The following is a 72089-nucleotide window of genomic DNA, read 5'->3' as shown; positions in this document are numbered from 1 at the left end:
TTCATCAAATTTATTTACTAAACTCCTAGTATTGGTGCATACGCAATATACATGCACCTGTTTCTATTCTTAGCTACCCTAACACAACCCATGTGTTTACTTGTACCGCAATGACTCCCAGCAGTCTCTGAAATACCCTCCATCTTGTTTTCCAGGCTGCTGTTGATTCCAATAGAAGCAGTGCAAGAATCACTTTCACCTCTGCCAGTGGCTACTTTAATCTATTAATCCTTGTTTCCCCCCCCAAGCTAGCAGTTTTCCGACCCACCTAACACTGCCTCGATAGCATCAGCAAATATTCTTGCACCCTTTCTATTTAAGTGTATCCCATCCCTGTAGAAGCAATCTCTCCTGTTAACAAGTACAGTCCAGGCTGAAAAAAATTCTACCCCTTGAGCCTTGCACAATCTTTCCAGGGCCGAATTGATCGACAAGGCTCTCATCATATACTCCCTCCTATCGTGTCTGGGCAGAATTGCAGACATTTTCAAATTCAACTCTAATCCGGGGCTTTTTTCAACAGTGACCTGTACTTGTTAAGTAATTCTGCCGGTCTCCTTCTCTTAATATCATTAGTAAATACTCTTAATATGATTAGTTATGGTTGTCAACTCTGTACTTTTGTGCCAGAGACTCCGGCTTTCCTGTTATTACTCTCGTTAAGGTTTCAAGTTCTCCCGCTGTCCCTACAAAGGACCAAGCATCAAATATAAAAAAAAAGTTAAATTTGTGGCCTACAATAAAATTTTCTTACGACGAATACTACCAAACTACTTTTGTGCGCGAAACATACGTGAACGAATTCCTATTGGTCTGCAGGCGCCTGTTTAGTATTAGCATTAGTAGAAGGATATGATGCAAGAAAGCAAGCTTATGCAGTATCAGCAAAAAAAAAAAAAAAACACTTCCACTTCACCCCTCCGTTCGTATGAAATACCTGTCCAGCTGAGCCTTAAATTTATTTAAGCTATCAACTTCCACATCATGGGATGGAAGTCTGTTCCACCAACCAACTTCCGGCTGACTAAAGGCAAATTTCCGCACATCTATACTAAATGTCTTTCCTCAATCTGAATTTATGCCTTCTCAGGTCATTATTCTGAGCAAGAGGAAGAATCCCATCGGCATTGTGCATGCTCAAACCATAGAACGCTTTATACACCTCTATCAGATCACCTCGCCGGTGCTTAGTCTCCAGACACTGTAATTTGCAAACCTTAAGCCTTTCTTCGTAAGAGCAACCCTTTGTTCCACTCGTTCCAGCAGCTCTACATTCTTCTTGAAATGAGGCCTCCAGACCTGTATACAGTACTCAAGGCGGGCCTGACCATTGCCGTATACAAGGGAATAATCACCTCCTTATCCCTGCTAGAAAAATTCCTGTATATCATTGACAAGACACCATGAGCTACTTCTGCAGCCCGTCTGCACTGCTCAGAGAACTTCATATCTGCCTGCACAATTACCCCCATGTACTTTTTATTCTCTACCACTGTCGATGTAGTACCACAGAGTTGATACGTTGCTCTGGGGTTGCTGTTTCCCATGTGTAGTACTTTACATTTGTCAATGTTAAACTTCATTTGCCACCTCTCAGCCCATCTGCTCAACCTTTCCAAATCCTGTTGCAGCAGCACAGTGTCAGTAGTGTCCTTAACAACCCTGCCAATCTTTATAACGTCTGAAAACTTGGACATTAAGCTTGATATACCATCATCAAAATATCATTTATAAATACAGAAAACAATAATGGACCCAACACTGAAGCATGAGTGACTCCACTAATAACATTAGTCCACGATGAGCAGTTCCCATTGATTACCACTCTCTCTCTTCTCTCCCTCAACCACCCCTTTATTGTTAGCAGGAATTTGCCTCCAATGCCACACTGCTCCAAATTGTGCAGCAGTCTTCCATGTGCAACAGTATCAAAAGCCTTTCTAAGACCCAAATATATAATATCAAAATTATTCCCTGCATCCAGTTCTTTTGTGAGTGCATCATAGTATCCAATCAAATTGGTCAATTAAGACCTTCTCTTAACAAAAGAGAAGGTCTTATTTGACCAATAATGGGAGATTATAATGGGAGATTTTAATTTCCCAGATATTGACTGGAATTTGGGGGCTGGTTACTCACACACTAGCAGGACTTTTGTGGATTTATTGGATGATTGTTTTCTACATCAGCATGTTCGGGAGGCAACTAGAGGGAGTAATACTCTTGATTTGATTATCAGCAGTGATTCTTCATGCATTAAGAATCTGCAGATAAATGAACCACTAGGTGGCAGTGATCACAGTGTGCTGAAGTGGGATTTACTCAAAGAGGTAACTACCATTAGGGGTAAAGGGAAAGGTTATTGCTTCCGTAAAGGCGACTACGATGGACTGAGACATTATTTAAATTCTATACAGTGGGACCAACTGATGATGTTACCAACAGCAAATTCAAAATGGGAAGCATTCAAAGAACTTATCTTGGAAGCTACTAGGCTTTACATACCAACTAAGAAATATTGTTCAAGGTTTAGGCCAAAATGTGTCGGATGAACTAATGAGGCATATGGCAGAGAAGAAAAATGCATGGGATACATACAAATTAACAAATGACACAGAAGCCTATGATAGATACAAGTTGATATGCAACCAAGTTACAAAGGAGGTTAGGCAGGCGAAGGCAGATTACGAGAAATCCTTGGCAAGGGATGCAAAGAAAAACAGCAAAGAGTTCTTTACTTATGTAAACTCTAGAAGGAAGGGGGTGAATCAGATTGGTCCACTTGATATTGATGGGTCAAGTGTTGATGATCCTGCTCAGGTAGCTAACAAACTAAATGAATATTTTGCATCGACATTCACACATGAGGAGTTATTCAGCGAGGGGAATGCCAGAGGTGTATTCAACTCTAGCAGTAAGCTACAGAATCTTGAAATAACTGGGAGTAAAGTGGAGGAGAAACTGTTGAAGATAAACACAAGAAAGGCACCCGGGGTGGATGGGATCTATCCAGTTATATTAAAGGAGGCAGCAAAGGAAGTAAGCAAACCCTTAGCCATAATTATGAGAGCTTCCTTGGACTCAGGGGAGGTACCCATAGACTGGAAAAGTGCAAATGTGACCCCAATTCACAAAGGAGGATCAAAGGCTGACACAAGTAATTATAGACCTGTGAGCTTAACTTCTGTTCCAGGAAAATTAATGGAGGCACTGGTTAAAGAAGCACTGCAGGATCATTTAGACAAGACTTCAGTTATAGCTCAGACACAGCATGGTTTTGTTAAGGGGAAGTCTTGCCTGACCAACTTGATTGGATACTATGATGCAGTCACAAAAGAACTGGATGCAGGGAATAACTTTGATATTATATACTTGGATCTTAGAAAGGCTTTTGATACTGTTGCACATGGAAGACTGCTACACAAATTGGAGCAGTGTGACATTGGAGGCATATTGCTGCTATGGATAAAGGAGTGGTTGAGGGGGAGAAGACAGAGAGTGGTAATCAATGGACACTGCTCATCGTGGACTGATGTTATTAGTGGAGTCCCTCAGGGCTCAGTGTTGGGTCCATTATTGTTTTCTGTATTTATAAATGATATTGATGATGGTATATCGGGCTTAATGTCCAAGTTTGCAGACGATACAAAGGTTGGCAGGGTTGTCAAGGACACTACTGACACTATGCTGCTGCAACAGGATCTGGAAAGGTTGAGCAGATGGGCTGAGAGGTGGCAAATGAAGTTTAACATTGATAAATGTAAAGTACTACACATGGGAAACAGCAACCCCAGAGCAACGTATCAACTCTGTGGTACTACACTGACAGTGGTAGAGAATGAAAGGGACTTGGGGGTGTTTGTGCAGGCAGATATGAAGTTCTCTGAGCAGTGCAGAAGGGCTGCAAGAGTAGCTCATGGAGTATTGTCAATGATATACAGGAATTTTTCCAGCAGGGATAAGGAGGTGATTATTCCATTGTATAAGGCGATGGTCAGGCCACACCTAGAGTACTGTATACAGGTCTGGAGGCCTCATTTCAAGAAGGATGTAGAGCTGCTGGAACGAGTACAGAGAAGGGCAACAAGATTAGTGAATGGAACAAAGGGGTGCTCTTACGAAGAAAGGCTTAAGTTTTGCAAATTACAGTGTCTGGAGACTAGGCACCAGCGAGGTGATCTGATAGAGGTGTATAAAGCCTTGAATGGTTTAAGCATGCTCAATGCTGATGGGATTCTTCCTCTAGCTCAGAAAAATCACCTGAGAGGGCATAAATTCAAATTGAGGAAAGACAGATGTAGGATAGACGTGCGGAAATTTGCCTTTAGCCAGCGGGTGGTTGGTTGGTGGAACAGACTTCCATCCCTTGTGGTGGAGGTTGATAGCCTAAATAAGTTTAAGGCTCAGCTGGACAGGTATTTTGAACGAACAGAGGGGTGAAGTGGAAGTGGGTTTTTTTTTTTTTTGGCTGATGCTGCATAAGCTTGCTTTCTTGCATCAAATGCCTCTACTAATGCTAATGCTAATGCAAAACCATGCTGTGTCCGAGCTATAACTGAAGTCTTGTCAAGAAGATCCTGCAGTGCTTCTTTGACCAGTGCCTCCATTAATTTTCCTGGAACAGAAGTTAAACTCACAAGTCTATAATTACTTGTGTGCAGCCTTTGATCCTCCTTTGTGAATTGGGGTCACATTTGCACATCTCCAGTATATGGGTACCTCCCCTGAGTCCAAGGAAGCTCTCATAATTATGGCTAAGGGTTTACTTACTTCCTTTCCCGCTTCCTTCAGTATTACTGGATAGATACCATCCACCCCAGGTGCCTTTCTTGTGTTTATCTTTAACAATTTCTCCTCCACTTTACTCTCAGTTATTACAAGATTATCTAGTTTACTGCCAGAGTTGAATACACCTCTGGGATTGCCCTCGCCAAATAATTCCTCCTGTGTGAATGTCGATGCAAAATTTTTATTTAGTTTGTTAGCTACCTGAGCAGGATCATCAGCAGTTGAACCATCGATATCAAGTGGACCAATCTGATTCATCCCCTTCCTTCTAGTGTTTACATAAGTAAAAAACTCCTTCCTGTTTTTCTTTGCATCCCTTGCCAAAGATTTCTCGTAATCTGCCTTCGCCTGCCTAACCTCCTTTGTAACTTGGTTACAGACCAGCTTATATCTATCATAGGCTTCTGTGTCACATGTTAATTTTTATGTAGCCCATGTATTTTGCTTCTCTGCCATATGTCTAATTAGTTCATCTGACCTCCATTTAGGCCTAAATCTTGAACAATATTTCTTACTTGGTATGAAAAGCCTAGTAGCTTCCAAGATAAGTTCTCTGAATGCTACCCATTTTGAATTTGTTGTTGGTAAGGTCTTCAGTTAGTCCCACTGTATAGAATTTAAATACTGTCTCCGACCATCGTAATCGCCTTTACGAAAGCAGTTTACTTTCACCTTCCACTTCATCTTTAACTTGAATTTACAATTGACATTTTAACTGGTATCAAATGTACCTCAACGGTCACAACTTCAACTACAACTCACTAGGAACCTTAACTTACGATCTTTGATTAAAATATAAATATAAATTTTTTTGTAACTTTGTTTTATGAAACTATGAAATAAAATTTTAAAATTTTATTAAACTTCTGTCTTATTAATTTTATTTTATTTTATTTTATTAATTTTATTAATCTGTCTGTATATAATAAAATATTACTTAGAATTTCAAAAGCCCATCCCCCATAAATCTCCGGCCCAAGTCTGTGAAAGGGTTGACAACCCTATTGTTCTTTTTCGCAGCTCTGTAATCATCATCACCATCATCAGCCATTTTCAATCCACTGCAGGATGAAGGCCTCTCCAGCAACTTTCCAGTTCCTTCTGTTTTGAGCAGTGGCCATCCATTTACTACCCACAAACTCATGAATTTCATCTATCGATCTCCGCCTTTGTCTTCCAGGTTTTCTTCTAGCTCCTCTTGGGTACCATTCTGTTATTTTCTTAGTCCATCTGTCATCATGTCTTCGAGCTATGTGTCCTGCCCAAGACCATTTTAGTTCTTTAGTTTTGATAAGAATATCCTTTACTTGAGTTTGCTGCCTAATCCATGTGTTTCTCTTCTTATCTAACAGTCTGATTCTCAATATAATTCGTTCCATTCTTCGCTGTGTAGTTCTCAGCTTCTCTTCCAATCTTTTGGTGAGTGCCCAAGTTTCACTTCCATAAGTCATGGTGGGGAGTATACATTGGTTCATTATTTTACGTTTCAGATAAACTGGGATATTGCTCTTCAGTATTTGACTATATTTCCTGAATGCTATCCATCCAAAATTTATTCTTCTCTTGACTTCCAGCCATTTATCATTATTACAGCTAATAACTTGTCCTAGATAAGTATATGACTCCACCTTTTCAATCCTTATTTCTCTTTCTGTGGCACACTTGTTGATCATTACTTTTGTTTTAGCCATATTCATCTTTAGTCCAAAATCTTTACAAAACTCTGTATAACTGATTAAGATTTTCCTCTAATTTTTTGGGATCATGGCTAATGACCACAATGTCATCTGCAAATCGTAAATGGTTTATTTACTCTCCGTTCACATTGACTCCTTTCTGCGACCAATCTAATCTTCTGAAAGCTTGCTCAAGGGCAGCAGTAAACAGCTTCGGAGATATTGTGTCTCCTTGTCGAACTCCTTTCTCGATTTTAAATTTCCTACTGTCCTTGTTTAGTCTAATAAAGGAAGTAGCATTCTCATATATTTTCTTCAAACTCATAATATGCGGGGTATCTATGCCTTGTCTTTGCAGTGCCCGAAACATTGCCTTATGCTGTATGGAGTCAAATGCCTTTTCATAATCCACAAATGCCAGGCATAATGGTGTTTTATATTCATTTGCTTTCTCCATTAGCTGTGATATTACGTGAAGGTGATCCATAGTTGAGAATCCTGTCCTGAGTACAGCTTTTTCTTTCAGTTGTTTCTCATCAAGTATTCTTTCTAATCTGTTAGTAATGACCGTTGTGAACAACTTGTAGATGTGGGATAACAAGCTAATTGGTCTATAATTTCCAATTTATGATTTATCTCCTTTCTTATGCAGCAAAACTATAATTGCATTATTCCACTGCTTAGGCATCACACCTTTTCTAATGCACTTTGTGAAGAGCCTTGCCAGTTTTTGTGTCATGTCTCTTCCTCCCAATTTTAACAACTCTACAATAACTTCATCTTCCCCCGGGGCTTTCCGATTCTTCATTTTCTTCAATGCATGTTCTACCTCATCAGGAAGAATATCGGTTATGTCGTATGTGTTGCTCCTTAGCAATCCATCTTCCCCACTGCTGGCATCATTCCATCGCTCCTTGTATAATTCTCTATAGTAGTCTTGTGCTATTTGAATTATGCCTTCTCTGCTGTTCATAAGTACGCCATCGCTATTCTTCAGTTTCACTATCATTTGTCTTTCTGTATTACTGCTCATGGCTGCTGATTTAAATCCTTTGTTTTCCCTGAATGCTTGTTCTACTTTTCTTGTGTTAAATCTTCTTATGTCCTCTCTGAGTCTCTTTCTAATGGCTTTTTATAAATCAGTATACTCAATTTTCTCCTTGTCAGTGTTTTTCTTGCTCTTCATTTGTCGTCTTCGATTCATCATGACAAGTGTTTCTTGACTAATTTTTTCTTCTTTGGATTTCTTTTGCCCTATAGGTTTCTTGGGCTTTATCACTTCCAGAAATTTGTAATATTCCTCGTCGATATCTTAGTCCTGAGCAGTCTGCAGAAGTCCAAACTTGTTCTTTTTCTCCTCTTCTGTTATCTGAAAGACCTTTGTATTATTTACTCGAGTCAGTTTTTTCCTTTCCTTTCCTGTTCTACGTCTATATCAAGTGTGCATCTTACCATTCTGTGATCACTTCCAACATTTACCTTATTCAGGACGGTAACATCATTCACAATATATCTTCTGTAAGTGAGGATGAAGTCGATTTCATTAGTTGTTAATCCATTTGGGCTCTTCCATGTCCACTTTCTGTTCACCCTTTTCTTGAAAAAAGTGTTCATTACTGATAGTCCTTGAGATTCTGCAAATTCCACAAGTCTTTCACCTTTTTCATTTCTTTCACCAATTCCAAAATTTCCTATAGTTCCCCTTTCTGCGCTGTTTTGTCTTTTTCCTACCTTAGCATTGATGTCCCCCATAATAATAGTGTAGTGGGTTTTCTGCTCATCTAGAAGACTCTCAATTTCGGTGTACATTTCTTCAACCTCTTCATCATCATGGCTCGATGTTGGTGCATAAATCATTATAACCTTTAGCTTGTACCTCTTAGAAATCTTGAGTATTAGTCTTGACACCCTTGATGATGTACTTTTGAATTCCAAAATGTTGTTTTTAAAATCTTTATGGACCAGAAAGCCAACTCCGCCTTCACTCCTTTCACTGTTTCCATTGGTGTACAGCAGATTTCCACTTGATAAACTTATAATTGATTCATTTCTTCTTGTTTCAGCCAAACCGATGATATTCCAATTCGAAAATTTCACATTTTCTAATTCCTTTTCCAGCTCTAATATCCTGTCTTCACCGATGAGTGATCTTACATTTTAACAGGACAAGTTCAGTTTCCTTTACAGTCAGCTCTGTAAAGCCGTGTTTTAAATATTCTGGCGTATACTGTAATTTTTGCTGGGCCATTGTGTTAGGGCCATTGTCAGTTGCAGACTCAGCAATGAAAAAAAATTGAGCATTTGTTCTACATGTCAGAAAATAATAATTATATAATTTTAAATATTTTAAATTTTTTTTATTTAAAACGATGTACTTATATTTTTAAAAAAAATTGTAAAAAAAACTTATATATATATTTTTTCAAAATATTGCCATTTTGAAAATTAAAAAATATATAATAATTATTATTTATTTTTGATTGGGACTTGTTTAAATGAAAAATTGAGATTTAAGAAAAATTTTTAATCAAAAATTTTAATTTTTGAATCTTAAAAACTTTTAGATTAAAAATTTGACGTTTTATTTCTTTCTATTCTATAATATTTTATTATAGAATAGATATTTATTATAGATATTCCCGGGAATTGATATTTCGAGCAGTTCACTCTAATGATAAGAAACACCCGGAGACAATCCCGAAGTTTCTCACTGAAGGAGTCACATATCTGAAGCTTAAAGATGAAGTTACAAGAAACCCGGCGAAATACAGGCCAATCACATGCCTCCCAACGATGTATAAGATTCCGACCAGCTGCATAACTAAGAAGATATCAGACCACTTAGAGAGTCAGAACATAATGGCCGAACAGCAGAAAGGATGCAAGCGGAGGAGCAAAGGATGCAAGGAGCTATTAACCATAGATGCCGCAGTTATGGAGCAAGCCTTCAAGAAGCACCGCAACCTATACACGGCCTACATCGATTACCGCAAGGCCTTCGGTTCCGTACCTCATAGCTGGCTAATAGAGATTCTGAAGATCTGCAAGGTCAATCCAATAGTGACAAACTTCCTAGGAGCAATAATGGCGAAATGGAGTACCACCATTCAGGTTGAGAACATCACAACCAGACAAATCCCCATTAGAAGAAGAATCTTTCAGGGAGATGCTCTGAGCCCACTATGGTTCTGTCTAGCACTCAATCCGCTATCCACCATGCTCAACGGCAGCAATTATGGATATAACCTCAAAGAAGGAAGAAAGAACCTGTACACACTCACCCATCTGACGTACATGGATGACATCAAACTCTACGCGGCAACCGAGAAGCAACTCCAGCAACTACTCCGGATAACCGAAGAATTCAGCAGGGACATCAGGATGAAATTTGGTCTAGAAAAATGCAAGACCCAGACACTGCACCAGGGAAAATTAGTTGGCCGAAACTACCAGCTGCTGACTGGTAAAGAGATCGAAGCTATGACAGAAGGAGAAACCTACAAATACCTAGGGATGATGCAGGCTGAGCAGTTGGAACACAAGGAAATCAAGAAGTGCCTGACCGAAAAATATCATCAGTGACTCAGAAGCGTGCTGAAAGCAAAATTAAATGGAGGGAACACAGTTAAAACCATAAACACCTATGCAGCTCCAGTACTAACATACACATTCGGGGTCATAGATTGGACTAACACTGAGCTAGAAGATATCATGCGAAAGACAAGGACAATGATTACCAAGGGTCGCCAACACCAACCGAAGTCTGCAGTGGAGAGAATAAGAATACCTCGGAAAGAGTGAGGAAGGGGCCTGATAGACCTGACAGAACAACAGAAAACAGCTAGTGTTAACCTGAAGGATTACTTTGAGAACAACACAGCACCAAGCCATAAGGAAGATAGATTTTTTTTTTTTATTATTATTGAAACGTGAACAGTAGATACATTTTCAACAACAACTATTTACATTCTATGTACAAAGCAAAAAAAAGGAAAGATAAAGAAAACTTTTTAGAATGAAATACAAAAGTTTCAATATTTTAATTTCAGGAAATAAGAAAAACAGTTTCTTGGGGTTGGATCATTCTCATGTTAAGTGTAACACACGTTGAAGGTGATGGACTGTTCAGTGATGGTGAAGAGGTGACCGCCACTGTTCCATTCGCTGTTAAGATTATCCACAGTTTCTGGTTTTTTTGCTGTGGAATTCGAGTAGAAGTCTGCTCTGCAGGTTTCTCTTTAGGCTCCACTTCAGATATTGCGCCGATGTGTCGACAGGAGGCACGTCGTCACTGCTTCTTGTGTGCTTCAAGTAGAAGTTGTAAATGACGGCCTTGGCTGCAATGAATAGGAAGTTGCAGGTGATGTGTGCTGTCTGCTCAGAGTGAAGTATGTACCAGTAGTCCTCTGGAGTGTGGGCGTGGTTACAGGCAAGCTTTGCTGCATCCAAAGCGTGTTTGACGAGTTTCTTGTTCACAGGGCATGCCAGGTATATGTATTTCGGGGTACCTGGGGGTGGCGCAGAAGAGGCAGTTGTTTGAGGAGCTTAACCCGAAGATTTGTAGCTTGACTGGGGTGGGAAGGATGTTGTGCCACAGTCTCCACTGGATGTCTGCGTCCGATTTGGAACATTTCGTCCTGTATGGAAGGTTCCACTGAAAGTTTGATGGTGGCTTGTGGCGAGTGGAGAGGAGTGTGATGACGGGAAAATCGTGGTTGCATGGTGAGACATGATTAGCTGATAGACTTTTTTGGAGGGTGCAGGAGACAGAGGTACCGTGTCTTCTGGTGATCTGATGACGAAGGTTGGTGTAAGCGAGGATCCAGTGACATTTCCAATCCCTTTAGTTGTAGTGATGTCTGGAAGAGCTTGTGTGATCGCTGATTTTAGATGTGTGTTGATGCTTTGCATTTATGGTTTTAATGGACAAATCTTCTGATCCTTTCCATTCAAGGCTTGGTGTCGGGAGGTCGCCCACGGTTCTTATTCCTGCCCAGTTCCACTTAGGGAAGAAGAGAATATCATCATTTGCAGGATCTATTATTCTTTTATTGTAGAAGAGCGGTTCTGAAAGCATTCCGGGAACGGATGTTCTCTCAAGATTATGGTGAAGGTTTAGCTTTTTCCAGCGGTATAGCGTCTTTATAAAACGGCGATAATTTGAGTGGTACTGGTGCCATATCCATTCTCAATATTGTTGAAAGGGATAGTCCTCTAGTGGCTGCTGCTGGTAGTTTATCCGTAGTGTTGGAATGTGGGTATTTTGTTTGCAGCGTCTTAAGAAGAAAGGTAATCCGGAATGCTGTGATTTTGTCGTCAAGAGAGACCAACTCTTGACCCCCATGAATAAGTGGTTGGCTAAGTTTGGAGCAGGACATCCAGTTGGTTTTGTTCCAAAGGAAGCTTCGGACAGGTGCCTGGATTTGGTGGAGGAAATCAGCAGGTAGGGTGAGAATTTTGAAGGTGTGCCAGAGAACGCTTGCCGCCATATGATTGACCACAAGCACTCTTCCTCTCAGCAAAGATGTGGCGCACACGCTTCTCCATTTCCCGAGTACTTTGTTGAAACGACTCAGCAATTCGGGCCAGTTCTTCTGGGAGAAAAGGAGGGTATTGCCGAGGTACACACCTAGGTATTTCTGTCCCTCGCTGGACCATGTGCCTTGGATGGGGGAGTCGGTTCTAGTTTTCCAGTTGCCAGCCCACAGGCCGCTGGTCTTACAGTGGTTGAGTTTTGCGCCTGATGCTTGAGCATAGAGATCATGAGCCTTTTGAATGACTTCAAATTTGCTCTCGTGGCGTATTGCAATTGTGATGTCATCTGCGTATGCTGAGTAGGTTATGTTTAGGTGGGGTTCTGGTAGCAGCGTTCGTCGGGATTGAATACTGGTGGCAATTTTATTAAGGAATGGTTCTATGGCAATTGCGTAGAGTTGTCCAGAGAGCGGGCAGCCTTGTTTTATCCCTCTGGAATACGGAAAGTGGCAGGTGAGCTGGTTGTTGAGTTTTAGGCAGAATTTGGCTTCCTTGTATAGCAGATGAATTGTTCCGATGATGTAAGGTCCATATCCAAAGGCTTTCAAGGTTTGAAATAGGTAGTTGTGTTCAACGCTGTCTAATGCCTTTTTCTGGTCAAGGCTAATTAGTGCTAGGAATTCTCTTTGGCTGTTTGCAGTGGAGAGGAGGTCTCGGATCGGATGTAGATTGTCGTGAATCGATCTTCCAGGTACAGAGTATGTTTGTTGGTGATCGATGATATCAGGGAGAGTGGCTTTTAATCTATTGGCGATGGCTTTGGAAATGATTTTACAGTCCGTATTCATTAAGGAAATCGGGCGCCAGTTTTGTAAATTGGTGCGATCCCCTTTCTTGGGAATCAGTGGAGCGACAGAGGTGGTGACCGAAGCTGGTAGTCCATGGGACTGAGCTTCTTCAAGCATTCCAAAGAGTAGCACTCCGAGTTGATCCCAAAATGTTTGGAAGAATTCAGAAGTCAGTCCGTCCAGACCTGGCGATTTATTTTTGGAAAGGGTTTTGCATGCTGCTGTTAGTTCTTGTAGGGTGATTTGTTTCTCCATACTGCACTGGGCCGTATGGGAGATATTTTTTAAGTCCTGAAAGGATTTCCTCCGTTGCCTTTGTAGAGGTTTCTTGAGAACTATAAATTTCTCTATAAAATCTTGTTACTTAAGAGAAGATTTCCTCTGGGTCTTCAGTGATGTTTCCGTTTTGCAGCTGAATGGCAGTGATGGTGGTGGTTGATTTCTGATGTCTGCTTTCTAATGAGAAAAAGTATTTGGTCGGGGCATTAGATAGATTTATGTGGGTGTATCCGGCTTCATGGGGCTCCGGGCAATTTTGAATTTGGGGGGGCCATGTATAGTGTTGAATTTTTCTTTGGGGGGAAATCCCACGCCTCCGATTTACTCTTACCCATGCAAAAAGCTAAATGATAATAATTGTAGATATAATTTTATTAAAAATAAAACAAAATTACATATATGACATTTATAAAGAACTTTTATACTGTATATAAAATAAGTATAATCCGCAAGGAAACGTCATAAATGAACTCAATTAGTATTTTAGTACTTTTATTACGTTAAATAATAAACTAGATTAATTAAACGAGAATTAGAATAATATATATTTAATATAACGAAACAAACTTTCTACCAGATCAGTGGAGTTTACAATTCTTAACGGAACGTAACAAATTACCTAATAAAACTCGTAATTAGAATGAAAATTTTAAGAACATTATTATATGTTCACTTTCCGTGCCATTTGGGCTGCAAAATTATCAATCAGTTCATTATAATGAACCCCACTAGTAATGCCATTTTAAATGCATAATATTGAAAACTGCGTAATTTTTCTTGGCCTAAAGAATTTCTAATGTAATTTTTAATTCTTTTAAGTACATTGAAAGAACGCTCTGCCGATGCGTTAGAAACAGGTGTGGTTAAATATATTCTTAAAATTATGTCCACATTAGGCAACGTAGAAACTAGCCCTTCTTCAATCGCTTTATACATTAATAAAGGAGAATTTAAATTTTCATTTTTTGCAAAATGTCCAAAGTGGGTAAGTTCTTCCTTAAAAATACTGACGTCGTTTGAATACGTATTTATTAAATTTAAAATACATTGATCGTACTCATTTGGCGAAATTTCTTTAAAGTTGATATTTATTAATATGGCAAAATAATTTAAAATATTTTGATAAGCCTCAACATGTCTTTGAATGTCTAATACCAACTGATCGCGGATAACATTCAAACAATTCACTATAAATCGTTGTTTGCCTGCCAATTGCACATCCTCATCTCCATCCCTTAGAGGAGATTTTAAAAGATTTATGGCATTGTGTAAATCAGAATTTTTATTTTGAAGACTAGTTGTATTCAATCTTTGTAGAATTGCATTCCATATGAAAAGTAAAAATGTTGTTTCAAAGTTTTCGCATAGCTTTTTCGCTTCTAATTTTGTTACAGGTTTTTCATTACAATCTTCGAAAATTTTAAATAAAGATTCTTTTATGGTCAAAAAATATCTTAACAGCTAAAATTGCATCTGCTCTTCAGGACCATCTTGTAGAACAAATTTCTTTTAATGTTACATTTCCTTTTGTAGTCGCTTTCATTAAAATATCCCATCTCTTTGTAGAAGAATAGATAAATACAAATAAATTTTGAATAAAATCGAAGAAATGGAGTGCTTTTGGACAAGCTTCTGCAGCAGAATTTCCCACTGAATTTAGGCTATGAGCCGCACAAGGGACATAAAATGCAGTTTTACTATGGCTCTTAATCTTCGCTCTCCTTTACCACATTTACCATAAGTTTCTAAGTCGGTTTTCAAAAACATATCAAAATTAGCTAAGTATTCTAAGCAACTCATAAAATTTCCTGCACTACTATGATGCCCTCGAAATCCCAACCCTAATGAAGCTAACAGTTTCACAGTCGCAACAACTCTTTTTAGAGCCTCACGCCAATAATTTGTTTGTTCTTCATAAGCTTTTATCAACTCTAAATCAATTCTTCCTACACTTTTCAAGCGCATTACGTACACACACATATATTCCTAATGTTCTTTAGACTCATCGTGCCTTTTTAAAATATCAACAATATGTTTCCAATCATTACATCCAGTAACTAATACATTTTTTGATTTAACTGAAAACAATTTGCAAATAAAACAGTACACAGATTTTGTGGTTTCTCAAAATATTAACCACTCTCTTTTTTCTGTAGTACCATTAGCTCTACTTAAATAGAAATGGGATTCGTTTAATTTTCTCGTAATGATTTTTCAATCACAATTAAAATTTCGATTTGAATTTTTAATGTTTCCATAATTTTGCGGTTTTTCGCGAAGGCAATACTCAATAAAATCATTTGTGATGGGGTTTGGCCATAAAGCAATATCGTTAGTGTATGTTTTATGTTTGATATTATTTGTATGTATTGCTTTCGTATTTTTATCATTATTATCATTGATATTGTAAACAGTTGCGGTGTTGGTATTGTTTTCAATTTGATCAATAATAACGCCGACTGATACTTTAGAGTTGGAAGGTTCATTTTCTATCCTATTTTCTTCTGTTTTGCTGCTGTCATCTTCTCGATTTTTTATTGCTACAAAATCCTGTAATGAGGTTTGTTTCTTTTTTAATTCCGCCTCTCTAATTTTCTGCTTCTTTCTTTTTTGAAACCCAGATTCGTACGTTCTTTTCATCGCCCTAAAATATTATTTTTATATTCGTATCTTGTAGAATTTATTATTTTTTTTACTTTATTCATCTAATCGTTTTTCTTAATTAAGTAAAATAATATTTGAATGTACAATGTAAAATAGAAATCCAGTATTCTACCCCAATTACAGAAAATAAAATGAAAGAAAATTTGTTTAAATTAATTGTACATTATCGCGGAAAAGAGCCCGCGCCAAATCATGTGTTAGAATTAGTATAAAATATAAAATAGATATTTTAACAACAAAACGAACAAAATACTAGTATTAATACCTACCTCGAATTTTCTCTTTACTTATTAAACAACGTTTGTAACTTATACTTATTGTTAAATAAGTTGTTTATATTTCATATGTTGCCATATGCCGGCGTCGCACCTGCAATCTTGGGTCCCCAGATATGGGACCGAAATTTAATTTCCGATTTTTTTACTACAAAAATCAGTTTATAGAATATTGATTTGGGGACTTTGTGGCCCCCCGTTAATGGGGACCCCAGGCAATTGCCCTTTTTGCCCATAGGATAACGCGCCGCTGGGTGTATCTCGATCTGAGCAGGGCGCCTTTTGCAGGGTGTTCTAAGTGGGTTTGTATGGCTTGTAGTGTTGACTGATAGGTCTGACTGTCAGATGGGAGATTTTTCAGCCTTTGCTCAAGTTGATAGAGGTTATTACGCTTTTGTTGACTTTTCTGATGGCTGTAGGTTTGCGAGAATGATTTCAGTTTCCACTCAACCTAAGCGAGGAAACCCCTCCCGCCCAAACGGTACAAGAAACGAAGATAAAAAGATGGGCAAAGAAGACACTCCATGGCAGTCACTATAATGACTTTCATCAAGAGCACATCGATAACATTGCTTCCAATTCATGGCTCACAAGCGAGACGCTCTTCCCCAAAACTGAAGGATTCATGCTGGCCATCCAAGACCAGGTAATCAACACCAGAAACTATAGAAAATACATCGCAAAGGAGCCCGGAATGTCAGATTACACAAGTCGACGATGCTTCCTGGCCTCAGAAACGATCCAACACACCACCGCGGGGTGCAAGGTGATCACCCAGACTGAGTACACTCATAGACACGACCAGGTAGCCAGGATCATACATCAGAAGCTAGCAAGGAAATACCTGTTGATCAAAGAAAGTGTACCATACTACAAGTACGAACCCCAGACACTACTAGAGACCCGAACCCACAAGCTGTACTTGGACCGCGCCATAATAACGGATAAGATCATCCCGCACAACGGACTGGACGTAATCCTTCTGGACAAGATGGAAAAGGCTACCTACCTGATTGACATAGCGGTGCTGAACACTAGCAATGTCCAGAAAACCCATGAGAAAAAAATTAGGAAATACACGAACCTGAGACATGAGATCAATCAGATGTGGCATATGCAAGAAGTATCAACCATCCCGATCATCGTGTCAACAACCTGTATGGTACCAAAGACTCTCCATAGCATCCTAGCAGCAATAGGTCTCCCAGAGAACACCTACAAGGCACTCCAGAAAGTCGCAACCCTGAGCACCTGTAGGATAGTCAGAGATTAGCATTAGCATTAGCATTAGCAGAGGCATATGATGCAAGAAAGCAAGCTTATTCAGCATCAGCCAAAAAAAAAAAAAAAAAAAAAAAAAAAAAACACACCACTCCCATTTCACCCCTCCGTTCGTTCGAAATACCTGTCCAGTTGAGCTTTAAATTTGTTTAGGCTATCAACTTCAACAACAAGTGATGGAAGTCGGTTCCACCAACCAACCACCCGCTGGCCAAAGGCAAATTTCCGCACATCTATCCGACATCCGTCCTTCCTCAATTTGAATTTATGCCCTCTGAGGTGATTATTCTGAGAAAGATGAAGAATCCCATTGGCATTGAGCATGCTCAAACCATTCAAAGCCTTATACACCTCTATCAGATCACCTCGCCGGTGCCTCTGATTTCCTCGACCGACAGTAACACCAGACATTACAACCACCCTGTGTACTTGGTAACAGTACCTGTCACGGAGTGGAATCCCCCAATCAAGGAGAAATAATATAAGAGCAACAGCAATAATAATAGAACATACGCAATGAACAGACATAAGACACAGCACGGCAGTTGAATTTAATTATTCGGGTGGCCTAAACATAATACTTTTTTTTTTTTTTACTTTTGTAGCCAAGACGTTCGCCTCCTACCAGTCCCCCACTTGCCCTTAATCTTGCCTTTTATAATCAATTGAGGTAGAATATAATTCTCTACCCACACATAAATCTATGGTAGTAAGAATTATGCTAGTACCAGCACCGTAGTAGATCTTAGCACACATCTTATTCATGCTTAGTTTTATAGTTCTTCACATCTTCTAATCTGGATTTGTGAGTTCAATCGTATTAATATTTTTCTCATAATTTTCCGATATCTCCCTGCGACCCTATTGAAGACCTTAGTTTGTGAAGCCTTAGTTTTTACTTACTGCGCGGTGTAATTTCGTGTGTGGTGCATTGTGGCGCCACTCACGTTGATAACGCGAACTAGGGTCGATTGCTGCAGTCACAATGCTGGAGTCGTTTGTGTCTAGTGGTGTTGTTATAATTGCTCGCGATGTCGTGTTTTTTTTAAATTTTGCTTGCTAAAAAGTTATAGCAAGTCAGTGGCCGGTATTTCAGATTTGGTGAAATGATAAGAAAGCGATGGGTTGAGAACAGGCAAAGACAAAAAAGTTTTTCTCTGGATTTTCCCGAAAGTTTACATTCGGTTGGAAACTTCAGGCTCGAAAAGTTAGAGGACTTTTTTAGTGAAAATCAGCTGATACAAAATAGAGATGTAGAACGTTATTATTTGTATTTACCACGAAATCTCTCCTTTTGTCATCTTTGTGCTGACAGCATTCGTGAACATGTTAAAAATAAGATTCGACACATAAATTCTCGTGTGGGAAAACTCGATAACTTTTTCTCAGAAGTGAGCTTAAATTCATGTGAGTCAACCCAAAGTTCAGGTGAGAAAAAAAAAAATATCGGTTAATACTAATGAGTAAACAATAACAAAAAGAAAAGAAAAATGCATATATGTATGGTTTTCACAAAAAAAAAAAATTTTCTGCATTACCGCCGACTTTAACCGTAACTACCCCCCCCCCTTTCCGCGAGTTTGAATGCCATAAAATTTTTCTCTTGGTTTTTTTTTTTCTTGAAATATTTTTGTTTTCACCTGGACCGATTGAAAGTTGTTAGTTTTTATTTACAGAGCGATATAGAAATGTAATTGTTTATCGAGTTTATGATCGTCCAATTTTAGTATACACTAAAACTTTTACTGTGAAACAGCGAATACCACAACCTTCAGATATAAATAGTATTGCCACTTGATTTCATTCTACGATTATTATTTATAAACCGTGAACGTGTAGAGGTGGGAAAATAGAGTCCTTTTGATGCACAGACTACTTTTTGACATTAATATTGGTTCGCCACTTGTCACTTCATTTGAAGAGTGACAAGTGGAGGAAGAGTTTCCTCCACTCCAATGGGCTGTTTACTGTGTATCATTCCAGGTTTTTGTACAAAGCCCTTGAACAAACATACGTGTACAGTTATAATACACAATTAAAAAAAATCCATATACTTGAAGCATATGATTCATTGGTGAATTAACAAAAAAAAAGGAAAAACTGAATAACATGGATGCACATTTCCCCATTATTGTGTTGATAAATGTAATGTTTGTACTTAATACTTTTGTGTTATTAGTTTTGACGTTGACCGGTCTAGCCGGGTGGTAAAGTGCCTGCCTGGCAACCCAAAGGTCATGGGTTGAATCCCGCCTCGGGCTTGGATCAGAGTATTTGATTTGATTTTTAATGGCGCATTGGTGGATCAGAGTAGAAAATACAAAAACCTTGGGAGGTGCATTATGGCCACAGAAGCCGATGCACTAACAAACAAAAAAAAAAAAAAAAAATTTGTTATTCACAAAATAAACAGCCATGCAGTTATAATCTGCAATTATTAGGCTAATAATTTACATATTATTTGCCTAATAATCATTGAAATGAATGTATTTTTTTGCACAGAATTAATTATGAACAGAATAAGCAAACTCATTCTCTGCTCATGTATTAAATGTGCACTCTTTGTAACAGCATAACTCAAAATTGTGAAGTTCATGAAGATTCTTATATCAGCTTGAACAACTATACCATACCGACTGTATACATATCTCAACCCCCCCCCCCCCCACTGGAAGCATATTTGGTAGTACTTTATAGTTTTCTGACTATCAAACAAGCTTTGTTCTCAGCAGTTAAAGTAGTCTTAAAGTTATATTTTTCTTTGCTATTCAGTTTAACAATCACAACAAGCTTTGGCATAAGAATTTATTATGCCAAAAGATTTTATGGATCATTTAGTTCAGGGGTGTCTGCCCAGACTACTTGTAGTCCAGTTTCTTTTTATTGTGCGACCAATGACAATGTAGGCAGCTCCAAGAATTATTCCTTTCTGTCATTGACCTTAGAATTTAAGATATAGTTTCACACTGACATCTAAAAATGTCCATTTTTAGTGATATTTGATTTTTTTTTTGTATTGCTTTCTTATAATGTTTTATGTATCTTCTTCAATATTTAATGATATTGTTAAACTATTTAATAAGAAGCCTGATAGCATCATTAATAATATTACTGGATTTCTGTATTTAATTTACATTTAAAAAATTAAGCTCTAAATATAAATGTTAGCGAACAAAATTAAATCCTATTTTCCAGATGTAATTTGCAGAATTAAAGCCCTGCTTGATAAAAGTACATCTTTCTTTCCCTAACCAATCTTGTTGCCCTTCTGTGCACCCATTCCAACAAATCAACATCATTCCTAAAATGAGGCTACAGATGTATGCAGAACTCAAGACTTAGCTTCACCATTGCCTTATGCAATGGAATAATCACTTCCTTATCCCTGCTTGCAAATTGCTGACAAAACCCCATGAGCTGACCTGACAAGATGTTTTCAGTGCTCAGAAAATTGTCTGACTGCACAATTACTTTAATTCCCCACTACCCTCAGTGTTGTGCTACATAGATGGTATGTTATTCTGTGATTACTGCTACCTGTGTACAGTGCGATGCATTTGGTAATAGTAAATTTCAGTTGCTATGTCTCAATCCATCTGCCTAATTTTTATAGACCCCACTACAATTGCTGTCCTTAACTACCCTGCCAATGTTCATATCATATGCAAACTTAGACATTAAGTGTGATACGCCTTCAGTATTTGTTAATAAATATTGCAAACCATGAGGAGCCCAGCACTGAACACAGAGTAACTCCACTAATAACACCAAGAAGAGCAGTGCCCATTTATAACCACTCTGTGTGTTTTCCCACTGAACTATCACCATATCTGGAGCAGAACTTGCTCCTAATGCTATAATGCTCGAATTCGTGAACAGTTATTAATACAGAAGAGCATCAAAAGTTTTTCTGAAATATAAGTATGTGATGTCATATATTTATATTTAAATTTCTTTGTTACCAGTATCATAACCAGATTGGTCAGACACGATTGCCCCCTGAACAGATCAGTGCTGTGACTGCTGCATGTCTGCATTACTTCTTTAAACAGTGACTCTGTCATTTTCCCTGAATGGAAGTCAAGTTTACAGGTCTCTGATTATTCAGTTCACCCTTTGATCCATATTCATATGATCAAATGAATAGACGGTCTGCAAGAGTAGCTCATGGTGTCTTGTCAATTATATACAGGAATTTTTCTAGCAGGAATAAGGAGGTGATTATCCCCTTGTATAAGACAATGGTCAGGCCATACCTTGAGTACTGTATACAGGTCTGGAGGCCTCATTTCAAGAAGGATGAAGAGCTGCTGGAACGAGTACAGAGAAGGGCAACAAGATTAGTGAATGGAACAAAGGGGTGCTCTTACGAAGAAAGGCTTAAGTTTTGCAAATTACAGTGTCTGGAGACTAGGCACCTGCAAAGTGATCTGATTGAGGTGTATAAAGCCTTGAATGGTGTGAGCATGCTCATTGCTGATGGGATTCTTCCTCTTGCTCAGAATAATCACCTGAGAGGGCATAAATTCAAATTGAGGAAAGACAGTTGTAGGATAGATGTGCAGAAGTTTGCCTTTAACCATCGGGTAGTTGATTGGTGGAACAGACTTCCATCTTTTGTTGTGGAACTTGATTGCCTAAATAAATTTAAGGCTGAGCTGGACAGGTATTTGGAATGAATGAAGGGGTGAAATTGGAGTGGATTTTTTTTTTGTCTGATGCTGCATAAGCTTGCTTTCTTGCATCGTATGCCTCTACTAATGCTAATGCCCCACCCAAACCCCCTGAATTCAAGGATGTTTTTGTAATTATGGCTAAAGGTTTGCTGACCTCTTCTGCTGTATCAACTCTCTCACTATAATTGGATAGATCCCAATTCCCCCCAGGTGGCTTTTTATGTTCAGCTTTAGTAATTTGTTTCCCTTTCATCTTCAATTATCACAAAACCATTTTGCTCCCTGTGATACACTTCTGGCATCCCTAAAAAAAAATTTCTTGTGTGTGAACATTGTGAAATCTGTATTCAGTGTATCAGCAACCTGAGCACATCATCAACGGTTAAACCATTCATATCTGGTAGACCAATGTGATCATTCCATGAACTAATAATCACACACATTTACATATTATTAAAGCAATTATTGCACGTAAACATTGGTTAGATAATTAGAAAATATTTGTAGTCTTTTTTTTTTTTTTTTTGGCTGCAAAAAAAAATCCTTTGCAACGTTTCAGTGGATTAGCATGTGGTATGCCAATTTGTCCCATCTTGTTGGAGCCAGTTCTTTCATTCCTCTAGAAGTACAATAAACTGCATTATGATAAACATCAGAGGTAACATTCTGTTCAAAAATTGCGTGCCCAACTATCTTTCTTCAAGATATGCCGCACCAAACACCATTTGGAGGGGAAGAGGTACATAAAGGGGTTTTGCAAAAATGTGTGGATTTTCATTGTGCTATGTTCTCCAATTTTGGACTGTTGGCATTAGTCACTTAGTTGAAACCACAACTTCATCAGTGAAATAAATTTTATCCAAAATTTCAATACCTTTGTGACAAAGTAAACTTTTAAACTAGCAACAGCCATTATCTTTTAACCTCATCCTGAAATTGAAGGCTCGTGCAAATTGTAGATTCATTATTGAAAAAGTGTTAGGTGTTTTCTTGCAGTGAAATGGACTGAACCATGTTAACCCCTTTTTGAATGCCAAGTTTCTGTAGTTTGTTGCTTAAAATGTCATGTGTAAAGAACATACCTTCTTTTGTGTTCCTTATTTCCAACTGGTCCACACGTGAACTTCTGTCTCAAAAATTTCAGCTTTGCATGGAAGGTTAGCATTAAGGAATTTTTCAAATTTTTGTGGACATTCACTTTAACGTTTCCAAGTAAGGTTCCACTAAAAATCATGTTGCTCAATGGGTGGCGAGTAATAATGTGTGCAACTTCAAACATGGATTGTGACAAAGTGAACACTATGCTCAAGGCCTGTTTTCTAAAGTGAACACTTGAAATGCAAAACTGTCATTTCTTTCAGTTATGTAACATCTTCCACTTAGTCCTTGACACAATTACATTAACAATTGTTACTTGATAACTTAATATAATGTACTTAATGTAGTGTGGGTTAATATGATATAATATGGGTTTACTTTTAAATGAGCACCTTTATAAACACCTACCATAAATCTATATGAACTGTCAAAAATATAAGAATTTCAGCTCGAATTTTGTTAATGTCATATTCATGCAGTTTGTTAATTTTAAAACTAAACCCAATGATAGCGGGAAAATGCAACTGTTCATCATAATAATTAACAAATAATGTTATAAACAATACTGGAAGTATCGTACATAGTTATCAATACACAAATTTGCTCATGTTGCGATTGGTGTGTGTCAGAGTTTGTGTTGAGATACTCCTGATTGTATTTTCAGTGCTTGCTTTTTGACAAAAAGGTGCAAATGTCAAATAGTCCAAGTCTAAAAATAAGCAAGTAGATGCCAGTGCTTTTTAATTGAAATACCCTCTATTCTCCCTTCAGTCTCTTAATCTTATATTACACTCATTACAGTGTTCATATTGATCTAAACACCTTATAGTAAACTAATCATTGATTGGCAGACTTCAGTCCAGTAATTCCAGTCTGTTTATAGTTTATTTTTGTCACAGCTCATACTTCCTATTTTGATGTCATGGAAACATTATTTGAATCACTGTTGACTCACTAAGGAAAGTTACCCTTAGAGACAATTTTTATATTATTTATTTAATGTTATTCTATTTTTAATATTTGATGAGGCAATTATTTTTTGTTTGTCTAATTTTTACTACTTTTAATTAAGGCTAAAGCATTTAATTTGCATACTTCAACACTATTATTATTAATATTAGCCATAGGTGCAAGGAAGCCATATGGCTAATATTAACCATATGCTGCAACGGCCAAAAAAAAAAAAAAAAAAAAATTCCCGAGACAGAGAGAGTCAGTCAGAAGTAGAAAGGAATCGCCAAGAAAGAGAAGAATGATGATATCCAGCTCAGAACCCTGGGTTTGCCAAGCCCATATTTTATTTTATCCCAGGGGATCATATCTGGTGTGATCCCCTAGGATAAAATACAAGAGTTGGCAAAAACTCCATTTTATGTTGCCAAGAGTAAGCTATTAGTAGTTTGCTCTTTGTTGTGTGTGTGTTATGTATGGTAATGTTCTGCAGTTCTTGTATGCCTGAAGCTTTTGCTCTTAAATTTAATTGTTTTGAAACGCTGACATGCTTTGCCATCTTTTGTATTATAGAAATATTTCATCACTTCATTGGTAAGATTGTATGTTCTGGTGCCTAGCAACTCACTGATGAGGAGACAATTTCTAAAACTTATACTGTATAAATAAATATCAGGGCAGTGGGCTTATGTTTAAATGTGGCATTGAAATATTGCATTTTCTTGACCATAAGGCATACACATTTTCCTGGAAAATGTTCCCTAAAATTCCTAGGGGAAAGTATGGTCAAAACATCCAGGTGGCCTTCTGTAAAACAGCTAGCTCTTTTTATGTGGGAACAGATCAGGTTGTACAGCAGAGGCAACAAAAAAAAAAAAGCCAGTGATGAATTATATATGCAGTCAGCAGTAATTCCAGGATGTCTTAGCTGTATGCAGCCATTGGACATCTCACATAAAGCATTCATATGTGAGGAGTGATCAAATGAATAAATCCTGATTTGACACCGGGAGAAAAATGAAGCAACCAACAGTTTCATGGGTGTGTGAATGCATGAAAAATTCATGAAAGTTGGGGAAACATGAGAGAGAGAGAGTTGCCATCTTTTGCAAGATGTGGAATCTGCAATGCCTCTTGATGGCACTGAAGATGTTTACACTTTGTATAGAGTGAAAGTCAGACCATAAAATTAGTAATGGCAAGTGTGACAGCAGCAGAAGTCAACTCTTGGTAGTCTATGATGAGCAATAGCTTCATTCTACACTGACATTTTGTTCAATAAGCATTTGTGAATCTGTGTTTCAAATATATGCAATATAATCTTTTTCCCCCCAAAATTTGCCTTCTAAAATATGGATGCATTTTATTCTCCAGAAATGCATGCAGTTTTCAAGTGACAATATACTTGTCAGGGAGTAATGTTTTATTTGAAATATGAGACTGATGGCAAATTGTGGTGATTGTTTCACAATATGAGATTGATGCATTTTGTAGTAAACTTAATTATGTACATAGCTAAGGATTTCAAAAATCATTTACAGTAATAGTATATCACTCTTGTTTGCCTGAAGCTTTTTCTCTAAATTTACTTGAGTTTTGTATACTTTAATTATGATTTTCATTGTGCTAAGCACTTGATAAGAATAAGATATTGATTTCTATCATAATATTTATTCATTTAAAGCCTAATTTAAACCTGCCTGGATATTTTTTTTCCTTAATAATGTTCAGTTTATTTCACTTTATTTAATTGGTCTTAGACTTGCTTAGATAAACGTGTTGTTTTTATTTAAATTAGTTTTTTATTTTTCTAAGGTGAAAACGATGAAGATTACAATGGAATTTGGTTTGGAAAAACAAAGGCAACGAACTGTACTTTAGAACAGTTAGAACCTACAAAAAAAAATCATGTTCATAGCAGACCTATTCTTCGGCGGAATGCTCGTGCAAAATCATTTCCTCCTCCTCCGCCTGGTCATCAAGAAGGTAAAAAAGTTGTTAGATTTGCAGACTCCCTAGGCCTGGAACTAGAATCTGTTCGCTATATTTGTAAGAGTGACATTTCTCAGTTAAATACGACATACATATGTAATAAAGACAAATCCTTTGATTACAGTAATGGTGATATTCAATTGGTTCCTTTGTTTTCCTTTGCCTCTCTTAAAAATGATTTCATGAAACAGCTGAGGCAGAATAAAGTTTGCTTGCATAGTGTAAGCACAGCAAATGGATGTGTTTATGGCCTTATTACTGTTGACAATATTAGCTTCCACAAATCTGTATTTGTACGATACACTGTTAATTCCTGGGTTTCACATCATGATATAAGTTCTGTTTATGTGGAAGGTTCCAGTGAGAATGACACAGATAAGTTCTCATTTACATTATACTGTGATCCCCACGATCTGTACAGTAAAGGACATAAAATTTATTTTGCCATTTGCTATAGAACAGAAGACAATCAAGAATTTTGGGATAATAATAATGGCAGAAATTATTGCTTGAAATGTGAAGTTAAAAGTGTCTCCAAGAATAATCATAGCTGGGTTCATTTTTTGTGATTGTTATCAGTAGACTTTGATGCAATCATTCATCATGAATAAAACTGATAAATAGTATCCTATTGCACATTGCTTTCTCGTCCACTAATCTACTCTGTTGTTCAGTCAACTTTAGTTCTTCTAAAATACTTTATAAACTGCACTACTAGGAATAATTGGTGTGAGTTGAGCCAAAATATATACTTTTTGCATGTATTTTCTTTTACCTTCAATAAATGTGCATGTATGTTTTGCCAGAAAGTGACTGCTGCAAATAACTTGCTCTTTTATGTAATTTTGTATTTTTAAATTGGGAATATCAGAGTTTAGTATAGGAAAACAATCCTTTCAGTGGTGAGTTTGCCACACATGAGCAGGTCTACCAGTGATTTTCAATAGTAATAGACTCTCAGGAGTGTTTTTTATTCTTCCTTAGAATTTTGTGAAAATTAAAACTTGGTACAAAAATTCTTTAAAATAGCAATGTTCTTATTTTGACTTTATTGCTCAACACTAGAGTAAAATTGTAAAAATTAAACCTATAGTACTTAGTACCGTGCTTGGGTTGCTTTTGTAATTCAAAATCAGACAACTAAGTCAATAGTCAATTAGGGTCGAAGCTGTTTTCATATTGCCATCTCTTATTAACTATGCCTACAATTAATTGCAATTTACAGATCCAAGGTTGCAGCATGCACTAAAAAATTAAGAAATTGATGTATTTAGCAGAACATTGTGTGTCTTTAAAATATAGATAATCTAATCTTTAAAATAGCCTTTAAAATCTATATATGCACTACTGAGAGCTCGCTTTCTCACTGGGTGGGTAACACATTCTAACAGGTGTCTCATTGGGGTTAGTATCTATCAGTATGTCATGATCAGGTAAGCTTACTGGTCTAATGGAGGAGTGGAGGGCGTCACACTCTGGGTAGTTCTTGCCTCTCCTGGTCTCAATCTTTTTAAGTGAATTCAGAGAAGGCCATGTAATTATTATTATTATTATTATTAGCCATATGGTGCAAGGAAGCCTGAGGCTTATGCTGTACCAGCCAAAAAAAATTTTCTGAACTACCCAGAGAGAGAGAGAGAGAGAGAGAGAGAGAGAGAGAGAGAGAGATAAAAGGGAATCACCAAGGAAGAGAAGAATAATAATATCCATCTCAGGACCCTGGGTGTGCCAAGCCCATACTCACCAGATGTGAGCTCCTGGGTTAATTTATTTTGTCAGAGATGAATAAGTTGCTCATCGTCACAGTTTATAGGTCCAACCTTGGACATAAGTCTACATCTGTGGGGATAGTAACTGGGGCAGTTAAAAAAGACATGGGCCAGTTCCCATCAGCTCCACGGGTACATTTAGGATACTGGGTTAGAGCCAATTGGCACAACTTTGCTTTCAGGGAACCATGCCCTGTTAATAAAAATGTGGCATGGAGTCCTGGGGCAAACCAGGGAAATAGTTTGGGGGAAAACTAGGGTTACCTCAGGAAGGAATCACCTAGTGGCTTTCCCTTTAGGTGTCTCTTCCTACCTGCTCTGCCATTGCTGGTAGAGTGTGGTTGATATTCTTGTTTGATATCAGTCTCAAGGTAATTATACAATTACATCTTTTAGAAAAAATAACAGAATGTAATATTAATTTAAAAGAATTACTTACCTACACACATTGTATCATTTTGAAAGGAATTACACCAGAGTTCCTTTTCCAATTCATCTATATTCATTACAGGTTCTGGCAGACTGCTCTATTCTAAACGGCAACCACCATGACTACTGTCCACAGAGTCCCAAACACCACATTGCTGTGTCCAACAATGTGAATTAGAGCACAAAAGATAAGTGAGGGCACAAATCCAGCATTCATCCATTCAAGTCAGATTTTAAATCTGCTTCTATTCAAGGGCATTAATTGCTGTTGACTGATATAATTTTTGCATTGTGAATTCCATTGTACTTTGGATGTTATGTTCAGTTCCCATCAGTAGGTCACGATCGTTTGACATATACATCTATTGCTCCATTTATATCTGCAGGCTTTAATTAGAAATTAATTTCATCACAAAAACTCACAAATGTCTCTCTTCACAGTAATAATAAGAATAAAGATTAGCCTGCGCTAGGTGGTATGGTGACATCAAGAAACATGTAGTTCATTATATAGAAAAAGCAACAAAACATGGAGAGGCTAATACAGAAATAACTTAGAGAAACAGCATTAGCTTTATTTCAGCAGATGATGCATTTTGATTATATTCATTTTCTGTAATATAATTATTACCCAAATTGAAATTTCTGTATTTTAAGGAAAACACCACTCATAAAAAATCAATTTAAACAAGGACGAAAGGGGCATTGTAACTGGTCTATTATAAGCATGCACAGTTATGTACAAAGAGATTAGTGACAGCAACATAAAAGGAAGTGAACAAATTATGTAGAGGAGTAGGAATGATCAGCGTTTTGGTTGAGTAATCTCTAATATGTTAGTTGGGGTTAGCTTTTTGAGTCTATAGTTGAGTTCTCATTTAATTATTTCTAAATCCAGTTGCAGTGCTCTTGCCTGGACCTGCAGGTGTACTGACAATGCATCATGCCCCCTTGTGTTGGTTAAGAGTATAATCCTCTTAATGGAATCAAAATTTCTTTTATTCTTATCTAAAGTTGCTCTGTAGTACCGTATGCCTGTGCCATAGATAATAACTGGAAGGAAGATTTCCTTATAAATAAGAGCAAGTGTCTTCCTTTTTAAACCCTAATCAGCATGCCTGATCCTAGCAATTATTCCAGTATAACTCCTGACTTCTTTGGCCAAGTGCACAAGATGGGGATAAAAAGCTAACTTTTTATCCCCATATCTGCGACGCACTAAAACAAACTAAACATTTGGTCTCTTTTTCTTTTTTCTTTTTTTTTGAGCAGCGGGTGTGAAGACAGCAGGGCTTGAGAGATAATAGGCACACTAACCTCCCAATGATGACTTAACGCCACTTCTTGTCTGTTATTTAACTATTATTTAATAATATATAACTATTTTTTTTCTGAGGATATTATGTGGTTTTTGTAATTTTGGCATATTAGGGATATATTAGCAATATTTTATTGGTCATTCCCAAGTTACGTAAAACTCAACTTACGTAAGGAGTCCTGGAACTTCTGTAATTTTGGATTAACTCAAGCAATCCAAATTAATCAATTTCCCAATTAACAATTGGAAATCGATTATCCGAGAATTTTGTTTTACCATTACAGTAGACTCTCGATTTTCTGGGATAGATGGTAAAACAAAATTCCCGGATAATCGATTTCCCTCTTAATCCAAAAATACAGAAGTCGCGACATACGTAAGAGATACATTCCAGGACTTCTTATGTAAGTCTAGTTTAACGTAACTCAGGAATGACTAATAAAATATTGCTAATATATCCCTGATATGTCAAAATTACAAAAACCACATGATATCCTCAGAAGAAAAATAGTTATATTTTTAATTACTTCAATTAAAAACTTTATCTGGGGTCAGAGATGAAGTAACCAGAGTGGCACATAAGAAGAAAACATAAAAGGAAGAAAAAAATGCATGTTATTGTACTGTAAAAACCGATTTGTATTTCGTAGCCTTATTATAGTTGACTTCATTGGTGCCATTCGCTTCACGGCTTCTCGTATTCTGTCTTTCTCCTTTATTACGTTCACCGTCACCATTGACAAATCTGAATTCCACACGATACTTGTTAATGCTTGGCCATTTTCATACATCCTTATTATTTTAATTTTCTTATCCAACTCTATCACTTTCCTTTTCTTGGTAGATTTACTGGTACTGCTGTCACTTATTCTCTTAGTCGGCACTATGATAACAGTCAAAATAAATTTTCTGATTAGAACTTCACAGGACGAAAACTCACTTATAACCCCACATGAGCTCAGTCAACAAAGTCACATCAAATGTTATGTACTGTAATGTCAGTTTTACTGTACATGACAACATTTGACTTTGAGTATGTCTATTACAGTATCAGAGAGAATATCGGTAAATATGCATAAACAAAATACTTTCTCATTGAAGGATAAAAAAATTAACTATTCTTAAGGTGAACTGTTTTTAATAATACTATTTCCTAATTATAATGAGGTATGTTCAATCTTTGCCGTATTAGCATTAATAGAGGCAAATGATGCAAGAAAGTAAGGTTATACAGCATCAGTCAAAAAAAAAAACAAAAAACCCTTCCCATTTCACTGATCCATTCATTCCAAACATTTGTCTAGTTCTGCCTTAAATTTATTTAAGCTATCAACTTACACAACAACAGATGGAAGTTTGTTCCAACAATCAACTACCCGCTGCACATCTATTCTACAGCTGTCTTTCCTCAGTTCGATTCTATGCCCCCTCAGATTTGTAATCTAAGCAAGTGGAAGAATCCTATCAGCATTGAGCCTGCTCAATCCATTCAAGACCTTATGGCACCTCCATAGCCAGGTGGGCAGGAGCAGCAGTGCATAGCACACGCTTCTTGATTAGACTGGGGTTCGAGCCTGTGACCACCAAATACGGAGGATGTGGAATGGTCAGGGAATGACCACCGCATATCCCCAGAGCAATATGGTCTCAGTTGCTAATGCTCCTAAAAAAAAAAAATCAAGGCCTTATACACCTCAATCAGATTGCCTCGCAGGTGCCTAGTCTCCACAAGCTGCAATTTGCAGAACTTAAGCCTTTCTTCATAAGAGCACCCCCTTGTTCCCTTCACCAGTCTTGTTGCCCTTCTCTGTACTCATTCTAGCAACTCTCCATCCTTCCTAAAATGAGGCTTCCAGACCTGTATGCAGTACTCAAGGTGTCTGACCATTGCCTTATACATGGAGATAATCACTTCCTTATCCCTGCTTGCAAAATTCTTGTTTATCATTGACAACACCCCATGACCTACTCTGGCAGCCTGTGTGCACTGCTCAGAAAACTTCATATCTGACAGCAGAATTACCCCAAGTTCTCTTTCATTCTCCACTACCCTGAGTGTAACACCACATAGTAGATATGTTTCTCTGGAGTTACTGCTACCCATATGCAGTACTTTGCATTTGTCAATGTTAAACTTCAGTTGCCACTTCTGAGCCCATCTACCCAACTTTCCTGATCCTGTTGTAGCAGCATACTGTTATTAACAACCCTGCCAACCTTTATATCGTCTGCAAACTTTGATATTAAGCTTGATATACCTTCATCAATATCATTGATAAATATACAAAACAACAATGGGCCCAACAGTGAACCCTGATAGACACCACTAATAACATTAGTCCACATAGAGCAGTATCCATTGACCACCACTCTGTCTTCTCACATCATCCTTTTATCCATTGTAGCAACTTGCCCTTTATGCCATAGTGCTCTAATTTGTATAGTAGTCTTCCACGTGCAACAGTATCAAAAGCTTTCCTGAAATCCAAGTATATGATATCAAAATTATTTTTGCATCCAGTTCTTTTGTGTCCACATCATAGTATCCAATCAGATTGGTCAGACAAGACTTCCCCTTAACAAACCCATGCTGTCTGAATTATTGCTGTAGCCTTGTCTAAATGATCCTGCAATGCTTCTTTAACCGGTGACTCTATTTTACCTGTAACAGAAGTCAAACTAACAGGTGTGTAATTACTTGTGTCGTCCTTTGAATCCCCTTTGTGAATTGGAGATACATTTGCACATATCCAGTCCGTGGGGACTTCCCCCAAGTCTGAGGATGCTCTCATAATTATGGCTAAGCATTTGCTTACTTCCTTTGCTTCCTCCTTTAATATAACTGGATAGATCCCATCCACCCCAGGTGCCTTATGTTTAACTTCAACAGTTTGCTCTCTGTTCTTACAAAATCATATAACTCCCTGTTAGAGTTTGATCAATATCTGCCCCTCTCCTCTTTGAATAACTCCTCATGTGTGAATGTAGATGCAAAATACTCATTTAATTTGGCAGCTATCTGAAAATGATCATCTACAGTCAAACCATTGATATTAATTTGGACCAATCTGATTCATCCCCTTCCTTTTAGAGTTTATATAAGTAAAGTAAAGAAGTCTGTTGTTTTTCTTTGCATCCTTTGCCAAAGATTTTTAATAATCTGCCTCTGTTGCTTAACCTCCTTTGTGACTTGATTATAGATTAGCTTGTATTTACCATAGGCTTCTGTGTCGCCTGACAATTTCTGTGCATCCAGTGCATTTTTCTTCTCTGCCACAAGTCTCATTAGTTCATCTGACATCGATTTGGGCCTGAACCTAAAGCAGTATTTCTTAGTTGGAACAAAAAAGCCTAATAGCTTCCAAGATTATACTTCCTTGAATGCTTCCCATTTAGAATTTGCTGTTAGTCCCGCTGTGTAGAACCTAAAAAATCTCTCAGACCCCTGTAGTTGCCTTTATGAAAGCAAAAACCCTTCCCTTTACCCTTGACGGTAGTTATCTTTTAGTAAATCTCACATCAGTACACTGTCATCACTGCTCCTTTATCTTTGCAAATAAAGGAACCTAGTGGTTCCTTTATCTGGAAAGTCTTAATGCATGAATAATCACTGCTGATAATCAGATCAAGAGTGTTAATCCCTCTTGTTGCCTCTCTAACATGCTGCTGTAGAAAACAATCATCCAATTAATCCACAAAAGCCTTGCTAGTGTGCGAGTGACCAACCCACAAGTTCCAGTCTATATCTGAGAAGTTAAAATTCCCCATTATAAGACATTCTGATTTACTGGCCCACTCTTTCTCTGTATAATTGTTCATTGTACTCATCAGAGTCATTAGGCCTATAACAAACTCCTACCCTCATCTTTGCTTTCCCAGTGCTTGTCACACCAAATTGACTCAACATTGCACTGTCCATCTATGTCAACTGGATGCACTTCCGTAGATTTTGTGTTTCTTAACTAATAGCATAACCCCTCCTCCTTCCTATCCTTTCTGTACACATTGTACTCCCCAAATTCCAATTCTGCATCCCTTGTATCTGAGTGGCCCCAAGTTTCTGATATCCCAACAATATCTGTCGTGGAAGTCTTAACCAGCATTTCAAATTCATCAAATTTGTTTACTGTATTCCTAGCATTGGTGTACATGGGAGTATACATGCACCTGTTCTTACTCTTAGTTACTCTAACATAGCCCATGTATTTACTTGTTTCATGACCCCCCCCCCTTCCAAATCCCCAGCAACTGGCTTTCTGGGCTGCTGCTCATTCCAGTGGAAGCAGTGCAAGAATCATTACATGACATCTTGATATTAATCTCTAACTGGTGTGCTGGTAATTTCCTTTTCCTCACACATGCACTTACTTAATAGGTTAAAACTTTTATAACCTTAAAAATCAGAAAGAAATAATACAAGATTATTTACTTTTTGATGCCACCTTTATTTTTAATTTTTTCTGAATTCAACTGGAAAAGCGCCTCCGTAGCCAGGTGGGAAGGAGCAGCAGTGCGTAGCACACGCTTCTTGATTAGACTGGGGTTCGAGCCAGTCACCACCAAATACGGAGGATGCAGAAAGGTCAAGGAATGACCACCGCATATCCCGGAGCAATATGGCCTTAGCAGCTAATGCTCCTAAAAACCAAATAACAAACAAACAACTGGAAAATCCATTTTTTTTTTATTAAAAACAAATATTTAAAATAATTTTTTGAATATAAAACATCTGCAATACTTGTTTTTTTTATTTTTTCTTTATTGTCTCTTATTTGAATATTATCTCCATTATCTTTGACTCACATTAAATGAAATATCAATTGTGAGAAACCTGTGCAGTTCAACAATTGGACAAACAAGCCTACCTCTTCTACAATGTGAAGCCAGGGAGCATAAGAGACTGACAGTGCCATAAATTAATAAGTGCACCTGCACTTTAGTTGATTGGACATGAGAGGTGCATGCTAATTTTAAAGACCAATGCAATTGTTGTTGTGAGTGCTGGAGGCGCCTCCGTAGCCAGGTGGGAAGGAGCAGCAGTGCGTAGCACACGCTTCTTGGTCTAGACCGGGGTTCGAGCCCGTCTCCACCAAATACGGAGGATGCGGAAAGGTCAGGGAATGACCACCGCATATCACCGGAGCAATATGGCCTTAGTTGCTAATGCTCCTAAACACCAAATAACAAATAACAGTGAGTGCTGGATAACTTTCTTAATACTTCCAGATTGTACGGTGATGATTTCTTGTAAAACTAGTTGCATTTTTCTTACTGCATTTCCTGTAACTTTTACTATATTATACAATATACAGCCACTCCTCGATTAACGTAAGGGTTGTGTTCCGCGGAACCCTACATAAGTCGGAATTTCCCTAAATAAGCATTTAGGAAAATTCTGCACTCGCAACTGAGCGTGCTGAATTTGATAGAAGCAAAAAATAAATGTTTGACGAACATGTAAATAGAATTATTCAATTTTTTTATCTCATGTGCAGGAAAAATTAGAAAAATTTCAAAATTATAAAATTGCAAAAAGAGAGTGGAGAACGGGCATAACGTCAGCAAGTTTTACCTTTTGAGCATCATTGCCAGAATTACCTCTCCAGCTGATAAGCACACCACTTTTCGGAAGTTGAGGACTGTGGAGGTTTAGAAGGGGTTTTTTCCAGCACATCACAAAATTTCTTTGCAGCTGCAGAATCAGCACTGGCGACTTCACTGCATACTTTAAAGTTGTGGAAACCAGTGCTATGCTTGAACCTGTTAAACCACCGTTGCTTTTCCACGAACTTGAATTGGGGTTTCGCCGTACTTATCCTTAATATCTTCATAAATACTTATTGCTTTTGCTTGAGTGGCCATTGGATTCAGGGATACTTGCTTCTGAATCTGATTTTCCATCCTCATTATTAATAGCTTTTCCATTTTCGATATAGCACATGAATGCTGTTTTGTGATATCATTGTTGAGCTTAAGTGCATTGATCCTTTAACATCTTCTTTTATATATTCACTGTTGAAGCAGCAAGACCTAATTCCATGTAAATAGATGACGAACTTTGTCGTCCTTTGTACTTCTTAATTAATCATCTTCATTTCTAAATAAATTTGTTTTGTTTCCTAGCACTGCCACCACTTGCACTTTCTGTTGGTCCCTTTCCCTTCACCATTGTAATAAGTAAATAGGAATGAAGAGAAGATTCTGAAAATTTGTTTTTTATAATTGAAAATTTCAGTGAAGGGTAACTCGTTTCACCATAATACCATAATGTAAGAATCCACAGAATTCCAGTTATCGGTATTATTGCAAATGCAATAAGATCGAGTTTACTACCCATTTATAATAGATTGTGCTAACAGAAAAGCCCAATAAATTGGAAAGTACAAATTGTTTTTATTGTTTTTTGGTAGTGACCTCCAGAAATGTTTTAGAGAAATATCACAAAGGCATTCAAAATTGATTCTTATAACAGAACATGTGATAATGATGAAAGTGTAATGCAGTTGCCATTATAAAAATGATCTTTTAGAGAGATAAAAAAAGCTTAGTTAAATAGTGAAAATTTCAACTTCCAAGGTCTTGGAATGAATTACCAAAAACAACAATGTGCTATTGGGTTCACATTACGATATTTTCACGATACCTCCATTTATTCCTACGGGATGCAAAATACGTTTCCATGATTTTTTTAAGTTTGCACCGGCCGGCAAAAACTTACGTTAAGTCAAATTTCTGTAAGTCGGGGAGTGGCTGTACTGTATATTTATCCTATACAGTTGTCCCCCCCCCCCCAATAGAGCACAGGTTATTTGGTGCTTGTTTGCTATAGTGCTCTGTATTTTTTTGATACCCTCTTTCAGAGTTGTGCTGTGTTCTCCCAGAATAGTGCATATTCACTCCATATGCCTTGGGAAGAGTTGCCCCTTAGCATTTATTAGGGTTCCTGAGAGACCCAGTTGAAAAACTGTTTAATTCTCTTGAACTGTACTTCACAGTTCATGCTTTCAAAGGTATATCCTTTGATTTCTTTATTAAAATTAGCCTTTTAAGTGGTACTGTAATTAACAGTACTGGTTTTAGCATTTCCAATTTATGACACGGAGAAACTTGAGAAGTGTCTGTTTATTGTCCCAAAAGTGATTTTTCATGCCATGTGTAATTTACATCTCTCTGTTAATTTTCTGTAGTTTGAATTGACACAAGTGTTTTTGTGTCCATGGCTATAAAACACACAATGGTTGCATGCACCATTTCCTGCATGCTTTATACATCCTTTACCTGGCAGTGTTAGGGATAAAAGAAATGCCCACTTGGTGGTCAAATTAATTGAAGTTTATTGAGCCTCATTAGTAAAACTCTTTAGGAACTATTGCTTCTTGACAGAGAAGCAACAGCTCCTAAAAATAGCTGCGTACTGCATAGTACCGCCGCTCAGCAATGCTGTGTTCAGTTTAATTTTGGTTTCGTTCAGTTCTGGTTTATATATTATTTATGTGCATTTTGTGTCTGCCTGATTGATTTTTGTTTACCCTATAGGTAGTTTCAACTTTTTTTTTAAAGAGTGCGAATCAACTAATGCTAATAATGTGAAGATGATGAAAAACTTGTCATTAGAAACTAAATTAAACATTCTAAAAAAACTGGATTTGGGTGAGCACTAGATTTATGCTACATTTAGTGGTTTTTAGCAATCTGAAAATTAATGGTATTGCAAGCTGTTATTGTAAATAAAGTAAATACAATATACAAGTATGGTTCCATAATTTTAAGGTAAGTTTTCTTTATATTTTCTTGAACATATGCTGTTTTTGTTTTATTGTAATTTATGAATTAAAAGTTAATATTTATAGGTTTAAATGTTTGTGCTACATTTAATATTGTTATCTAGAAAAATGGCACCTTAAAACCAGCTAGAAATCAAGCCAAGCATTTCAGTTATTTATATTATTTCCTATATGAATAAATCTCCCTTGTTTAATGGATTCACTTTGTCCTGTTTTTATGATCCAAATTAAGAGTGCTAAGCAGGGGATGCTTCTGTATATATTGCATTTTTCCATGAACTATTACTTTTCTGTTATAAAAACGATCACACTTCTACAGTTCTATGGGCAGTAAGTTTCAATATAGAAATGTAGTGTTTTTCACCTTTTTTTTTGTTTGGATTATTTTCTTAATATTTCTAAACTGTACTGTAAAACTTTTACTGTATTATAGTGCACGATGCATAGTGTATGTTTACTGACCTGTCTGTATATATACTGCCTGGGAAAAACCTGTGTCCATCTACCTAATAGTGGGCATGCCCTCCTTTCCTGCCAGTACCACTACCACCACATTCAGAGGCATGGACTCTATAAAGCCTATGAACGTTGCAGGAGACATGTTGTGCTATGTTGCCAATATTGTGTCCCAAAAATCTGCAGTAATGTGTGGTGAGAGATCCAATGCTGGATCTGTAAATCCACATAATCCCAGAAATGTTCTATGGGATTCATATCCAGAAAATTTGGCAGCTAAGTTAGTACCTGTAAGTCATTTCCACATTCAGTGTACCACTCTTGAACAATATTGGTAGTGTGGCAGGGTGCATTATTCTGCTGGAATAGACCTGTGCCATCTGAGAAGACAGCCACCATAAAGGGGTATATCTGATCAGCCACAATGGATAGGTAGGTTTTAACATTCAGAGTGTAGGGATAGGTGTGCTCCAGGAAAACGTTCTCCATATCAAAACACTGCCAAAACCTGCCTGTTTCTGTTGGGCCAGTACATTGAAATGAGTCCTCTCTGCAGTTTATCACTGTATCTTCCATCTACCATTCATGTGGCTTAGCAGGAAAATGTGATTCATCAGAGAAGGTAACTTTTTTGTGGCGTAAGTATGGGTACCTTTTCCAAGCACCGTACTCTGGAGGCCCATATGGAGGAGAGTTTGTTGGATCATGGTCTTGGAAATACTGCTGGTTGTTCTCACTATTTTCTTTCTATCAGCTTGCACAAGGCAGAACAGCCTACATTCACCATGACCATCAATGAGGTGTGGGTACCTACCAGTGGCCTGGTGGCTGCTGCTCTGTCCACTCTTGGAACACCTAAACTACAGAACAGTCAGCAAGATTTGCAATTTCTATAATACTGCCACTCTTCAACTGTGACAATCATCCCTTTTTTGGGGACCATCAGGTCACCTCACTTGCTTGTGTTGATACAAATTTGCTGCCAGGTTGGAAGAATGGGACTTTTGCTAGAACGAACACATAGACACAGTGCTTTTGCAGTGTGTGTGTTGCACAGTGCTTAGACCACTGTAATCACCCTTATGAAAGCAAAACTCTTCCTTTTACCCTTGACTGTAGTCATATCTTTAAGTAAATCCCACATCAGCACACTCTGATCACTGCTTCCCAGAGGGTCTTTTACCTGCATATTATATAAGGTGCATTATATACAGTGGCAGTGCATTTCAGAATAATATGGAGATTTGAGTAGTATTGAATATTGAATGGTAGCACATTTTGGAATAATATTGAGATTTTTATTTAATATACTAAACTGTAGTTAATATATAGTCTGTAGGTTGATTTATTTTTGTATTTATTTAAGTATTTATAAAGGTACAGCTTAAAATTCAGAATGCCTTTGTTATCAATATTTTGATGGGAACTTCGTAACTTCTGTTCAGTAGCTTAAATTTAACTTCACTTGTGGTTAAAGTTTTGTTGGCAGTTTCATTTCTTTAATAGTTTGGTAATCTAATCTGGTAATATATTGTAAATATATTACCAGATTTTGAGAGGGCATAAATTCAAATTGAGGAAAGACAGATGTAGGATAGACGTGCGGAAATTTGCCTTTAGCCAGTGGATGGTTGATTAGGGGAACAGACTTCTATCCTTTGTCATGGGAGTTGATAGCCTAAATAAGTTTAAGGCTCAGCTGAACAGGTATTTCGAACGAACAGAGGGGTGAAGTGGAAGTGTTTTTTTTTTTTTTTTTTTTTTTGCTAATGCTGCGTAAGCTTGCTTTCTTGCATCAAATGCCTCTACTAATGCTAATATATATTTTCTAAAGTATTTGAAAATCTACAGCATAATATTCAGATATCCTTTGTTTCTGAGAAGAGGCTGAGTCATGAAATTAGTGATCTCGAGATGTTGAATAGAGGCTGTGTGGTGAGGCTGAGTCATACGAAATTAGTGATCTTGAAATTAGAGATGACTGTTTATTAGAAAAACCAAGCATAAAGGCAAGTAAGACTCCAGGAGCTGATGGCATATACCCAGTAATTTTGATGGAGGCCGCTAGGGAGTGTATTGAATCACTGAAGCTAATTACGAGGGCATCTTTGGACTTGGGAGAGATTCCTTTCAATAGGAGAAGTGCCAATGTATCACCAATACATAAAGGTGGTTCTAAAAGCAAAGTTGGTAACTACGGACTGGCTAGTCTGATTTCAGTGGTAGGGGAAACCTTAGAGGCAATGATTAAGAGTGCATTCTAGGGATATTTAGATAGATATGGCATTCTGAATATCACATAACATGGTTTTGTTTAAGGGGAAATCACGTTTAACTAACTTAGTAGGCTATTTTTACATGGCTACTCATGAGCTGGATGTAGGGAACTATTTCAACTTAGTTTATTTTGATTTTAGCAAGGCATTTGACTTGGTACCTCATGAGGTTACGGTATATGCTGGAACATGTTGGAATTACTGGAAAAATTCTAAGGTAGATTGCTTGGTAGCTGCAGGGTAGAAGGCAGAGGGTTGTGATTAATGGATATTTCTTCAGATTGGTGTAAAGTCAGAAGTGAGGTCTCCCAAGGAGGTTCTTGAACCCCTATTGTTTCTGATTTACATAAACAACATTGATGATGGGATAGAAGGCTTGTTGTCAAAATTTTCAGACATTAAAGTTTGGTGGAGAAGTTCAAGATCAGTTTGCTTTGCCCAGCATTGCTTCCTCAGGATGACTTGAGCAGGCTACCAGAATGGTCAGAAAAGTGGCAGCTATGTTTTAATGCAGCAAAATGCGAGTGTAGTACCACACATAGGTGGAGAATGAAAAAGACCTGGGGGTAATTGTGCAGTCAGATATGAAATTCTCTGAGCAGTGCAAACAGACTGCCAGAGCAGGTCATGGAGTTATGTCAATGATATATAGGAATTTTTCTAGCAGAGACAAGGAGGTGATTATCCCTTTGTATAAGGCAATGGTCAGGCCACACCTTGAGTACTGTATACAGGTCTGGAGGCCTCATTTTAGGAAGGATGTAGAGTTGCTAGAATGAGTACAGAGAAGGGCAACAAGATTGGTGAGAGGAACAATGGGGTGTGCTTAGAAAGAAAGGCTTAAGTACTGCAAGTTGCAGCATCTGGAGACTAAGCACCTGCGAGGTGATCTGATCGAGGTGTTTAAACCTTGAATGGTTTGAGCATGCTCAATGCTGATGGGATACTTCCGCTTGCTCAGATTAAGAACCTGAGGGGGCATAGATTCAAATTGAGGAAAGACAGTTGCAGAATAGATGTGCAGAAGTTTGCCTTTAGCCAGTGGGTAGTTGATTGCTGGAACAGACTTCCATCTGTTGTTGTAGAAGTTGATAGCTTAAATAAATTTAAGGCTGAACTAGACAAATATTTGGAGTGACTGGATGGGTGAAATGGGAAGGATGTTTTTTTTTTTTTTTTTTTGGCTGATGCTGTATAAACTTGCTTTCTTGCATCATATGCCTCAACTAATGCTAAAATGGAAGGTATTACAATTGGGGAATAGCAACCCCAAAACAAACTATACACTTGGTGAGGTTTAGTTAAAAACAAAAGAGGAAGAAATTTATCTGGGAGTTATAATATGGGCAGATATGAAGTTTTTTCTGAGCAGTGTAAACAAGCAGCCAGAAAAGTCCATGGAGTCTTATCAATGATTTTTTGAACATTATTCTGTAAAGACATGGAGGTCATAGTCCCACTGTTTAAGGCAATTGTGACCACAATACTGTGGTTTTACAACTGAATCTTGGAATACTTTGTTCAAGTATGGAGACCTCATCTGAAAAAAGACATTGACCTCCTTGAAATGGTCCAAAGACGGACAATCGCAGTGAGATCAGTAAAAGGGTGGCCATATGAGGAAAGATTCCGATTATGTGGGCTACAGTGCTTGGCAACCAGACACCTCAGAGTTGACATGATTGAGGTTTATAAGGCTCTGAGCAGTTAGTAAAATGAATGAAGGCAGAATTTCATTGTCATAGAGAATTCTGGAACTTGGGGGCATAAATTCAAATTACAGGGGAAGTGGTTTAGACCAGATTGTAGGAAGTTTTCTTTTAGCCCGTGAGTCATTGATTGCTGAAACAGGCTGACTTTGCAGGTAGTTGAGGTTGACAGTTTGAATAAATTCAAAAGTCAACTGGATAGTTGCCTATCCAGTTGACCTATCCAAATTATTCAAAATAGTTGCCTGTCCTATTCCAAATAGTTGCCTATCCACCTAACCTATCTAAAATATTTGTTTCCTCCTGTGAGGGGAGAAGCAGTTAATTTGCATTTTTTATCGACTCTTTTTTTTTTTTTGGTCAATGCAGCAAAAGCCTGTGGCTTCCTTGCACTATATTCTATTACTATTACTGCTGTTACTATTCTTAATGTATGAACAATCATTGCTGATAATCAGATCAAGGTATTTACTTCCTCTTGTTCCTAATCAAAACAAGGATCTTCAGTGTTCTCCCCCAGGAACTACTAATGGGCGCACCATTAACCGACATTAAATTTAACCGACTGCTAAAATTTAAGCAATTCTCGTGGTGCCATATGGTTCTGCTCACTTATCTCGATCAGTATTAATTCGAAAATACTATGTGATCGAGGTCAATACGACAGGAGTGTATAATGTTAAATTATGTAATTAATTTTTGCCCTAGATCGCTTAAGTCACATTTATAAATAACAGAAAATTTTATAATATTGTAAAGTATTATGCTTCCCCACCCAGCTACTTCATAATGCCACCCGGCTGGCAAAATTTTCTGGGGAGAACACTGGTATTGCTTCTCTAACATGCTGCTGTAAAACCCAGTCATCCATTGAAATCACAAATGTTTTGTCAGTGTTTGAGTGACCAACTCAAGTTCCAGTCAATATCTGGAAAGTTAAAATCCCCCATTATATGACATTCTGATTTACTGGCCCACTCTATATCTCTGTGTAGTTGTTTATGATACTCATCACAGTCATTAGGCCTATAACATACTCCTAGTGTCATTTTTGTATTTCCAGCGCTTATGTCACTAAACTGACTCAACGTTACACTAAGCCACCCTTGTGAAATGGATGCACTGTCTTAGTGCTTCATAACTAAGAGCATAACCCCTGTATATATTGTGAAGATTATGCAAGCGCATAATTGCAGTTGCATTGGTAATAATAATATGCTTCCTTAAAGATTCACAAATCTTTCTTTAAAGATTGATAAATTAATTACATCTTTCATTAATAGACAAACTCCAATGAATGTTTTTGTAGGGTTTTTCATACCATCTGATTTACTCAACATTACAAATTTGCGCTAAGCAGCTACCTGTGATTCTTAGATGAAAGTGTAAATCTGAAGGCCACTTGAGAAAGTGTTGTGTCAAAGTGTAAGGGGTTGCGGTAGTAGTAGTATTATCTCATCTTTGCCTGAATTGGTAAGTTGTCATTTAATTTTTTTTTTTTTTTTATCAGTAATTCTTAAATTAGTTTTTTGTAATATGAGTAAATTTGATTATTTACTGAAATTTAGATAACTTTTGTTATCTTATTTCCAGAATTAAAATTTAAGGCTAGATTGCCATCATTCTTATATATGACTTCTGGTTATTCAGGAAACCTGGGTAAAAATGATTTTTAATATCTTCACTGGTAATTTTAATATGATGAAAAATTATTCACCATATTCAGTGATTTTAGAAAGAGTAGGGAATGTTATTATTCTCTTATGATTGTTGATTATCTGCCTTTTCTTTGAAAATACATCTTAAGGAATGAGTACTGTGTATTAAGGTATCTATGGATTTTAAACATTTTCAAATTGATATCATTTCTGTCTCTGATAAATAGCAGATGATTATGTCTTGCAACAGATTATTATAGTTTCTCATATTTTAAAAAAATACTGAATAGTTTTTATGTGATATTTGATTATTCCTAGACATGTGAACTTTGTTTTATGCAAATATTAAAACCATAGCATTTGATTGTTTGTTCCAATAATCAAATGCCTGCTGGCTTGAAGGCAAACTTCAGCACATCTATCTTGCAACCATCTTTCCTCAATTTGAATTTATGTCCTCTTGTGTGTAGTTTTAACAAGAGGAAGAATACCATCAACATTGAGCATACTCAATCCATTCAAGGCCTTAAACACTCCTATCAGATTTCCTTGTAGGTGCCTAGTCTTGAGACTGCAATTTGCAGAACTGAAGCGTTTCTTGGTAATAGCATCCTTTTGTTCCTTTCTTTCACAAATCTTGTTGCCCTTCTGTGCACACATTGCTAGCAGCTTTACATACTTCCTAAAATGAGAATGGTCTTATTTCCAGCCTTCTGGAAATAAGACCTCCAGACCTATAGTACTCAAAATATGGCCTACCATATATGGTTACCCCCAGATCTTTCTCTTTTTTTATTATGCTGAGTGTAGTACCATATAGTTGGTACTATACTTTATTAATCTTGTTGCAGTAGCCATTAGTCCACAAAGAACAATGCCCATTGATAACTACTCTTTCTCCCACTCAACCCCTATATCCATAGCAGTAATTTGTTCTTAATACCACATTGCTCCAGTTTATACAGTGAACTTTTATGTGCAAGAGTATCAAAAACATTCCTGAAATCCAAATATCCAAATTATCCAATCTTGATATCCAAATTTTTTTTTTGCATTCCAGTTGCTTTGTTAGTGCATCATCATAGTATCCAGTCTGATTGGTCAGACAAGACCACACCTTAACAAATTTATGCTGTGACTGTAGCATTCCTGTCTAAATGATCCTGCAGTACTTCTTTAACCGGAGACTTCATTATTTTCTGCAGAACAGAAGTTAAGCTATTACTAATAGCTTAACTTAACATGTAATAGAAGTTAAGCTATTACGTGTGGAATTACTAATATCATCTTTTGATAATCCCCTTTGTGAATTGGGATAGATTTCATCCGCTCTTTTTTTATGTTCAGCTTCAACAATTCCTCTTCCACTTATCACAAAATCATTTAGCCATCCTTTAGAGTTTGTTAAACTTCTGGCATCCCCCTTCTTCTTTAAAGAATTCCTCACATACCTCGCTAGGTATGAACTGTTTTGGCTGCACGTGGAGGACCAACATTATATTAGGTAGGTGGTCATAATGTTTTGACTCATCCATGTATCTTTAAGTAAATTTCAACTAAGTAAGTAAGGAACCACTAGGTGGCGGTGATCACAGTGTACTGATGTGGGATTTACTTAAAGATATAATTGCGTTCAGGGGTAAAGGAAAGGGTTTTTGCTTCCGTAAAGGTGAGTACAGTGGTCTCAGAAAGTATTTAAATTCTGTACAGTGGGATAAACTGACGATGTTACCAACAGTAAATTTTAAGTGGGAAGCATTCAAGGAATTAATTGTGGATGCTATTAAAAGTTTCATATCTATTAAGAAATATTGTTCAAGGTTTAGGCCTAAATGGTTATCTCATGAACTAATGAGACTCATAACAGGAAAGAAAAATGCATGGGATGCATATAAATTATCAAGCGACTCAGAAGCCTATGGCAGATATAAGCTAGTCTGTAATCAGGTCACAAAGGAGGTTAGGCAGGCGAAGGCAGATTACGAGAAATCCTTGGCAAAAGATGTTAAGGAAAACAGCAAGGATTTCTTTACTTATATAAACTCTAAAAGGAAGGGGATGAATCTGATTGGTCCACTTGACATCGATGGTTCGACTGTTGATGATCCTGCTCAGATAGCAAACAAACTGAATGAGTATTTTGCATCTACATTCACACATGAGGAATTATTAAGGTTTGAAAATGGCAGGTTATCAAATTGTAGCAGGATACTTAATGATTTTGTAATAACTGAGAGCAAAGTGGAGGAGAAATTGTTGAAGTTAAACATAAGAAAAGCACCTGGGGTGGATGGGATCTATCCAGTTATATTAAAGGAGGCGGCAAAGCAACTAAGCAAACACTTAGCCATAATTATGAGAGCATCCTTGGACTCAGGGGAGATTCCCACGCACTGGAGATGTGCAAATGTATCCCCAATTCACAAAGGGGGATCAAAGGGTGACACGAGTAATTACAGACCAGTTAGTTTAACTTCTGTTCCGGGTAAAATAACGGAGTCACTGGTTAAAGATGCATTGCAGGATCATCTAGACAAGACTGCAGCAATAATTCAGACACAGCATGGGTTTGTTAAGGGAAAGTCTTGTCTGACAAATTTGATAGGATATTATGATGTGGTTACAAAGGAACTGGACGTAAAAAATAATTTTGATATCATATATTTGGATTTCAGGAAAGCTTTTGACACTGTTGCGCATGAAAGACTGTTGTACAAATTGGAGCAGAATAGTATTAAGGGTAAGTTGCTACAATGGATAAAAGGATGGTTAAGTTGGAGAAGACAGAGGGTGGTAATCAATGGGTGCTGCTCTTCGTGGACTAATGTTATTAGTGGAGTCCCACAGGGTTCGGCATTGGGTCCCCTGTTGTTTTGTATATTTCTCAATGATATTGATGAAGGTATATCAGGCTTAATGTCGAAGTTTGCAGATGATACAGAGGTTGGCAGGGTTGTTAATGACAGTAATGGCAGTGTGCTACTGCAACAGGATCTAGATAATTTGGGCAGATGGGGTAAGAAGTGGCAACTGAAGTTTAACCTTGACAAATGCAAAGTACTGCATATGGGTAGAAGTAACCCGAGAGAAACGTACCAGCTGTGTGGTACTACACTTAAGGTGGTAGAAAATGAAAAAGACCAGGGAGTAATTGTGCAGTCAGATATGAAGTTTTCTGAGCAATGCAGACAGGCTGCCAGGGAAGGTCATGGGGTTTTGTCAATGATATATAGGAATTTTGCTAGCAGGGAAAAGGAGGTGATTATCCCTCTGTATAAGGCAATGGTCAGGCCATGCCTTGAGTACTGCGTACAGGTCTGGAGGCCTCATATTAGGAAGGATGTAGATTTACTTGAGCGTGTACAGAGAAGGGCAACAAGATTGATGAGGGGAATGAAGGGATCCTCTTACCAAGAGAGGCTTAAGTTCTGCAAATTGGAGTGGCTGGAGACTAGGCACCTGCACGGTGATCTGATTGAGGTCTATAAGGCCTTGAATGGGTTGAGCACGCTGAATTCCGATGGGATCCTTCCAGTTGTTCAGATTACGAACCTAAGGGGGCATAAATTCAAATTAAAAAAAGACAGATGTAGAATAGATGTGTGGAAATTTGCCTTTAGCCAGCGAGTCGTTAATTGCTGGAACAAACTTCCATCTGTCGTTGTGGAAGTTGATAGTTTGAATAAATTTATGGAGGAACTGGACAGGCATTTGGAGGGAATGGTGTGATTTTTTTTTTTTTTTGCTGATGCTGCATAAGCTCATACACATTCTTTCTTTCATCACATGCCACTACCACTACTACATCAGTACACTGATTGCTGTGAACCATTAAATCTTTTACCTGTAGATTCTTAATTCATGAAAAATTGCTGCTGATAACCAGTTGAAGAATACTACTGGTTCCTCTTGTTTCTTCTCTAGCACGATGCTGTAGCAAATAGTCATCTGAGAAATTCTCAAAATTTTGCTAGTGAGTGAGTTTCCAACCCACAAATTCTAGTCAACAATGTCTGAGTGGCACCATGTGTCTGGTATCCCTAAAATGTCTGCATTTGATGACTTAATCACTACTTAAAATTCATGAAATTTATTTACAATGCACCCAGTTTAGCATTAACATTAGTAGAGGCATTTGATGCAAGAAAGCAAGCTTATGCAGCATCAGCCAAAAAAAAAGAAAAAAAAAAAAAAAACCCACTTCCACTTCACCCCTCTGTTCGTTCAAAATACCTGTCCAGCTGAGCCTTAAACTTATTTAGGCTATCAATCTCCACCACAAGGGATGGAAGTCTGTTCCACCAACCAACCACCTGCTGGCTAAAGGCAAATTTCCGCACGTCTATCCTACATCTGTCTTTCCTCAATTTGAATTTATGCCCTCTCAGGTGATTTTTCTGAGCTAGAGGAAGAATCCCATCAGCATTGAGCATGCTTAAACCATTCAAGGCTTTATACACCTCTATCAGATCACCTCGCTGGTGCCTAGTCTCCAGACACTGTAATTTGCAAAACTTATGCCTTTCTTCGTAAGAGCACCCCTTTGTTCCATTCACTAATCTTGTTGCCCTTCTCTGTACTCGTTCCAGCAGCTCTACATCCTTCTTGAAATGAGGCCTCCAGACCTGTATACAGTACTCTAGGTGTGGCCTGACCATTGCCTTATACAATGGAATAATCACCTCCTTATCCCTGCTGGAAAAATTCCTGTATATCATTGACAATACTCCATGAGCTACTCTTGCAGCCCGTCTTCACTGCTCAGAGAACTTCATATCTGCCTGCACAACCACCCCCAAGTCCCTTTCATTCTCTACCACTGTCAGTGTAGTACCACAGAGTTGATATGTTGCTATGGGGTTGCTGTTTCCCATGTGTAGTACTTTACATTTGTCAATGTTAAACTTCATTTGCCACCTCTCAGCCCATCTGCTCAACCTTTCCAGATCCTGTTGCAGCAGCATAGTGTCAGTAGTGTCCTTGACAACCCTGCCAACCTTTGTATCGTCTGCAAACTTGGACATTAAGCTTGATATACCATCATCAATATCATTTATAAATACAGAAAACAATAATGGACCCAACACTGAGCCCTGAGGGACTCCACTAATAACATTAGTCCACGATGAGCAGTGTCCATTGATTACCACTCTCTGTCTTCTCCCCCTCAACCACCCCTTTATCCATAGCAGCAATTTGCCTCCAATGTCACACTGCTCCAATTTGTGTAGCAGTCTTCCATGTGCAACAGTATCAAAAGCCTTTCTAAGATCCAAGTATATAATATCAAAGTTAATCCCTGCATCCAGTTCTTTTGTGACTGCATCATAGTATCCAATCAAGTTGGACAGGCAAGACTTCCCCTTAACAAAACCATGCTGTGTCTGAGCTATAACTGAAGTCTTGTCTAAATGATCCTGCAGTGCTTCTTTAACCAGTGCCTCCATTAATTTTCCTGGAACAGAAGTTAAGCTCACAGGTCTATAATTACTTGTGTCAGCCTTTGATCCTCCTTTGTGAATTGGGGTCACATTTGCACTTTTCCAGTCTATGGGTACCTCCCCTGAGTCCAAGGAAGCTCTCATAATTATGGCTAAGGGTTTGCTTACTTCCTTTGCTGCCTCCTTTAATATAACTGGATAGATCCCATCCACCCCGGGTGCCTTTCTTGTGTTTATCTTCAACAGTTTCTCCTCCACTTTACTCCCAGTTATTTCAAGATTCTGTAACTTACTGCTAGAGTTGAATACACCTCTGGCATTCCCCTCGCTGAATAACTCCTCATGTGTGAATGTCAATGCAAAATATTCATTTAGTTTGTTAGCCACCTGAGCAGGATCATCAACACTTGACCCATCAATATCAAGTGGACCAATCTGATTCATCCCTTTCCTTCTAGAGTTTACATAAGTAAAGAATTCTTTGCTGTTTTTCTTTGCATCCCTTGCCAAGGATTTCTCGTAATCTGCCTTCGCCTGCCTAACCTCCTTTGTAACTTGGTTGCATATCAACTTGTATCTATCATAGGCTTCTGTGTCATGTGTTAATTTGTAAGTATCCCATCCATTTTTCTTCTCTGCCATATGCCTCATTAGTTCATCTGACATCCATTTTGGCCTAAACCTTGAACAATATTTCTTAGTTGGTATGTAAAGCCTAGTAGCTTCCAAGATAAGTTCTTTGAATGCTTCCCATTTTGAATTTGCTGGTGGTATCATCATCAGTTTGTCCCACTGTATAGAATTTAAATACTGTCTCAGTCCATCGTAGTCGCCTTTACGGAAGCAATAACCCTTCCCTTTACCCCTAATGGTAGTTACCTCTTTGAGTAAATCCCACTTCAGCACACTGTGATCACTGCCACCTAGTGGTTCATTTATCTGCAGATTCTTAATGCATGAAGAATCACTGCTGATAATCAAATCAAGAGTATTACTCCCTCTAGTTGCCTCCCAAACATGCTGATGTAGAAAACAATCATCCAATAAATCCACAAAAGCCCTGCTGGTGCGTGAGTAACCAGCCCCCAAATTCCAGTCAATATCTGGGAAATTAAAATCTCCCATTATAAGACTCTCTGATTTACTGGCCCACTCTATTTCCCTGTACAGTTCCTTATTATACTCATCAGAGTCATTAGGCCTATAGCACACTCCTACTCTCAATTTTGATCTCCCAATGCTTATGTCACACCAAACTGACTCAACACTGCACTGTCCGGCGATGTCGACTGGCTTCACTTCCGTGGTGTTTATGTGTTTCTTAACTAATAGCATAACCCCTCCCCCCTTCCTATCCTGTCTATCCTTTCTGTAGACGTTGTACTCCCCAAATTGCAGTTCTGCATCCCTTATATCTGTGTGACACCACGTCTCTGATATCCCAACAATATCTGCCTTTGATGTTTTGAGCAATACCTCAAATTCATCAAATTTATTTACTAAACTCCTAGCATTGGTGTACACACAAGTATACCTGCACCTGTTTCTATTCTTAGCTACCCTAACACAACCCATGTGTTTACGTGTACCGCAATGGCTCCCAGCAGTCTCTGAAATACCATGCATCTTGTTTTTCAGGCTTCTGCTCTTTCTAATAGAAGCAGTGCAAGAATCTCTTTCACCTCTGCCAGTGGCTACTGTCAATCTATTGGTCTTTGTCTCCCCCCAAGCTAGCAGTTTTCCGACCCACCTAACACTGCCTCGATAGCATCAGCAAATATTCTTGCACCCTTTCTATTTAAGTGTATCCCATCCCTGTAGAAGCAATCTCTCCTGTTAACAAGTACAGTCCAGGCTGAAAAAAATTCTACCCCTACCCCAATACCCCAGTTGACAGCGACATGCAAGTATACGTGCACCTCTTCTTATTCTTAGTTACTCTAATGCACCCTCCTGCTCTCGAGGGGTTGTTTATGTTTGAAGAATACGTTTACAACCCTGAGAACATGTCATGATCAGTTAATACATGGAAAAACCTTGGCACAGCCAACAAAAATCCTCACCAAAAATGCTAAGTGTGCTCTCTTCAAATTGTAAATTCTTGCATTGGAATTTGAACCTAAGAACCATAGGGAGAAGTCTGATGATTATTATTATTATTATTTGCCATATGGCGCAAGGAAGCCGTGAGGCTTATGCTGCACCACCCAAAAAAAGATTCCGAGAGAGAGAGAGAGAGAGAGAGAGAGAGAGAGAGAGAGAGAGAGGAATCACCAAGAAAGAGAAGAATGATGATATCCAGCTCAGGAGCCTGGGGTTGCCAAGCCCATACTCACCAGATGTGAGCCTATCTGGTGTAAATATGTTTATTGCAAGAAAACTGAGGCCAGAATAAATTTCTAAAATTAAGAGAATTAGCTTTTATCTGTTAAAATAAAACAGTATGTCATACATTACATTACATACAATGGCTATATTATGCAAAATTGGCATATTTTGGTAAAACGTAACTCCCTCTATTTAATAACTGTGACAAGGAGTGAAACCATCATTGTGAATTTCAAAATCTATGCATTTTTATGCATAGATTTTGGTTAACCAATCTTTATGCATAGATTGGTTAAAAACTGCATTTAAATTCTTGGAGGTAAAAATCATGTTGGCTAGTGTTATTTCTCTATTAATTAATATTAAACTCAATTTATATTTTTTTGTAAATCATGTTCAAATTTTAACTAATTCTTTGTAAATATATTGTTAAACTTAACTTGTTTCTTGAGAATACATCTCCCTCTATAAATCCTGCTTAATTATTTCCTTGTAATACTTTTTTAATCTATTATACCTTATATAGGGGTATAATAGATATTATATCTATTATATCTATTATACCTTGCCTGTACAGCCAAGCAGCTGTACAGGGGATAGAGCAGAGAGCAATACCTTTAATTAATTATACCTGACATTGTGGATTGGGAAAATAAAGTATTGCATCAGTGGATTATCATGTTATGATCCAGGTTGCACTATGGTATTTAACGAAAAAAAAAGCAAAACATTTTTATCATACTGAAGTGCTGCACATTTAATACATGTTAGGGCTTTGGCAACTGACATTTTTGTAGTTTTTAAATTGGATTCTTCAGAACTTCTGTAAACACTATCCATGTGTTGACAGAAAGAAAATGTTTCTATACTTCATTTATACCAAATGACAAAATGAGCTTGAAACAAGTTTATGCTGAATTCTTATTAAACTCTTATATTTATGGCATGTGTCGTTGCCTTCAGCTTCATGATGAACTTTGCTATTAATTAATTCATTTTAAATCTTATTCCAACTCTTTTTTACATCATCATCAATGTGATAAGTTTTTATGTTTTGAGTTTTTATTAGTAATTCTGGCTAAGTAGAAATCTAATGATTCCAGTTAGTGTGTAATTTCACTTCACCTCACTTTATAATTACTTTGATTTTTGCTACTTAATTTTCTTTTCTTTTTTTTTTCTTTCTCCAGGATTTTTGATGGTATCATTTGAGAACTCTATATAATTATGTCATCTGAATCTGAATCTGCTTGTTCTTCAGCTTCCAAGACATGGACAGCACCTGATGGTTCATTCACAAAAACAATCATTACAGATGGATTTGGATTCTGTACACCACAAGATGGTGCCATTTGTAAAGTAAAAGTGTTGGAAGATAAAAAAAACATAATACAGATAAATGATGATGGCATTAAAGAGATAATTATTGGAAATATGGATGAAAAAATTGATAGAATGCTTGAAGCATGTATTAGAACAATGAAAGAAGAGGAGATATGTGAACTGTCATTTAACTTGCTATACAATGAGAAAAATGGTGATAAAGAAACAACAGTAGATGACAGAGTGGAAAAAACACTTGAAAACCAAGAGATCGAAAGTAGCAATGGTGATCATTTACAGAAAGATACTGAACATGAAGATGCTAAGCTGAAACCTGAACACACTGAAGAACCAAGTTCTGATGTAATAGAAAGCAAAGTATCCTCAAGAAAGGAAAATAGCATTGAAATTGCAATTAAACTTCAACTCTTGAGTTTTACAAAGGAACCAGAAATATGGGAGATGAGTATCACTGAGAAATGGCGGAGAGCTTCTTTCCATAAAGACAAGGGAGTCCAGTTGTATGGGAAGGGAAGATATGAACAGGCCTTCCGGAGATTTTCTCTTGCTCTTAAATATTTAATATCACTTGAACATGATATTCCACCAGAGCATGAGGCACATGAGGAAGGAATGAATATAGAAGGTCTGAAGTTTTCTTGTTATCTAAATCTAGGAGCTTGTCAGATGAAACATCAAAATTTTGAGTCTGTTGTTAAAAATTGCACTAAAGCACTCAAATTGCAAGGGCACTCTGCTAAAGCCCTATATCGACGTGGAACAGCATTTATTCATCTGCAGGAATATGAAAGTGCTCAGAAAGACTTAGAACATGCTCTGCAGCTGGAACCACATGATCCTGCCATTTTGCAGCAGCTGAATTTGTTGAAGGCTCGAATGCAGCAGCTAAATAAATACTATGCTTCAGCTATGAAGAAAATGTTTTCATAATAGTTAGAACCTATTTTAAACACCATTTATGCCTTGAAATTGCATTTTTGATGACTGTACTAAAAGTGCAATACAGCTTGTAATTCTACTTCTGAGCCATGCTTTCAAGTAGAACATAGAGCACATTGTATTCTGCTAACTTTTGAAATGTTTCTTGTCTCTATGACTGTTACAGTACTAAAAGTGAAATACAGCTTGTAATTCTACTTCTGAGCCATGCTTTCAAGTAGAACATTGTGCATGTTGTATTCTGCTTACTTTTGAAATCCTTCTATTACATTATAGTATGCAATTTTTAACATTTATTACATTGACTTATTAATTGTGCTATAAAAGTCCATGTCTCCCTAAGCTTATTTTAAATGATTTATGAGCTGAAGAACTTTGTTAGAGAATGAATTATCAGCATTCAGAGTATATTTCTCCCAGCCATTACTAAAAATATTTCTAAGAATATATACTATATGTTTATGTAGTCATTAGCTGAAATTTTAAGAAGCAGTGACATTGACTATGTGTGCTATAACAAGCAAGATGAGGAATGGTGAAATGAGAAATAGTATAATGTGAAAAATAAACACATTTATGTGAAGTGTTTTTTTTTTTTTTTTCCATTAAAAATTTTTCTCATTAAAATTTAGGTGTTTAAGTCATAAAATGTTCTCTTTTGTGGCTTTTCATGCTAACTTACTTTGCAAGTTTGAAGGCCGACACTTGCAAAGTAAGGCCAAGAATATAAAAAGTCAACATTTACGAATTCTGAAAAACATAGGATTGGGGAAAACCTAATAGATACAAGAAAAGCTAGGCTTTTGCTCATTCAGCAAAAATATAATTCAGCTTGTCTATACAACATATATTCTTATCATACTCTACCTACCATCACCACCAGAATATATTAGCTTAACTGTCCTATAAAATTTCACCAGGGTCAACCTCAGCTACTCAAGAGTGCAGTTTATTCTAAAGAAAACAAACACAACCCACTAAATGTAAACTTTCCGAGGGCTAGTCTATTTATTTTCCGCCATTATTTTTTTATGCCCTATTTCAGTGTGAAACTTCCACCATTGTTCCTTTTACCCTCTTACCAGTTCTTCAAAAAAACTTCAATCATTCCCACCTTGCCTGTCCTCTAGATGCCACGTTCCAAGCATTGTACTCACAATTTCATAGTCTCCTTATATGGTTGCACTTTTACTGTTTTCACTATAAGTCTGCACACCTCCCCATACTCTCCCTGATATGTTGATATGATAAGTTGAATTAATCCCATAGGTCAGGTTACAAGTCTATGAGTTCTAATCAGAGTGACAACTTCTCCCATAATAAGACACTCGTGGATTAGTAAAACTTTTTTCCATTTTTTTCTCAAATTCATGAATTTGATAAGCAGTGCCTCCGTAGCCGAGTGGGCAGGAGCGGGAGTGCAGTAGCACACGCTCTCTGACCGGGGTTCAAACCCCTGACTGCTGAATATGGTCGATCTGCCAACCCGCACTGGACCAGCGTGGCAGATTATGGTCCATTTCCCTCAGCATGAATTGTTAAGGAGGCTTCCATCCTGCAGTGGGTTGATAATGGCTGCACTTTACTTTTTTACTTTACCCTTGATAGTGCTATATAAACAGTTTAAATTTTGTATTTGCTTTTTATTCACTTCTCTTGCCCCTTGTAATTACTGATGGTGTCAGATCCTTATACATGAACCAGTGACTGAACCTTCCAGAGGATTTGAAAAAAGCAAAATTTCATGGTTTTACAGCTTCTCTTTTGATTCTGGGTTAAACTGCCAATGCACCATAAAAATCCAAACCAATCCACAATTGTTCATATATGTCTCCCCCCCTCCCACTTACTAATAGTTTTCTCAGAAACTTAAAATCACTAATATATCTTGTAAATTCTTCTGAACTTATATGACTTAGCTGAGTGGTTATCACAGGAGTGCAGTAGCACATGTTTGAGTTGACCATGGTTTGAGCCTGTATGAACTGCCAAATTTAGTTAATGATTATGTTCATTGTCAAAATAATTACTTGTAAACTATTCTGACATAATAAATAAATAAATAAATAAATAAATCTTTATTGTGAAGTAGATTTACAGCACAATATCCCATCACGGCGACGAGCGCCAGGGGTTCACATATAGATAACATAAGTACAAATTCAAATGGCTACAAAATATAGCGAACACATACAAAAGGCTGCAAAATACAGATTACAAATGCAAAAAGAAATACAAATACATCATCAAAACAAGGAGCTGAACACAAATAAAGAAAAACAAATACAAGTCGGCAGTGATTCAGGTGTCAAGAGCTTTGATAAACTTGTGTCTGTCCTTCTTTTTACTTATTATGGTGTCGATGTCGGCGTCCACACGGTTGAGGGCAGCGAGCATCTGCTTGGGCAGAAATCTTTCGGTGAGTACAAGCCTGTTGTGGTGAGCCACAAGTGCTGGTACCGACCTTAGGCTTGGCTGTGGAATCCTCCAAGAGCAAGCATTCCAAATATTTGGAGATGATATTTGGCCTGAGATGAGTTTGGCTGTGAAGACCAGCCTCTTTTCAACGATCAGGAACTTCAACCTCGGGATGTCGAGTGCTTGTGCCATCATGGTAGTTGTGGTAGCGGGAGGTAGCCGAAGCTTGTTATTCGCCCATTTCAGTAGCCAGTATTCAGCAGTGTACACCCGCTTAAGGTTTGTATGTGCAGCAGAGGCCCATATTTCTGCACCATAGAGAATGGCAGGGTAGACGGTGGAGGTGATGAACCTTTTAACAGTGGCAGGATGTCGGACGTGTAGCAGCTGCTGCTTTGAGATCCACCGTAGACGAGAAAATCTGGTACTGAGTTTGTCGATCTGGTGGACAAAGGACATCTTTTGGTCGAACAGAACGCCAAGGTCTGTGTGCGAGGGTACGTTTGGTATTCGTACCCCTGCGAGTGAAACGTTGAGTACTGTCGGCATGGATTTAAGGGAGAATATAACCTGAGCAGACTTCAGAGGGTTGATTTTTAGATTGAAGTTTGCCAGGTACAATTCTAGATCCTTAAGTTGGGAATTGATCCTGTTGCTAAGCTGGGCAGTGTCGTCGCCAGGGTTAATTGGAGTCAGCAGTTTGAAGTCATCGGCATAGCATAGGAGACCATTCGTTGAGGCAATAATGGGCACGATGATGGCTGTGAACAGGACACCAGACAGGACACCCCCCTGCGGTACTCCAGCAGTAATGTCGCAGGATAGGGTATGTTGCTGCCGATGGAGAATAAGTATTCTGTGACTGAGAAGTGATTCCAAAAAGCACAGCATATCACCTCGAATGTGAAAATTCTCCTTAAGTAGGAGGAGCAAGGCCGGAATCGACACGGCATCAAAGGCTGCGCTTATGTCGAGGTATGTGGTTGCTAGCTCAGCTCTTTGTTCGAATGCTGAGAGAATGCGTTCTGTGGTGGCTGCCAAGTTAGTGATTGATGATTTTCCTGCGATAGCATAATGGATTTCAGGTGGTTTCGTCTGGAGGATTTGTTGAGTGATTGTGGGTAGCAAAGCCTTTTCAAGAGTTTTTAACAGACAAGAGGCAACTGATATGGGTCTGAACTGGCTGACGTTTGAGGCAAATTGGTTTTTGGGGATGGGGTACACTCTGTATTTATTCCACTGGGGTGGAAAATAATGCTCAGCGAGGCATCTGTTGTAGATCGAGAGAAGAGGGCCTATGATGAATGTGCTTAAGCATTTGATCATAAATTGTGGAATTCCATCCTCCCCAACAGTGGCTGTTGTGGGAAGGGAATTGATGGCACGTATGAGCTCCTGTTCCGTGATCTGGATAGTCCCTAGGACATCTGAAGGGTTTTCATAGTCAGGCTGGACAACTGTAGATGGGACTGTGGTTGTATTTGAAAATCTGGCGATGTATTTGAGCCATTCTTGAGGATCAAGCATGTGATTGAATCCACCATGTGGGGCAGCATAGAATGGCTTTCCTTTCCTCAAAGTGCGGTTAAGGTTCACTTGGATTGCGTCAGCTTTCTTTCGATTAAAGTGGGCCCTGGCACGGGAAAAGGCGATTCTGTCTTTACTGTCATTTGTATGCTTCCATTTCTTATGTAGGACTTGTTTCATTTTGAAGCTGTTGTTAAGATCAGCAGTCCACCACGATCTGGAACGGGGAGTTACTGTTACTCGTTTGGTGGCAGCATAGTCGGTGACGGATTTAATCCAGTCAGACAGGAGTGTCACTGCAAGGCTGAGGTCGCAGTCAATGAGGACATCCCAAGGAATGCAAGATGCTGCTTCTACACAGAGTTGAGGATTAAGGTATTTAGGTGCTGAAACGTATTTGACTATTTTGTTGTCAGGGATGTTGAAGTTTGGCACCTGCAATGACCATGTCAACACTATGGGCTGGTGATCAGACAGGAAGAATGCGATGGGATCATCCTCAGCTGTGCATGGTGTTGAAGCAAAAGCGAGATCCAGTATGTTCAATCCCCTGGTGGGGTTCTCATTGACCCGTATCATGTTGATGGATTTGAAGAACTCGCAGAGCCTGATAAAGAGGTGATGTCGGTTTGGAGGCAGGTTAAAATCACCACAAACAAGGCGTTGTGCAGACAGACGAAGATGGTTTAAGAGCCAATTCCCCAAATCTTCAATAATTTCAATTGTAGGCCCTGGGGGAATATACACAGATGCGATATCAATGTGGCTGGAGTGGAAGCGTAGCGAGACTATAATCGCTTCGAAATCTTCAGTTGTAGTTGAGGTCGAATTCTCATATGAGAATAGGGAGGAGTTGTACAGTATGGCTACTCCACCGCCTCTAGATTGCTCCCTGGATGCAGACAGCATGTTGTAACCAGCAATAGCTGAGCAGAAGAGTGTATCTTGATTAGGTTGAAGCCACGTTTCTGCGAGGCAGACCACATCAGCGACCTGGGAGAGAAAGATCTGTTCTGCTGAGTCTAGTTTGTTCCTAATGGACCTGATATTTTGGAAGTAGACCCTGATGACAGGTGTTCGACGAACTTCCGTCCTGATTGGAGGTGTTCTGAGTTGGCGTGTTCGAAAGCGAACGGCTCGACGTCCTGACGAAATATGGACTGGTATTTTATGGGGTCCATCACCTAGGGGACTCAGGATACTCTTATCATGGCGGAGTGGTGCCTTAACTGTGGGGTTTGGCAGAGCAGTGGTACGAAAGGAGGACTGTTGAGATCTTTGGAAGTTGTCCGGGAACAAGTCCAGTCAGCTGTGGGTAGTGATGTTGCTGACTTGGTTTTGGTGCAGAAGTGGAGGTTGGGGAAGGTGACTGGTTCTCCTATTATAGTAGGGTCGAATAATGGTGCCAATAGGCCAGATAGATTCGGTTCCAATTAAATTGAACAGGTCCTGTGCGCATTCAACCCTGAACGATGCACAGCGGGGGTTCCTGGTGTGAAGTTGCTGCACCTTTAGTCGAAGGTTTAGTTGATCACGTAGAACTTCAGCAACATGATTTGCTGTGGTAGTTGGGGCTAAGCGAGATACGAAAAGTCCGCTAGAGGATCTGGACTTCTGCCGTCTGGGAGGTGTGTGGGAAGGCTGCAGTTTGGAGTTGGTCGATGTGCCAATTCGAAGCCATTCACGTGAAGCCGTACTTGTTCGTTGGCTCACTCTGAGGTTCCTACTTGTACTTTCCTCTGGTTGCATAGGATAGGATGGATATGCAGTGGGGTGAACTGGGAGTGGAAATTGTAATGTGGAGGAATCCGCTGGTTCGAATATTGAATTCGCTCCGACACTTAATCCCAGGCCTTGTGAATATGAGAATTGCGAATGAGGTATGACAGGACAGGCATTGCCAAGAGTTGGGTATGAAGGTGGAAATGATGACTTTTGCTTCATTGGCATAGAGGTAGAGAATTCGTTATTGCAAGTAAGAGAGTTTATGCATGCGGTGCCATTGACCGTAGGTGGAGCCTGCTTCTGTAATTGTGGAAACCTCTCATTTGTTGAGTGGTGATTAATATCAGTTGCCCTTTTCAGGTTCTTCTTGAGCGCACGTGAATGATGCGCTTTTGTGGATGGTTTTTGTCCTTTCCCATCTGTTTTTAGAAGCTGGCTGGAGTGAGGAGATGGCGCTCGACGAAATCCTATGTTTAGCCGTTTTTCAGATTCGTTCCTACCTGGAGCTTCTGATGGAGGACTGGGGATTGATTTTTTGCTACATTCGTGGCAGACTGATACTGTAATGGCCTTTGGATAATTCTTATATAATCTACGAAGTTCGTCTGAGTTCAGAAGGTTAGTGAGTTTGCTCGGATCTGCTAGCTTACTCAGTTCGATCTTATAATAGATATCAAAGAGTATAAATTTCATCTCCTTGTTTTCTTTGTGTAGCACTGTGATGTCGTCTTGTAGCTCTGCCAGTTGTGCTTTTGAGATTTCATATCCATGATCTATTTTCGCTATTACTTCTGATGAGGGTGTCCTGAAGTTTAATAATTTATTTTCAAGCTGATTAAATCTGGAGATCAGCCGCTCGGTACTCTCAACAACTGCGTCCTTGGTTCCAGAATATGACACACCGGGTTCAGGTATCCTCAGTTCTAGAAGTTCGTCAGGTTTCGCACCTGTGATGTCGGTTCTCTGTTGCCCTGAGTACTTTAACTGTGTAAACTCAGCAGAAAGTTGAGAGATTGCGGTCTGAATTTCGTTTACAGAATCACGTAGCTGAATAAAATCCCGAAGGGATACGCACTCCGGATCGGTTTGTAAGTTAGGTGAAGTGTCATCGATATTCCTCGAGTCATTTTCTTTGTACCAGAGTATAAACAAAATAAAAAAACCTAAATAAATGGCCTAAAGTTAATTGAAAAAGCCACATGTGAAACTATAGATTCTGTCCCCTCCCTCCCTATCAGAATATAGTAATTTTAATGGTTTGTTGTTATGAGATTACTGCTGTTTGTGTGTAGGACCTTGCATTTATCAATGTTAAACCTCTGTTGCCACTTCTCAGCCTATCTAATTTTTTTTTATCTTGTTTCAGTAAAGGTAAAAGTGGTATGCCTTGTTTCAGTAGTATGCCTCAATTCTTATCATTAACCCAGCCTGCCAACCTTTCTATTGAAATTAGACAATAAGCTTTGATATCAATATTAATAAATACTGAAAATAGTAAAGGGGCCACATGAACTCTTAAGGACTGTGCTAAAAACATTAGTCCAAGAAGAGCAGTGCCCATTCAACCACTCTGTCTTCTGCCACTTAACCATCATTTTATCCATCAGAAGTAACTCGCCCCAGTATCACACTGCTCCAGTTTGTTCAGCTATCTTTCATGTAGAACACTGCTGAAACCTTTGCTAAAATATATGATGTCAAAATGATTTTTTGTATTTAGTTCCTTAGTAGTTAAACAGATTGGTCAGGCAAGATCTCATTCCTATTAAGATTAGGATTGATAGGAATTACTTCTTTACTGCATTACTTCTTTAACCACTGATTTCATTATTTTCCCTGAAACAGAAGTCATGTTTCCATGTCTGTAATTATTCACTTTGCCTTTTGATGCCTTCCTGCTTTGTGAACAGGAGAGATATTTGTGCATCTCCAATCTGTGGGAATTTTCCCTGAATCCAAGGATGCTCTCACAATTATGGCAAAGGCTTTTTGCTTTGGAAAAAGGTTCCTTTGCTTCTTTTAATATAATTGGATAGATTCCATCAGCCCTGGGTGCCTTATTTCATTTTTTTCTTTCTTCTTAGTTATCAAAAAATCATTTATTTCTTAGTTATAAATTGATTACTTGTTTGCATGTGAATGGTGATTCAAAATGTTTATTCAGTTTGCTAGTAACGTGAACAGGATCATCAATAGTTAAGCCATTAATATCTAGTGGGACAATGTGGGTGATCCCTTTCCTTCTAGAGTTAACATAAGCAAAAAATTCTTTATTGCGTTTTTTTTTTTTTTTTTTTCCTTTCAGCCAAAGACTTATTTGGCTGAAAGTCTTCATTCAGCCAAAGACTTATTTAATTCACTTTTCAATCTACCTTAGCTTTTCTAACTCCCTTAGTGATGACTTGCTTGCAGACTAGTTTGTACTGACTTTAGGTTTCTGTCTCCTGATGGTCATTCAATGTGTTTTTCTTCTCTGCCACTAGTCTCATCAATTCTTCCGACATGCATTTAGTTCTAAACCTGAACAGTATTTCTTAGTTGATATAAACACTTGGTAGCACTTATGATTTATTCTCTGATTGTTTACCATTTAGAATTTGTAGGTGGTAACATCATTGGTTTGTAACCACTAAAAAGATCAGTGTTTCACCTTTATGAAAGCAAAATCCCTTCCTTTTAAAACCTTTTTCAGTAGTTTTATCCCTAAATAAATTCCACCTCACTATATTATGATCATTAGTACTTAGTGGTTCCTTTATCTGGAAGTTCTTAATGCATGAAAAGTTACTGCTAATCATTAAGAGTATTACTCTCTTGTTTTTATCTGGATTTATTTGGATTACTTTCTCTCATCTGCATTTATTTGGTGACTGTAGAAAACAGTTTAGATGACTGTTTTCTACTAGAGTTACTAGATGTAACTCCAGAAAATTTCTGTTACTGTGGTAGTGATCCAAAAGTTGTGGTCAATATCTAGGAAGTTATTCCGATTTCCTTGCTTTCTCCTCTTTGTCTAATATAGTTGTTCATCATAAATTTACAGTCATTTGGCAATTCCCCTCCCCATCCACGAATAAAACTGATTTGAGTTAGGGTTGGGAAATAAATAAATATAATACTTCCTTTTTATAATCAATTCTCTTAATTCTCCATGCAGTTATTTTTCAAGGTTGTTCTCGCTTTTATTTGAAGTTGGCATCCTGCCCCCACAACATAATTTATCATTGTTTTTATAGAAAAATTTCTTGTATTTTGTGATTTTTACAATTTGTGAATTTAATTTTCTTCATCCTTCATAATGTGTCAAGTCTATGTAGTTGTAATTACTTGTTTAATAATTAATTAAATTGGTTAGTTTAATTAATAATAAATTAGTTTAACAATTGTTTTATAATTGTTTAACTTCACCCACTTATCATGCTGTCTTTATATTTAGTTTAGAATTTAGTTCATTCTGTATGCTTGATAAAATTATGAATGTGCCCTGAATATTTCAATCTTTGCTATTTCTCATGCTTTTGTCTAGTTTAGCACTTTCAATTCACTATTTTGTATTTTTCTAAATTTATATTGCAGTTGTGATAATTTAATGCCAACAAAGGAGACATGTTGCCCTTTTGCCTCTGGAATATTTTAGCTATCCTATGTATTTCTGATTTCACGCATAGCAGACATTTTATTTAGTGAGTATGTGTGTTATCTGAGTGGATTCTGTATGTGTTTTTGCTATTTGCATAAACTACTCACCTATCTTGCAACTGTCTGCATAGATAAAGTTAGTAAGTATATATATATTTTAATTTGTGTAAATGGATTATAGGCCATTGTCTAGCTGTTTAGCTAACAGAAGATAATATTAAGAAAATAATTAAGATAGAAATACACTCCTGCCCTCATATCACACTAACAGCCCAGAGTGTGGAAAATTTTAGTGGTAGGAAAGTAAATAGTATGTGACTGAAGTTGGTGCTCTGGTAATCCGGGAGTGCGATTTCCCATCTGTGTTAGTAATGGTAACAGGAATAAATATCCCTTTTATTATGTAATCAAATGAAACAGGTCCCCATGTTTTAACTTCAGTATTTTTTTCTAACTTATAAAGGTTAGAAAAAAATTAAATATACTGTATAATTTTCAACTAAATAATTGACCAATTTTGTTGCATCTTTTCTTTTTTCTTGTATCTACTTAAACCATGCCTAAACCAGACAAAAGCTGCAACCAATTATTGATGAATTTGGCCAGATCATTATTAAATACGTCATTGTTAATGGCTTCTCACGGTATGCAATCAGCAATTTTGAAGAAAATTCAAAATGAAGTGTCAACGTCCCCCCCCCCCCACCAGTAATAACGGTTTGTATGTTTCTTCTGTTTTGTGAAAAACAGAAGAAACATACAAACATTGAAGAAACATGAAATCAAAATTAATGAATTAATTTTGATTTTTTTTTTTTTTTTTGCTCAAGAACTAACTAACAATTGCCCATTATTTATTTGTTTTTTTCATGACAATGTTTTCTGTTTCCTATTTAACGAACATTTCATTGAACTGTCCTGTGATAATCATCAGAATAGTCATTGATTAGACTCCCCCTTCCCCATAATTGCTTCTCTTGATAATCTTTCACCTGAACAGCGCTAGATATCTGCTAAATGCGAGGTAGGGTTGATCCCAAGTGAACAAAACAAACTAGTAGAAAGACAGTAAGACAGTACAAAGCAAAAAAATTGTGTGCCAAGCACGCATAGCAGAAGTTAAGTAAAACTTCTTTAGAATCTTTTGAAATGTATATCATTTCAATGTTACAGTAGTGTAATATTTTACAAGTTTATTATAAAGTTTTTACAGATCTCTCCTTTTTACTCAATGGAGGTGGTTTCAGTGGTTTCATTGCACGTATACATGCCCTATACGCCTTACAAGGCTCGCTATTAGTCTTCACTATATTGAATTATAAACTTTTTTTATAAAATATGGTAGAGAATGATGAAAGAAATATTTTGGTTTTTAAATTTTTAAAATCAGACGGCTGATATATAGCAATTTAAGACATAAATGTGACATGCGTGAGAGTTACACCATGGTCATGCTCTAGGGGTACTGATTGCATCACGTGTTGCTGCTACGTACAGTGCCATGTCGCTCATGCCTGGTACGGAGTGGTACAATGGTGGGATTGATGAATCATTTTGTGTTGCATTTTTGTGGCTATTTTTTTTTTTTTTTTTGTCAATCCATGGACGCAAGTTGCTCCCACGTGAAAACTGCCTGGGGTGCGTGCATATAAAGAAGTTTCACTTCAAAAGTAATCAGCAACTGAGTCACCAGGATTAAATATTTTCTCACAGGGGACATGATACTACCACCTGAATGACCCTCTAAAAAAATTGGATCCTGCTGCTCCTTGTTAACATAACCATCTTGCTGACCATGAAGAAGTGGAAGTCTTGAAATGCTTTGCCAATATGAAAGTTTATTACAGTAGTGGATGTAATCCTATAGAAATTTATGCAGAAGCCGTATCACAGCGTCCAAATTTCATAAAAGCTTGTATGCCAGTTGAAGGGTGCAAAGAGGACAATTCATAAATGTGGAAGAATCTTCCTCTTGAACCTTATAGTTTGCACGATTTGGTTTTTCACGATGATTGGTGTTCTATTGGTGCTCCTCTCTTTTATCGATTTCTCTTTTGTGAGAACGAATTGTGATTTTTGCAACTGTCTTAATAATTATATATATATTTTAATTTTATATATATTTTATATATATTTTATATATATAAATTTTCAAAAATGGCAACAGTATGGATAGTATGGATAGCAATTTCTCTATGACTCCTCATCATTTTCAACAACTTTCATCAGAATTTTGGTTTAAAAAGTTTTCATTACCACAGTATACTGTGTATTGCAATAAAAAATGCAATGGACATGAAAATATGCTCTGCAATATGCATCCTGTTCCCATAGCCATCACACTGATTTTGAACAGGCCGTCATTAACGCTATTAAGTGTTTTAGGTGATCATGTAATTCGTGGATGCTTTTACCATTTATGCCAGAATACCCATCATAAAATCCAGTCTCTGGGTTTAGAAATGTGCAGAGAAGACTGAGTTTAGTTTGTTTTGCCATATGTTAGACAGTCTTGCCCCTTTCTGATGTTTCCCGTGTAGGGATTTTTAAGAAGAATTATGCCCTGCTGCAGCTGTTGAGCTTGTGGATTGTTTTGATTGCACGTATGTTAGTGGCGGTTTCAGATGAGTAGGTTTTTAAAATTTCGTAAAATTTCTGCTGTTTTTCCTCCAATGCTTTGGAATGTACAAATGATTCTACTCTTGTTGATGAAGAAAACTAACCCATGTGAAGGTTGTTAGAATCATAGTTTTTCCAATACAGTGTCTCTCTCTCCCCCACCACCCTTCTCCAGAAGTGCGACTGAAGGTGGCAGCAGATGAAAGAGCCGGTTAAACATGATTTCAGTTCTTTGATTTTAAAGAAGTGAGGCATATATTACATAATGAAATGTAAAGTAAAAATGTTATGCCAGAAATTTGATGGAGATGCCTTTAACCAGACTTGTGCAGTAGCACACTTGCATGTAAACTCTGATACTTTTGTTTATTTAAATATCTCTTTTTATCCATGTCTAGCTTTGTTCTTTTTCTTATTGAATAAATATATAATTACAAATGTCTTGTTTTATTAGATATCTGTATAAATCAATTCATTTACGAATTATTCACCTTTTCTAATTTGTACTATGTAACGTAATTATGTGAAACATTTATTGATATCACCACTGTAATAAGAGAATATGAGGAAACAAAGGTATTTATTATTATTTTTTTTAACATTTAAATACTAACAGTATACAATCAGTTCACAAAAACCACATTACTGACAGTAATCACAGTTTAATAATATGAAAATCAGATTAAAATTCACAAAAAAATTCATAAATTATTATCGAACATTTAAGTATTATAATCTTATTCATCTTTGCTTTTCCTTTGCATTTATTGATCATATTTATTAATTTTTCTTATAGCTAATTCTGGCCTTTATGCTTATCTTCATGCAATATTGCAGTATTAAAATAAAATTACTATTTTTTGCTGGGGGGAGAACTTTATTCCACCAGAGGTAACCCCCCCTTCTCACCCTTGGAATCAACACTAATAGCTATAGAATTGTTCCTTAAAGTTTTGTTAATCAAGTAGTTATGTATAGTTTTTTGGCAAAAAAAAAGAAAATCATATTTTTTCCTGGGGTTTTTTTAGTAACGGCCCTGGACATGGTAGTTATATGTATACGGTAATAGAATAGTTGTTTGTATGCCAATATGCAGAAATTATTAATCTACTTAACATTACTGTATTAAACTTATGCTGTTGTAATCTTGAACTCTTTATGTAACTGGCTGGTAATATGTGAAACAGTAACTCTTTTCAGGATGCCACACCATTTCAAAAAAATGTGCTGAAATAGTATGTATATACAGTCTATAACATTTCAATAGTTTCCTGCCTTGTCTTGTGGCCACAAAAAAAAATGTATTTTAAATTATGAATTTTAATGGATTTATTTAAATATGTACAGGTAACTGTGGCATCTACATTATGTTACCTTTAATGATATATGTATATACACTAGTGTTAAAAGAAAGTCTGCTGACGAGGCTACTAGTGACGGTCGTGTTCAAAGCCGCTAAGTGGATTTTTCTTATTTATTGATTTGAAATTATTGTTTTTCTAAAACTTTTGATTTAAATTTAGTAGTATAACATTATTTTGTGATTTTTTGATTAATTTGGTGTATTTATTCTTTACTCGGCCTTGTAAAAGTATCGGTAAGGGTTTCCACGTGTTCGTAACTGCCGTTACCGTTAGTAACTTTCCCGCCATTGTGATACCGTACTAGATATACCGTAGGTTATATACCGTACTAGATAGCGTTAGTTGAACTTCGTTAGCAGTTAAATTGTACGTTTAAATAAATACATATAACGACTTAGATTACAAACGTAATATAATTAATAACATAACATAATTAATTAATAGAATCATGACTCAGACCAGAGCAGCAAAGCAAAAGGCTCAAGCTAATGGAAGTGCTGTGGCTCAGAGCAGAACTGAGGGGGGCAGTTGTCCTCTGACTCACAGCCTTATAAAATGCACTGTTTGCTTGATGTTTGCAGAGCAATCGGGTACGGGACATGATACTGCCAAGGGGGATGTCTTTGTGTGTGCGCGATGCAAGGAGTGTACCGATATCAGGCAACAACTCGGCGTTCTTGTGGGCCTATATGAGAGCTTGAAGGACAGGGTAGATGCCCTCGAAGAAACTAAATTGAGGGGCCCATCAAGCTCTCAGCTGCCCACATCAACGCCAGAGCTTGCACTGGGGCATCGCATGACACAGAGGCAACCCCTAAGGCAGAATGCGCTGGTCCCGAAGGAACTAGTAGTTGTTGGTGACTCTATTGTCAGGGAAACGGGGAACATGCTTTGTAAAAAAGATAGGTGGAACAGGACCAGGGTATGTCTGCCAGGGGCAAAGGTTGATGACGTTGTAGAGGGAATATCATCTTTTAAGGGCACAAAAGGTGATATAGTTGTACACGTTGGCACTAATAATATTAAGAGTAGGAGACCGGCAGAATTACTTAACAAGTACAGGTCACTGTTGAACAAAAGCCGAGAATTAGGGTTGAATTTGAAAGTGTCTGCAATTCTGCCCAGACACGATAGGAGGGAGTATATGATGAGAGCCTTGTCGATCAATTCGGCCCTGGAAAGATTGTGCAAGGCTCAAGGGGTAGAATTTTTTTCAGCCTGGACTGTACTTGTTAACAGGAGAGATTGCTTCTACAGGGATGGGATACACTTAAATAGAAAGGGTGCAAGAATATTTGCTGATGCTATCGAGGCAGTGTTAGGTGGGTCGGAAAACTGCTAGCTTGGGGGGAGACAAAGACCAATAGATTGACAGTAGCCACTGGCAGAGGTGAAAGAGATTCTTGCACTGCTTCTATTAGAATGAGCAGAAGCCTGAAAAACAAGATGCATGGTATTTCAGAGACTGCTGGGAGCCATTGTGGTACAAGTTAACACATGGGTTGTGTTAGGGTAGCTAAGAATAGAAACAGGTGCAGGTATACTTGCGTGTACACCAATGCTAGGAGTTTAGTAAATAAATTTGATGAATTTGAGGTATTGCTCAAAACATCGAAGGCAGATATTGTTGGGATATCAGAGACGTGGTGTCACACAGATATAAGGGATGCAGAACTGCAATTTGGGGAGTACAACGTCTACAGAAAGGATAGACAGGATAGGAAGGGAGGAGGGGTTATGTTATTAGTTAAGAAACACATAAACACCACGGAAGTGAAGCCAGTCGACATCCCTGGACAGTGCAGTGTGGAGTCAGTTTGGTGTGACATAAACATTGGGAGGTCAAAATTGAGAGTAGGAGTGTGCTATAGGCCTAATGACTCTGATGAGTATAATAAGGAACTGTACAGGGAAATAGAGTGGGCCAGTAAATCAGAGTGTCTTATAATGGGAGATTTTAAATTCCCAGATATTGACTGGAATTTGGGGGATGGTTACTCACACACTAGCAGGACTTTTGTGGATTTATTGGATGATTGTTTTCTACATCAGCATGTTTGGGAGGCAACTAGAGGGAGTAATATTCTTGATTTGATTATCAGCAGTGATTCTTCATGCATTAAGAATCTGCAGATAAATGAACCACTAGGTGGCAGTGATCACAGTGTGCTGAAGTGGGATTTACTGAAAGAGGTAACTACCATTAGGGGTAAAGGGAAGGGTTATTGCTTCCGTAAAGGCGACTACGATGGACTGAGACAGTATTTAAATTCTATACAGTGGGACCAACTGATGATGTTACCAACAGCAAATTCAAAATGGGAAGCATTCAAAGAACTTATCTTGGAAGCTACTAGGCTTTACATACCAACTAAGAAATATTGTTCAAGGTTTAGGCCAAAATGGATGTCAGATGAACTAATGAGGCATATGGCAGAGAAGAAAAATGCATGGGATACATACAAATTAACACATGACACAGAAGCCTGTGATAGATACAAGTTGATATGCAACCAAGTTACAAAGGAGGTTAGGCAGGCGAAGGCAGATTACGAGAAATCCTTGGCAAGGGATGCAAAGAAAAACAGCAAAGAGTTCTTTACTTATGTAAACTCTAGAAGGAAGGGGATGAATCAGATTGGTCCACTTGATATTGATGGGTCAAGTGTTGATGATCCTGCTCAGGTAGCTAACAAACTAAATGAATATTTTGCATCGACATTCACACATGAGGAGTTATTCAGCGAGGGGAATGCCAGAGGTGTATTCAACTCTAGCAGTAAGCTACAGAATCTTGAAATAACTGGGAGTAAAGTGGAGGAGAAACTGTTGAAGATAAACACAAGAAAGGCACCCGGGGTGGATGGGATCTATCCAGTTATATTAAAGGAGGCAGCAAAGGAAGTAAGCAAACCCTTAGCCATAATTATGAGAGCTTCCTTGGACTCAGGGGAGGTACCCATAGACTGGAAATGTGCAAATGTGACCCCAATTCACAAAGGAGGATCAAAGGCTGACACAAGTAATTATAGACCTGTGAGCTTAACTTCTGTTCCAGGAAAATTAATGGAGGCACTGGTTAAAGAAGCACTGCAGGATCATTTAGACAAGACTTCAGTTATAGCTCAGACACAGCATGGTTTTGTTAAGGGGAAGTCTTGCCTGACCAACTTGATTGGATACTATGATGCAGTCACAAAAGAACTGGATGCAGGGAATACAAATTGGAGCAGTGTGACATTGGAGGCAAATTGCTGCTATGGATAAAGGGGTGGTTGAGGGGGAGAAGACAGAGAGTGGTAATCAATGGACACTGCTCATCGTGGACTGATGTTATTAGTGGAGTCCCTCAGGGCTCAGTGTTGGGTCCATTATTGTTTTCTGTATTTATAAATGATATTGATGATGGTATATCTGGCTTAATGTCCAAGTTTGCAGACGATACAAAGGTTGGCAGGGTTGTCAAGGACACTACTGACACTATGCTGCTGCAACAGGATCTGGAAAGGTTGAGCAGATGGGCTGAGAGGTGGCAAATGAAGTTTAACATTGACAAATGTAAAGTACTACACATGGGAAACAGCAACCCCAGAGCAACGTATCAACTCTGTGGTACTACACTGACAGTGGTAGAGAATGAAAGGGACTTGGGGGTGGTTGTGCAGGCAGATATGAAGTTCTCTGAGCAGTGCAGACGGGCTGCAAGAGTAGCTCATGGAGTATTGTCAATGATATACAGGAATTTCTCCAGCAGGGATAAGGAGGTGATTATTCCATTGTATAAGGCGATGGTGAGGCCACACCTAGAGTACTGTATACAGGTCTGGAGGCCTCATTTCAAGAAGGATGTAGAGCTGCTGGAACGAGTACAGAGAAGGGCAACAAGATTAGTGAATGGAACAAAGGGGTGCTCTTACGAAGAAAGGCTTAAGTTTTGCAAATTATAGTGTCTGGAGACTAGGCACCAGCGAGGTGATCTGATAGAGGTGTATAAAGCCTTGTATGGTTTAAGCATGCTCAATGCTGATGGGATTCTTCCTCTAGCTCAGAAAAATCACCTGAGAGGGCATAAATTCAAATTGAGGAAAGACAGATGTAGGATAGACGTGCGGAAATTTGCCTTTAGCCAGCGGGTGGTTGGTTGGTGGAACAGACTTCCATCCCTTGTGGTGGAGGTTGATAGCCTAAATAAGTTTAAGGCTCAGCTGGACAGGTATTTTGAACGAACAGAGGGGTGAAGTGGAAGTGGGTTTTTTTTTTTTTTTTTTTGGCTGATGCTGCATAAGCTTGCTTTCTTGCATCAAATGCCTCTACAAATGCTAATGCTAATGCTAAAAGTGCATCACCCCTTAAAATTGTAATTGTTGTCCGAATAACATAAGTATATGGCAATATTTCTTACAGATTGCATCAGATAAGATTGACATGCGTAGGTGATGACGTAATATTGCATCAGCTGTTACTTTCAACTGTAAAGCACACTTTGCAAAAGTTGCAGTCATTTCTTGCTTGTCAGGATGGCAAGTTACATGCAGTTCACGCTAGGAAGAAAGTGCTATTGTTGCTTTACGTGAGGATGTTCTTCCTGTCATATTGCTTATAGAGTGTCTTGTAATCTGTCGACAAAATTATTCAAATTATTATATTAGGGCCACCCGTAATTTCTTACATCTACCCATATATTTATTTGTCTGTAAATTGCCTGTGTTCTCTGGTCGATTTGCCTGTTTGCTGAACGAAAAAACCTCAATTTCTGGGGTAAAAACCTTGCTATCTACGCCTGAGACCGACTAACTCAGCCACGGAGTGAAAAAAGCCCATTAAAGTTCCTCGTGTCATCAATGGAATTCGAACCCGGGTCTTTTCCATCCAGTGTGGGGGAGAACAGTGACGATACCACTGTGCTACCCATGCAGACTAATCAGTCGACAGTGAGTAGATTTCTTTCCAAACTCAAGAATACAGGTTCTGCTGATGGGAAAAAAAAGGAACTGGGTGTCGCAAACGAGTCGCTACGCCAAAGCAGGACCGCATTTTGAAGCGCTTATATTTATTATATTATATTATCCCTTAAAAACCGTAAAGCTTTTTTGTCTGAGCTTAAAAGAGAATGGGAAGATCATACAGGAGTGGTAGCAAGTGCAGTAACAGAAGACGTCTCTTCAAAAATGGATTTGTAGCTCGTCCTAAGAAGAACCCCTCCTCACACAAAAAATGAAAAAGGCCCCATTAATTTGGAGTAAGGAGCACGTCAAATGGAGCTATCCTCGAGCAGTGGAAGTCAGTTATTTTCTCAGATGAGAAGAAATTCAACCTGCATTGCTCTGATGGGAGACACGATTT

General features: G+C 37.9%; 2 protein-coding genes across 2 annotated transcripts; both read left to right on the top strand.

Moving 5' to 3' along the window:
* Window positions 1-18267: 18267 nt before the first annotated feature.
* Window positions 18268-26619, top strand: LOC150078609 (protein phosphatase 1 regulatory subunit 3D-like). The gene is made up of 2 exons (XM_090382211.1): window positions 18268-18714; window positions 25827-26619. The coding sequence occupies exons 1-2, from the start codon at window positions 18393-18395 to the stop codon at window positions 26570-26572; spliced, it is 1068 nt and encodes a 355-aa protein (XP_090238337.1). The 5' UTR covers window positions 18268-18392; the 3' UTR covers window positions 26573-26619.
* Window positions 26620-43095: 16476 nt separating this feature from the next.
* LOC150078608 (uncharacterized) lies at window positions 43096-53739 on the top strand. The gene is made up of 2 exons (XM_090382212.1): window positions 43096-43217; window positions 52362-53739. The coding sequence occupies exon 2, from the start codon at window positions 52399-52401 to the stop codon at window positions 53443-53445; it is 1047 nt and encodes a 348-aa protein (XP_090238338.1). The 5' UTR covers window positions 43096-43217; window positions 52362-52398; the 3' UTR covers window positions 53446-53739.
* The last annotated feature ends 18350 nt before the right edge of the window (window positions 53740-72089 follow it).

Source organism: Mastigoproctus giganteus, chromosome 10 (assembly GCF_048544385.1).
Source record: "Mastigoproctus giganteus isolate SK-2022 chromosome 10, ASM4854438v1, whole genome shotgun sequence".
Lineage (NCBI taxonomy): Eukaryota > Metazoa > Arthropoda > Arachnida > Uropygi > Thelyphonidae > Mastigoproctus > Mastigoproctus giganteus.
This window is presented reverse-complemented; position numbering and strand designations above follow the sequence as displayed.

Bases quoted from the DNA above. Each gene is read 5' to 3' on its own strand.
- LOC150078608 (XM_090382212.1), top strand. From the start codon at position 52,399: ATGTCATCTGAATCTGAATCTGCTTGTTCTTCAGCTTCCAAGACATGG.
- LOC150078609 (XM_090382211.1), top strand. From the start codon at position 18,393: ATGATAAGAAAGCGATGGGTTGAGAACAGGCAAAGACAAAAAAGTTTT. The intron at 18,715-25,826 runs GTGAGAAAAAAA...TATTTTTCTAAG, and splicing joins TGAGTCAACCCAAAGTTCAG to GTGAAAACGATGAAGATTAC.